This window comes from Aegilops tauschii, chromosome 7 (assembly GCF_002575655.3).
Source record: "Aegilops tauschii subsp. strangulata cultivar AL8/78 chromosome 7, Aet v6.0, whole genome shotgun sequence".
NCBI classification, from domain to species: Eukaryota; Viridiplantae; Streptophyta; class Magnoliopsida; order Poales; family Poaceae; genus Aegilops; species Aegilops tauschii.
The window spans coordinates 262,445,571-262,517,659 of NC_053041.3; the positions used below are offsets into that span (position 1 = coordinate 262,445,571).

At 45.0% G+C, this 72,089-nt stretch overlaps 3 protein-coding genes across 4 annotated transcripts; all 3 read left to right on the plus strand.

Moving 5' to 3' along the window:
- Window positions 1-13,040: 13,040 nt before the first annotated feature.
- On the plus strand, window positions 13,041-18,894 carry LOC109735899 (sorbitol dehydrogenase). Its single transcript, XM_020295100.4, has 4 exons — window positions 13,041-13,428; window positions 17,541-17,608; window positions 17,725-17,961; window positions 18,076-18,894. Exons 1-4 carry the CDS (start codon window positions 13,308-13,310, stop codon window positions 18,745-18,747), a joined length of 1,098 nt encoding a protein of 365 aa, XP_020150689.1. The 5' UTR covers window positions 13,041-13,307; the 3' UTR covers window positions 18,748-18,894.
- A 1,223-nt stretch (window positions 18,895-20,117) lies between these two features.
- On the plus strand, window positions 20,118-24,035 carry LOC141027079 (uncharacterized). The gene is made up of 4 exons (XM_073504001.1): window positions 20,118-20,179; window positions 20,604-20,723; window positions 23,218-23,296; window positions 23,388-24,035. Exons 1-4 carry the CDS (start codon window positions 20,118-20,120, stop codon window positions 24,033-24,035), a joined length of 909 nt encoding a protein of 302 aa, XP_073360102.1.
- A 2,071-nt stretch (window positions 24,036-26,106) lies between these two features.
- Window positions 26,107-28,066, plus strand: LOC109735898 (uncharacterized). 2 transcript variants are annotated; one of them, XM_020295098.4, is made up of 7 exons: window positions 26,107-26,583; window positions 26,676-26,791; window positions 26,866-26,954; window positions 27,052-27,126; window positions 27,212-27,304; window positions 27,433-27,531; window positions 27,650-28,066. In XM_020295098.4, exons 1-7 carry the CDS (start codon window positions 26,240-26,242, stop codon window positions 27,917-27,919), a joined length of 1,086 nt encoding a protein of 361 aa, XP_020150687.1. In that variant the 5' UTR covers window positions 26,107-26,239; the 3' UTR covers window positions 27,920-28,066. The 2 variants fall into 2 exon arrangements, with proteins under 2 accessions (XP_020150687.1, XP_020150686.1); XM_020295097.4 differs by having other exon boundaries at window positions 26,170-26,583; window positions 27,430-27,531.
- The last annotated feature ends 44,023 nt before the right edge of the window (window positions 28,067-72,089 follow it).

Sequence of the window (72,089 nt, forward strand, 5' to 3'; positions counted from 1 at the left end):
TCAATATTCTCCACCACGATCTGATCGTAAGAATTTTATTTTCCTGTCACGTTGATTCTCGACTTCACTCTGAAATTCCTTGAACTTTTCAAAGGTTTCAGACTTGTGTTTCATTAGGTAGACATACCCATATCTACTTAAATCATCAGTGAGAGTGAGAACATAACGATATCCTCCGCGAGCCTCAACGCTCATTGGACCGCACACATCGGTATGTATGATTTCCAATAAGTTGGTCGCTCGCTCCATTGTTCCGGAGAACGGAGTCTTGGTCATCTTACCCATGAGGCATGGTTCGCACGTGTCAAATGATTCGTAATCAAGAGACTCCAAAAGTCCATCTGCATGGAGCTTCTTCATGCGCTTGACACCAATGTGACCAAGGCGGCAGTGCCACAAGTATGTGGGACTATCATTATCAACTTTACATCTTTTGGTATTCACACTATGAACATGTGTAGCATCACGTTCGAGATTCATCAAGAATAAACCATTGACCAGCGGGGCATGACCATAAAACATATCTCTCAAATAAATAGAACAACCATTATTCTCAGATTTAAATGAGTAGCCATCTCGAATTAAACGAGATCCAGATACAATGTTCATGCTCAAAGCTGGCACTAAATAACAATTATTGAGGTTTATAACTAATCCCGTGGGTAGATGCAGAGGTAGCGTGCCGACGGCGATCACATCGACCTTGGAACCATTCCCGACGCGCATCGTCACCTCGTCTTTTGCCAGTCTCCGTTTATTCCGTAGTTCCTGATTTGAGTTACAAATATGAGCAACCGCACCGGTATCAAATACCCAGGAGCTACTACGAGTACTGGTAAGGTACACATCAATTACTTGTATATCACATATACCTTGGGTGTTGCCGGCCTTCTTCTTGTCCGCTAAATATTTGGGGCAGTTCCGCTTCCAGTGACCACTTCCCTTGCAATAAAAGCACTCAGTCTCGGGCTTGGGTCCATTCTTTGACTTCTTCCCGGTAACTGGCTTACCGGGCGCGGCAATTCCCTTGCCGTCCTTCTTGAAGTTCTTCTTACCCTTGCCCTTCTTGAACTTAGTGGTTTTATTCACCATCAACACTTGATGTTCCTTTTTGATCTCCCCTTCCGCTGATTTTAGCATTGAATATACCTCGGGAATGGTCTTTTCCATCCCCTGCATATTGTAGTTCATCACAAAGCTCTTGTAGCTTGGTGGAAGCGACTGGAGGATTCTGTCAATGACCGCGTCATCCGGGAGATTAACTCCCAGCTGAGACAAGCGGTTGTGCAACCCAGACATTCTGAGTATGTGCTCACTAACAGAACTGTTCTCCTCCATTTTACAGCTGAAGAACTTGTCGGAGACATCATATCTCTCGACCCGGGCATGAGCTTGAAAAACCAGTTTCAGCTCCTCGAACATCTCGTATGCTCCATGTTTCTCAAAACGCTTTTGGAGACCCGGTTCTAAGCTGTAAAGCATGCCGCACTGAACGAGGGAGTAATCATCAGCACGCTGCTGCCAAGCGTTCATAACGTCTTGGTTCTCAGGGATTGGTGCTTCACCTAGCGGTGCTTCTAAGACATAATCTTTCTTGGCAACTATGAGGATGAGCCTCAGGTTCCGGACCCAGTCCGTATAGTTGCTGCCATCATCTTTCAGCTTGGTTTTCTCTAGGAACGCGTTGAAATTGAGGACAACGTGGGCCATTTGATCTACAATACATAGTGTAAAGATTTTTAGACTAAGTTCATGATAATTAAGTTCATATAATCAAATGATCTAATGAACTCTCACTCAGATAGACATCCCTCTAGTTATCTAAGTGAAACATGATCCGAACTCAACTAGGCCGTGTCCGATCATCACGTGAGACGGACTAGTCAAGATCGGTGAACATCTCCATGTTGATCGTATCTTCTATACGACTCATGCTCGACCTTTCGGTCCTCCGTGTTCCGAGGCCATGTCTGTACATGCTAGGCTCGTCAAGTCAACCTAAGTGTATTGCGTGTGTTCCGAGGCCATGTCTGTACATGCTAGGCTCGTCAACACCCGTTGTATGCGAACGTAAGAATCTATCACACCCGATCATCACGTGGTGCTTCGAAACGACGAACCTTCGCAACGGTGCACAGTTAGGGTGAACACTTTCTTGAAATTATTATAAGGGATCATCCTACTTGCTACCGTCGTTCTAAGCAAATAAGATGCAAAAACATGATAAACATCACATGCAATCAAATAGTGACATGATATGGCCAATATCATCATGCTCCTTTGATCTCCATCTTCGGGGCACCATGATCATCTTCGTCACCGGCATGACACCATGATCTCCATCATCATGATCTCCATCATTGTGTCTTCATGAAGTTGTCACGCCAACGATTACTTCTACTTCTATGGCTAACCGTTTAGCAACAAAGTAAAGTAAATTACATGGCGTTATTCAATGACACGCAGGTCATGCAAAATAATAAAGACAACTCCTATGGCTCCTGCCGGTTGTCATACTCATCGACATGCAAGTCGTGATTCCTATTACAAGAATATGATCAATCTCATACATCACATATATCATTCATCACATCTTCTGGCCATATCATATCACATATATCACTTGCTGCAAAAACAAGTTAGACGTCCTCTAATTGTTGTTGCAAGTTTTTACGTGGTTTGTAGGTTTCTAGCAAGAACGATTTCTTACCTACGTATGACCACAACGTGATTTGCCAATTTCTATTTACCCTTCATAAGGACCCTTTTCATCGAATCCGTTACGACTAAAGTAGGAGAGACAGACACCCGCTAGCCACCTTATGCAACTAGTGCATGTCAGTCGGTGGAACCTGTCTCACGTAAGCGTACGTGTAAGGTCGGTCCGGGCCGCTTCATCCTACAATGCCGCCGAAACAAGAAACGACTAGTAGCGGCAAGAAGAATTGGCAACATCAACGCCCACAACTTCTTTGTGTTCTACTCGTGCATAGTAACTACGCATAGGCCTGGCTCATGATGCCACTGTTGGGAATCGTAGCATAATTTAAAATTTTCCTACGCTCACCAAGATGCATCTATGGAGTCTACTAGCAACGAGGGGAAAGGAGTGGATCTACATACCCTTGTAGATCGCGAGCGGAAGCGTTCCAATGAACGTGGATGACGGAGTCGTACTCGCCGTGATCCAAATCACCGATGACCGAGTGCCGAACGGACGGCACCTCCGCGTTCAACACACGTACGGTGCAGCGACGTCTCCTCCTTTCTTGATCCAGCAAGGGGGGAGGAGAGGTTGATGGAGATCCAACAGCACGACGGCGTGGTGGTGGATGTAGCGGCTCTCCGGCAAGGCTTCGCCGAGCTTCTGCGCGCGAGAGAGAGGTGTTGCAGGGGAGGAGGGAGGCGCCAAAGGCTGTAGTGTGCTGCCCTCCCTCCCCCCCCCTTTATATAGGCCCCCAAGGGGGGTGCACAGCCCTTGGAGATGGGATCTCCAAGGGGGGGGCGGCGGCCAAGGGGGAAGGGGTTGCCTTGCCCCCCAAGGCAAGGGGAAACTCCCCCCCTAGGGTTCCCAACCCTAGGCGCATGGGGGGAGGCCCAAAGTGGCGCCCCAGCCCATTAGGGGCTGGTTCCCCTCCACTTTCAGCCCACGGGGCCCTCCGGGACAGGTGGCCCCACCCGGTGGACCCCCGGGACCCTTCCGGTGGTCCCGGTACAATACCGATAACCCCCGAAACTTTCCCGGTGGCCAAAACTGGACTTCCTATATATAATTCTTCACCTCCGGACCATTCCGGAACCTCTCGTGACGTCCGGGATCTCATCCGGGACTCCGAACAACTTTCGGGTTTCCGCATACATATATCTCTACAACCCTAGCGTCACCGGACCTTAAGTGTGTAGACCCTACGGGTTCGGGAGACATGCAGACATGACCGAGACGCCTCTCCGGTCAATAACCAACAGCGGGATCTGGATACCCATGTTGGCTCCCACATGTTCCACGATGATATCATCGGGTGAACCACGGTGTCGAGGATTCAATCAATCCGTATGCAATTCCCTTTGTCAATCGGTATGTTACTTGCCCGAGATTCGATCGTCGGTATCCCAATACCTTGTTCAATCTCGTTACCGGCAAGTCTCTTTACTCGTACCGCAATGCATGATCCCGTGACTAACGCCTTAGTCACATTGAGCTCATTATGATGATGCATTACCGAGTGGGCCCAGAGATACCTCTCCGTTTACACGGAGTGACAAATCCCAGTCTCGATCCGTGCCAACCCAACAGACACTTTCGGAGATACCCGTAATGCACCTTTATAGTCACCCAGTTACGTTGTGACGTTTGGCACACCCAAAGCACTCCTACGGTATCCGGGAGTTGCACGATCTCATGGTCTAAGGAAAAGATACTTGACATTGGAAAAGCTCTAGCAAACGAAACTACACGATCTTTTATGCTATGCTTAAGTTGGGTCTTGTCCATCACATCATTCTCCTAATGATGTGATCCCGTTATCAATGACATCCTATGTCCATAGTCAAGAAACCATGACTATCTGTTGATCAACGAGCTAGTCAACTAGAGGCTTACTAGGGACAGGTTGTGGTCTATGTATTCACACATGTATTACGATTTCCGGACAATACAATTATAGCATGAATAAAAGACTATTATCATGAACACAGAAATATAATAATAACCATTTATTATTGCCTCTAGGGCATATTTCCAACAGTCTGCATGTCTCCCGAACCCGTAGGGTCTACACACTTAAGGTTCGGTGACGCTAGAGTTGTAGAGATATTAGTATGCGGTTAACCGAAAGTTTTTCGGAGTCCCGGATGAGATCCCGGACGTCACGAGGAGTTCCGGAATGGTCCGGAGGTAAAGATTTATATATGGGAAGTCCTATTTTGGCCACCGGAAAATGTTCGGGATTTTTCGGTATTGTACCGGGAAGGTTCTAGAATGTTCCGAAGTGGGGCCCAACTGCATGGGGGACCCACATGAACGTGGGTAGTGGAGGAAAGGCCCCACACCCCTGGTCAAGGCGCACCAAGATCCCACCTTAGAAGGAATAAGATCATACCCCGAAGGGATAAGATCAAGATCCCTAAAAGGGGGGATAACAATCGGTGGGGAAGGGAAATGATGGGATTTCTTTCCCCCACCTTTGCCAACGCCCCAATGGACTTGGAGGGCAAGAAACCAGCCCCCTCCACCCCTATATATAGTGGGGAGGCGCATGGGAGCAGCACCCCAAGCCCTCGCGCCCCCCTCCCTCCCGTGACACCTCTTCCTCCCCGGTTGCGCTTGGCGAAGCCCTGCCGGGATCCCGCTACTTCCACCACCACGCCGTCGTGCTGCTGGATCTCCATCAACTTCTCCTCCCCCCTTGCTGGATCAAGAAGGAGGAGACGTCACCGCTCCGTATGTGTGTTGAACGCGGAGGTGTCGTCCGTTCGGCGCTAGGATCATCGGTGATTTGGATCACGACGAGTACGACTCCATCAACCCCGTTCTCTGGAACGCTTCCGCGCGCGATCTACAAGGGTATGTAGATGCACTCCCCTCTCTCTCGTTGCTAGATGACTTCATAGATTGATCTTGGTGATACGTAGAAATTTTTTAATTTCTGCTACGATCCCCAACAGAATACAATGGAAACAGATGCATGGCGATGCATGACATGACAAAGCGTGATGCTAGGTGCGCCCTAACGCGGTAGTAGGTGATACCGGCGAAGGGGGGAACATCCGGGAAAGTATTCCCGATGTTTCGCATTTTCGGACAGATGGACCAGAGGTGAAATGTTGCCGGTTCACGATGCTAGGGACGTGTGGTGAACGAACGGGCTGCGTATCCGGATTCGTCTCGTCGTTCTGAGCAACTTTCATGTAGAAAGTATTTTCATCCGAGTTACATATTATTTTATATGATTTTTCAAAGATTAAACCATTTTCTGGAATTATTTTTATTAACAGAAATCTATTAATGCGTCAGCAATGCATCAGCATGACGTCAGCAGTCAGCTGACCCGTTTGACTAGTCAAACTGACTAATGGGTCCCACCTGTCATAGACAGTGGCCTTAACAGAGTTTAATTTCAATTAATCTAACTAATTAGATAACATGGGCCCACTGTTAGTGAGTAATCAATTTAAATTTAATTTAATTAGTGTTAGGGGCGGGGCCCACCAGTCAGTGGCACTGGGCTGCCCAGTCAGCACATTGACTGGGTCAACCCCGTCAACGGGGCCCCCAGGACCCACTGGTCAGCGACCCAGGGGCGGGGCCCATCGAGCCACGTCGGCGTCGGCGCCGGAGAGAGCTCCGGCGACCAACACCGCGGTGGCGCGTCGCCGGAGTCGCTCGGAAAATCGCCACAGGGGGTCGTTTCGTGCGCGGCTACCCGCTTTCGAACGGGCGCACGCTTGCGCGTCGAGCTGTGGGGGTGGCTTGGCCGGAAACGGCCGAAGATGGCGGTGGCGAGCGGCGGAGCGGACGCCGGAGTTCGGGCGTCGACGGATCTAGAGCTAGGGGGTACGGGGAAGCACGGGCTCGTGCTCGTTGGGCTCCTGGGAGCACCAGGAACTCGACCGTGGGCTTGCGCGAGTGTGACGGCGGCTGTGGCCACGGCGGCAAGGCGATCCGCGACGATGGGCTCACGGCAACGACGACAAGGTAGCTACGGGGCGCGAGAGGTCAATGAAGAGGAGCAAGGGATGAAGAAGCTCACCCGCGGCTCACACGTAGGCCCGTGACGGTTTAGGAGTGCAGAGGTGGCCGGAGACGACGGCGGTCACCGGCGACAGAGAAGATGGGGACGAGGTGGACCCGGCGCTGTGGTGCCTCCCGGCTCCAACGGCGGGCACCGGTCGACGTGGAGGACGACGACGGACGCCTACGGCATGTCGGGGGTGCAGGGCGATGACGGTGGCCGCGGAGACGACGGAGAACGGCGGCGAGCACGCTCGGTTGCGGTGGGGATCGAGGGGGGAAAGAGAGGTGGATCTGAGGGGGGCGCAGAGGTCGAGAGGGAGAGCGGGGGCGAGTGGGAGAGGGGCCCGAGGAGGCGGGGGCGCTGGCGTCCTTATCCTCGACGCCGGCGAGGGGGGTCCGGCGAGGACGCGCCTGTTGCGACCCCGGTCGGGGGAACAGGGGGAAGGCGACCCGGGGAGGGGCTGGGCCGGCGGTTGGCCAGCTGGGCCAGGTGGGCCGGTCTGGCCTGCGAGCTGGGCCGTATGGTCCAGGGGGTCCTTTTCTCTTTCTTTCCTTTTCTCTTTCGTCTACTGCTTTTGTATTTTCTTTTCTTTATTTTTCTTTTCTGTTTTATTTCACTTTAAAATACTTAGGCACTTTCTAAAAAAATGTTTTCTCCACAATAATTACCAGTGCAATATTTGGCACCCACCGAACATTTTTTTTTTGACTTTTGAAAACTTTGGGTGTTTGTCACTAATTCATTTTTTTGAATTTGAAATGTTTTGAACTAACACTTGATTAGCAACAGTAACAGAGATGACCTGGCATCATTAGGAGAGTTTTACTGTAGCCTAATTATCCGGGCGTTACATCTATGAAGATCTTTATCGGTCAAACCGCACAACAGCATACGTTGTTCCCTTTGTCATCGGTATGTTACTTGCCCGAGATTCGACCGTCGGTATCATCATACCTAGTTCAATCTCGTTACTGGCAAGTCTCTTTACTCGTTCCGTAATACTTCACCCTGCAACTAACTCATTAGTCACATTGCTTGCAAGGCTTATAGTGATGAGCATTACCGAGAGGGCCCAGAGATACCTCTCCGAGAGTGACAAATCCTAATCTCGATCTATGCCAACACAACAAATACCTTCGGAGACACCTGTAGAGCATCTTTACAATCACCTATTTACGTTGTGGCGTTTGATAGCACACAAAGTGTTCCTCCGGTATTCGGGAGTTGCATAATCTCATAGTCTGAGGAACATGTATAAGTCATGAAGAAAGCAGTAGCAATGAAACTGTAACGATCATAATGCTAACGAATGGGTCATGTCCATCACATCATTCTCCTAATGATGTGATCCTGTTCATCAAATGACAACACATGTCTATGGTTAGGAAACATAACCATCTTTGACAAACGAGCTAGTCAAGTAGAGGCATACTAGGGACACTTATGTTTTGTCTATGTATTCACACATGTACTAAGTTTCCGGTTAATACAATTCTAGCATGAATAATAAACATTTATCATGAAATAAGGAAATAAATAATAACTTTATTATTGCCTCTAGGGCATATTTCTTCAGTAATTAGATGATGGGTTACTAGAGTGACATAAGCTTAACCCTAGTTTATGCACTATTCTGTAAGGGGCTGATTTGGATCCATATGTTTCATGCTATGGCTAGATTTATCCTGATTCTTATTTTGTATTTGCGGATGCTTACGAGAGGGGTTAATCATAAGTGGAAGTCTTGTTCAAGTAAGAACAACACCCAAGCACCGGTCTACCCACATATCAAATTATCAAAGTAACGAATGTGAACCAAACAAACATGATGAAAGTGACTAGATGAAATTACCATGTGTCCTCAAGAACGTTTTGCTTATTATAGGAGACCATTCTGACCTGTCCTTTGCTACAAAAAGGATTGGGCTCTTGCTGCACTTTTGTTACCGTTACTACTTATTGCCCGTTACAAATTATTTTGCTATCAAACTACTTGTTACCGATAATTTCAGTGCTTGCAGAAAATACCTTGCTGAAAACCTCTTGTCATTTCCTTCTACTCCTCATTGGGTTTGACACTCTTACTTATCCAAAGGACTACGATTGATCCCCTATACTTGTGGGTCATCAAAGATCAAAGCAACCATATGGCTTGTGCGACCACACCCGCCAAGCCAGGTATTACTAATGATTTCAATTTGCTTTGTCATAATGCCGGGTTTCACCATTTTGTTTATCAGGGATATGAGACATATGAACACATGATGTTTGAGTTTCTTCGTACTCTCTCGCACAATGTTAGTTTGGTGTTAAATGCATATAAGGAGGAGAGGGCCAATTTCCATCTCCTGGACCAAGACGTCAACATCACCCTCGATGAGTGGTGTAACTATTTTGGCTTCACCAACAATGATGATTATCTTAGATATGTTTATGATTTCACTGGCCCGCACCCAAGGCAATTCTTTTACCGTATGAGTTGTCATGGCTCAAGGCAAGAGCTAGTTGTATTGAAAGTCTTGTTATACACTATTTCTATTATGTTATCACTAACTCATTGCAGGCATGAGGAGAAGTTTCTAAGGTGAATGATGAGAACATGCTAGTTCTCGGGAAAGCAGCAAACCTTGACGTCGGTTATTCGCCCAACCTAGGGGCAATACTTTTGCTACACCTCGCGCATCAAGAAAATCATGCACAAGGAGATATCGTATGTGGAGGAGTGATCACCATGTTGGCCAACTCCCTTGGTCTTAACTACAATCACCTTTGCCCCATTGTCGGTACCCTTGTTAATATTCGTGTTCTCACTAGGGCTGGAATGGTAGTAGTTTGTAATTCCACCATTACATTAGAATTCCTGGAGTGGCAGTCTTGTTGCCTACTCCTATGCCTAAACATTTCTCCATTGAGCATGGGCAATTGCATTATGTTGCACAGGAAGTAGATACATCTTTTGACCAAGAAGGCCCAGAACCAGAACAAGTAGATGAACAAGATCTCGCCACCAACGAAGAAGAGGAGCAGCCCCAAGAGCAGCCACAACAAGGATACTACACCACCTATGTGGACCTCAACAGCCTCTAGGGCTCTATCCAAGATATGAGCAACATCGTCGAGTCTCTTCGAGGCATGTCCGCGTACATGAACATGAACTTCTCCAACTGGAGCCACAGATGGGCTCCTGAGCGACCGCCGCAATGATTTCGCTGGTTTGGGCTTGCAAAAGCCTAGGCTTGGGGGAGGTTATCACCACTTCTACAACTAGTTGTGGCGGTACTTGAATAAATTGTAATGAGGTTGTACTTAAGCTCGAGGAGCTTCAAAACACTCGTGTTGGTTTGTTGCAACACTTCGCTTTTATTTGCTTTTGATTTTTATTTTGCCTTTGCGATTTTTTCGGTTGCAAATTAGTTTTCAAAACCCCAAAAAACAGAAAATAGAATAAGCTTTGCTTTGATCTTGTTCTTCATTTGCCCCTCGGAGTTCATTTACGTTTTGTTTTCAGAGGAGTTGATATACGTCGGACAACAAGGAATGCAACAGTAAGGAAGAGAAGTGTGTAAAGTCACAACTGTGAAGATATGTCCTACGACCCCCGTCTTTTGCACTTGAAATACTTAGAGTAGATGTAGCAGTAGTATTGTGATATGTGCAGATGGGAGTAAGTCTTGATAATTAAGACAAAGGCTTTGTTCTAGTAGCTGAAATAATTCTGTAGCCTTTGTTATGTTTAGTTTAGACAACCAAGACTTGTCGTGGGACTGTTTTTAAATGAAATGATATTAATCAAGAATAACTATACACAAGAGAAAAAATTTCAAGACTTGGGAGTTGAGAAAATTGTAGTGGAAGTGATGTTTGAAATGCTCAACCCCATGTTGTTAATTTTAATAGAATTAATAGCACTTGTTGAATAAATTTTCTAGAGGAACTTAGTTGAAGGGTGAACGAGATTATGCCAAAAATCTGTGTTTCATCTCTTACATGGTGCTTCAGCCTTCTTGCTTGTGTCATGGCCCCGCTACTCTATGCATGTGTACGTGTGTAAATGTGGCTTCGTCACCTTTCTTGATGTTATGTTGAGGACTCCACTGGCCAATGAATGATCCACCAAGAACGATAGCTCGGATTTTGGCTATGAGTTTGTTACCGTACTTAGTGGCAACACTCCAAACGCATATGATTCGGCTTTCTCTTGAATGCATGTGTATGTGGTAAATAAAGGGGTTTGGCCAAAAGAGCTCAAAAGAGACATACTACAGAGATCCATAGTTCCCCAAACATTAAGCCATAGCAAAAAAAATCTATGCATGATCACTTAGTTTGCATAATCCCTTCACGTGACATTCAAAGTTCCATAAAATAATTATTGAAATAAAGTGCTTGAGAGCCTTGAGGAGGAAAAATTTCCGGGTGTGCTTATGAGCACTAGAGCATCATATTTCACTACATGCTTTTCACTCCCTAACTTGTGCTTTAATGGCTCTATCAAAAGAAAGCTCTTTCGTGCATTCCCGACAAATAAGTATTGTCTAGAATAAATAGAATAGAGTGTTGCAAAGTTGTTTTTATCTAGTAGATCAAGAACCTTGTGTTGATTATCTTTGCTTCACTGACACTTGCACTATAACCATGCCACCGCTACAGCTATGCTAAATTTCCAGGTTAAGAAGCGAAGGACTATCTAGGCGTACCGATCAAAAGTGAATCAAAGCCTTCTCGTTATTTTGGTTTAAACAACTGAGTTCCGTATGATTCGAATTTTCTCTTTATGTTGCTCGAGGACAAGTTTAAGCTTGGGGGGGGGGGGGTTGATGAGTGATATTTTTACAGTCATTTCACCTTTGTTTAAACCGAGATATTCGATCTAATATTGCTATTAATGACTAATAAATGCAAATGATTCCACAAATTATCTCTTTGATGTGTTTCCATAGGCAATAGGCTAAAAAGGAAAGAAATCATGTGTGGAAATGGAATGGAAGGAAGATGGAAGGAGGAATCAAAAGGAAGCGTCTACGTGAAGACAACACAAAAGACGACGCTCCATACGGGCGCTCCCGTTTGGCGTGGATTTCGAGGCGGATCGTCCACCTGAACAATTTTTATTAAAGGGACCACATCATAATGTCAACAGAGCGACGAGCACGGAGGACAGAACCTCTTCATCATCATCCTCATCCACAAGCCCTAGCCGCCACCATTTCCATCTCCATAGCCATCTCTACCACCACCATAGTGCTCTCTCATCTAGTTCATACTTGTAATCTTGCATCGCACAAGGTATCCATTATAAGACATATTGCAATCAATCAATCTCAAGATGTGTTCTTCAATGTTTCTTCCCACGATTTGACCTCCTTGTGTGAGTAGTTCGGTAAGGTATGAGTTGAGGCATGAGCCTTGCAATTCAAGGTATTTGTTGAGGGGATCAATGAAAGAGTTTGACATAACGTCTTGTATGTGTGAAATAAAATTGTTCCGTGAAGATGTCTCTTGTCTTGTTGTCTTGTCTGCGATCTTCATCGATGCAGGTACCAAGGACCATGGAGATCGAGCACTAGTGAGACTAGAAGCAAGGAGGCCGTGAAGTGTTATACCGAATACCGGTGACAATAAGATTCAGTAGGGTAACATGGATCATATCCTTGAGGATAAATGAGGTGTAATCATCAAACGCCGAAAGCTCTTGTATGATTTCATTGTCATTATATGCTCATGAAATTAATTTTCGTACTGTATAACTTCAGTATTGTAGATGTTGATTTATTTTTAATATTAAATTGATTAAACTCTGGATGGTTTGACATTGAACATATCTTATATATGGGGAGTAAAAGAAAACTGAGGAGTACTTTGCAGACAATGACATGGTGTTTAGTGAAAAGCTCGGGCCTGCCTCTCGTCACCCGGCTGCTCCTACCTGGCCGGCTCCTATCAAAAAGTGTGGTTCCTCCCATCTACTCTTTCCGTTCCAAAATAGATGACCCAACTTTGTTAATCATCTATTTTGAAACGGAGGGAGTAGAAGAAACTGGCCCAAACAGAAGCCGTGCCCGGATATGATATCCGGCTCGAGGCCGACATGACACGCACGCTGCTGTCCACTATCCATTGTGACGCGCATCGCTCTAATGATCACACGCCTGTGATTCGGAAAGAAGAAGAATTTGTTAAGAAAAAAGGAAAAATGATGATCACATATACGTACTATAATAATCTTGCCGTCCTCTTTGCCTGATTGCGGGAACACGACAGGCTGATGGAGTCGAACCGCGAAGAGGCAAGGCTCACCCGCACAGTCACAGTCGGCGGACACGACGGAAGGCTCGGCGCAGCCCCGACAAGGCCGGGGGCGAGCAGATCCAAAAGAAAAATAATTGCCTTCGCCGACGTCCACAACTTGCAAGCGATAATAAAGCGATAAGCATCGCACACGCACCACCGCAGCATGGCTGCATCGGAGGAGTCACCCCTCGTTATATAGCCGTCGCATCACTCACCTGCTCTTCAGTATACTTACTGTGAGCCTGTGACTGAGTGGGAGGGAAAGAAGAGGGAGATCAGGAGATGGGGAAGGGAGGGAAAGGCGAGGCGGCGGCGGCCGTGGCCGGCGAGGGGGAGAACATGGCGGCGTGGCTCGTGGCCAAGAACACCCTCAAGATCATGCCCTTCAAGCTTCCGCCGCTCGGTATTTTTTTTCTTCCCGACCTTTCCGTCGCTGATTTTCGCTATACAAATCGACTCGCCGTTCTAGGATTTTGTAACCCGTTGCTGGCTCGTGAACTCCATCGGTTTTCTGCCGATTGATCTAGTCCAGAAATATTTGTTTTTAGACAGTCCGGTCCTGAAATCCAGGTAGCACTGACAAGGTAGATTTTTTCTTTTTTGGCCTTATCTTATCGGCTTTGCGCATGTCAGACATGGAGGTAAGTACCGGCAGGAGAGCTCAGATTTAACATAATTGATTTACGGTAATGCTAACTGACGAATGTTCCTTGGGAAGGAACTCCCAGCGACCGTTTGATCGAGGTCAAAGAAAGGAAGGCAGGTTTTTTTACAGAAAAAAAATGCTATCTCCAGCGTGAAATTGACATGCTAATCTCAAAAAATTGCCACTCCCTACAACTAAAATTGCCATCCTCCACAGCGAACGTTCGCCGGCTAAAAGGGCCATTGATTTAAGTCTCCCCATAATTTTTTGAGGTAAATACACCGGAGGTCTTAGAACTTGCACACAGCGGTCACTTTGGTGCACAAAGTTGTAAAATACGTGTTTGTGGTCACCAAACTTGCGAGACCGTTCAAATACAGTCACTCTCACCGTATGCATGCATATTTGTCGACGCCTGTGTGGCACAGCCCGCTATCAGCCACGGTAAATGTTCTCCAAGAGTACCTAACGTTTCATTAGCACGACTACGTTGTATATCTTATGAGCGCGGGCTGAAAAAAAATTAATGAAGAAATTTATCTAATAACCATACAAAGTGCAACCGGCTGGTTCGAACCTGTGAAATGGCGATTCACTCGCGCATAACCTAACCACCAGGCAACTGCGACATGTGATGTAGTTGAGGGACAAATGTTTTTATCACTCTTGTTCTATGTAAGTATGGGACATTTAAAAAAATGTATGTGCCACTAAAAATATGTTCATGCATTAAAAAAACTACGGAACAGTTTTTTGAACTATGTGAACATATTTGTACATTGTGTAAACTACACATTGTATTTTTTTGAAATGTTTCAACATTTTTAAATGCAATGTACATTTTTTCATTTACACAAATATTTTTTACAGTGTTTAAATATTTTTATAAATGTCATGTAGTTTTGAAACGCATTTATATATTTTGAATTGCACAAATAATCTTTTATAAACTTTAAACATTCTTTCGAAATAAAAATATTTAGTTAATATAAATATTAACTTGTGTATAATTTTTACTCATTACTTATATTCAACAAAATTATAATTTAAATATTAGACATGATTAAATATTCATACCAACAGTTTAGATTTTAAATTATGAATATTGTAAACTATACAAACATTGAACTATACAAAATGTGCGTATAATTATTGAAATGCTTCTATAATTAAAATACTTTGTGAATTTACTTTTAAAAAGTATTAGTATTATAATATACAAACATTTTTATTATTCATAAATATTATTTGAAAACAATACATGAACCATTTTTTATGATGCACGAATTTCTAAAATAAAACGAATAGGTGTAACGATAAAGAACTTTTTTATTATGAATATTTCTAAAAACTGCACATTTTTATAATTATTAATATTCAAAAAACCATTTGTGTTATTATTATGCAAACATTTTTATAATTTATAAGTATTATTTTAGAGTAATACATGAAAAACTTTTGAAAGTTATATTATTATTGGCATTATAGTTTACATACTATCTACAAATTTCTGAAAAAAATAAACAAGTGCAAAATGGGTAGCGCGGACTGCAGCGCACTTCTGCTCCATGAGCGCTTCCGTTTTTGTACATTAAGCTTAGTTATCCCTAATAGTTGTGTACACACGTGTGGTTTAGTGGCAGGTACTTGTGTTCGAGACCCAGTTGTCTCTCATTTTTGGATAAAATTATCGCTCGTCCTGACAGGTAAGTCCCATCGATGGTGGACTTTTTTTGCAAAAAAAAGAAAAGGAAGAAGGGGTTCTGTGCAATAATGCGTCCATGTGTCATTGACAACGGGTCCGTGCCATGCTGGCGTTGACGGATACGCCCGCGTACGGGGAGAGTGACTGTATTTGAACGGTCTCACAAGTTAAATGACCACGAACACGTATTTTGCAACTTTGTGCACCGAAATGACCGTCACGTACAAGTTCTAAGACCTCTAGTGTATTTACCTCTAATTTTTTTATCAAAGTCAGTTTACAGACTGTAACTGTCACTTTTGTACATCGTAAAAGAGGGTGACCTTCCTTTCTGGGTTTCGACGATCTTTCTATCATTTATGTTACTCTTCCATAGCAGGAATGTATGTGAACTTGGGATATCCCAGGATAACAGCCCTTAGTTGTAAAAGAAAACCATAGACCTTTTTTTTATTTTTTGTTTATAAGCACCAGAGCCCTTCAAGCATCTCTGATCAAACCTCAAAAATTCTAACTCCTAAAAGAAAGCAGTTTGAGAGAGAGAAAAATACTTACCTAGGAGCAACTCTAGCAGTCTTTGTATCGACCTGATCGGTATAATAACCGTCAATATGATCATTTGGTCAGAAAAGGCCATTATAGCAGAGCCGCCATCCGACACTCGACCTGCATAATTTATGAAGCGTGCTCCTTATCCAGCCTGCAAGTCTTCATATTTGAAGGCTAGCTCCGCAACCTATCGCACGGATGGGAGCCCGGCCTCTTTCTCCCGCGCATAGCCCTGTCAATGGCGTGGCCGCTTTGTTATGTGATGACAATGTTTATTCATGACCAAGATATTGGATGAAGCAACACACCACAATCTTGGCTGGTTTTAGTTCATAGACATGTTTCCTATATACTCCCTAGGTTCTCTAATATAAGACCATTTACCTTTTTCTTGATTCGTATGTATCTTAGACACATTTTAGTCGTATATTCATTCATTTTAGTCTTTACCTAATAATAAAGCAAATTAGGTTTCTTTCGTCCGTCATGGCATTTTTCAGAAAAGTCCCTCTATTTTAGAGAATTCAACCCGTAGTCCTGTTTTAAGTTAAAACGAATCGTTATTTTCGTACTTTACACAAAAGTCCCTGTCTTTTCTTGAAATCAACCCGCCGTCCAGATTTAAGTCACACCCGAACCGTTATTTTACATTTTTTGAAAAACACCCCCCCCCCCCCCGATGTTTTAGGTAATTCATCCGCAAATCATATTTAAGTCAAACAAATGCTTTTTAAAGTCATCCATATCTTTTAAACCGTAACTCCGATTTGAACATGTTATATATGAAATTTGATTAGAAAAATATGTAGAATATGAGTATGAGATTATTTTTACCTGTTAAGTATTTTTAAATATTATTTTGGAATATATTTGAGTCAAACCAAATGATTTTCTAAATTATCTGTATCTTTTAAACCGTAACTTCGATTTTAACATATTATATATGAAATTTTATTAGAAAAATGTGTGGAATCTAAATATAATGTTAATTTTACCTGTTAAATATTTTTAAAATATTGTTATGGAAGCAAACTTATAATTTATAGCGCAAGATCCGTTTTTTTCATACCGCCGGCGATCCAGATTGCAAATAAACACCCCACTATAACCATATAGGGAAAAGAAAACATCGATAACTACACATGCATACCTCTGAAAAATGTCGCAGGGGAAAACAACAGATTTCTCATTGCGAGAGAGAGAGAGAGGGAGAGGGAGGAGAGAGGGAGAGAGAGACGCCTTAGGATTAACCATATTCAACACACGTTTTTTGTTGTTTTGTGTGAACACCGAGGCCATCGCCGGCGAGGGTGAGAAGGAGGATAAGCGGCAACACAAATATGATGCCTTAAAAATAAAGGAGATGGACCTATTGTGGTCTTGAGTGATGGTTGTTGAGTCAAGAGCATGTGTTATGTTTTCTCTCCCGTTGCAACGCACGGGCTCTTTTGCTAGTATGTATAGCTAAAAGATCTTATATTAGGGAACGGAGGGATTAGGTTGTTTAATCCTTAGCAATTTCGATTGATCCATACATTTTGTAGAAAATCTTGTTAATCATCCTCAAAAGAAAAATCTTATTAATCAAAGAGGCTGAATTGATTCACGTCTCCAGGTCCTTATGATGTGCGAGTCCGGATGAAGGCGGTGGGCATCTGCGGCAGCGACGTGCATTACCTCAAGGTAATTTCTCACATTAAACGTGCAATGATCTGGAAGCTCCTATCAAATACCTTGATCTTTCAGAGTACTCTGTTTCTTTTCTCAAGCTAAAAAACGTGATATCTGTTGGATTGCAGGAGATGCGCATTGCGCATTTCGTGGTGAAAGAGCCGATGGTGATCGGGCACGAGTGCGCTGGCATCATCGAGGAGGTGGGCGACGGCGTGAAGCACCTCGCCGTGGGAGACCGCGTGGCGCTGGAGCCCGGCATCAGCTGCTGGCGCTGCAGGCACTGCAAGGGCGGCCGCTACAACCTCTGCGACGACATGAAGTTCTTCGCCACCCCACCTTACCATGGATCACTCGCCGACCAGGTACGTTACAGTTGTTCTGAGACGCAGTTGCAATCTGCAAGCTGAGCTTGATGATTTTGAACATTTGTTCCTGAGATAAATAATATCCTGATCAATGTGTTGGGTTTTGGGTAGATTGTGCATCCAGGTGACCTGTGCTTCAAGCTTCCAGACAACGTGAGCCTGGAGGAGGGCGCCATGTGCGAGCCCCTGAGCGTGGGGGTGCACGCCTGCCGCCGAGCCGACGTGGGCGCGGAGAAGAGCGTGCTCATCATGGGCGCCGGCCCGATCGGCCTGGTCACCATGCTCTCGGCGCGCGCCTTCGGGGCGCCCAGGATCGTCATCGCCGACGTCGACGACCACCGCCTGTCCGTCGCCAAGTCGCTCGGCGCGGACGCCGTCGTGAAGGTCTCCGGCAACGCGGAGGACCTCGCGGGGGAGATCGAGCGCATCCAGGCGGCGATGGGAGGCGACATCGACGTGAGCCTGGACTGCGCCGGGTTCAGCAAGACGATGTCGACCGCGCTGGAGGCGACGCGGCCGGGCGGCAGGGTGTGCCTGGTGGGGATGGGGCACAACGAGATGACGGTGCCGCTGACGTCGGCGGCGATCCGGGAGGTGGACGTGGTGGGGATCTTCCGTTACAAGGACACGTGGCCGCTGTGCCTCGAGTTCCTGCGGAGCGGCAAGATCGACGTGAAGCCGCTCATCACGCACAGGTTCGGCTTCTCGCAGGGGGAGGTGGAGGAGGCCTTCGAGGTCAGCGCGCGCGGCCGCGACGCCATCAAGGTCATGTTCAACCTTTAGGCCTCGAGACTGCTACTGTTGCTAGCTATTCAAGCCATGCTTGGACCGGAGCTGCTTGCGTGCGTGCGAGCGTGTCCGCGTGCGCGCGGTGTGTTGTGTGTCGTGAAATAAAATAAAATGGCTCTGCAGACTGATTTCTATCGTGAATCTGGGATGTCAGGAATCGTTCGAGCACACTCGCCGATAACAAGCCGTTCTCTCACGCTTTCCATCACTCTGTATAATCAAGCACATCACCGCATTGCACAATCGTATGCACAATAACACAAGAACACCATATTATACTCCTATAAAACTAGATCATAATAGCACGCGTTGCCGCGCCCATTTATTTTGACAATGGAATGTTTGGAGTCGGTGTAAATATATAGAGGACATAATATAATATAAATTTATTTGGCTACAACTTTATTCTTACACTGGTAAATTAATCCTCTATTTATTTTTGGACCGGCCAGAGTACTTGAAAAATATAGCTCTCTTTTCTAGAAAATAAAGTACTCCTACAACTCATACGTATTTCACAAGGAACAGCCATCAACAGGTTTCCAACATTTCGGCCTGTGAAAGTACTTTGTATATAAGCGTAGATAAGCAGCGATACAACAAAAGAAAGTTGTTCACACCTTATTTGAACAGCTTCTTTTGCAAAAGAGATTCCTTCCCATTCGGCAAGCATGCTTGCGCATTTGATTTGTCAATTGCAAAACCTGTCACACACACACAAATAATGGATGCGTAGCACACAGCATACTAAAAACAACATAATGGAAAAAGGCAAAAAGAAAGGTTGTATGAACAACCGAGGTGAATAGGGACACAATAATACCAACCCGGCTTGAATATCTCTTAATCTTGAAGCGGCACACCCCAAAAAACATAAATCAAATATACCATGCAGCAACTTTCTTGAGGTTTCCTCAGACAATCAACAGAAAAGGGAACGATCAGTAGTATGATGTGGAGTAGACCGAGCAAGGGAAAAACAAAATCTCTTTCAACCAAGGAGGTACCTAGGCAAAAGAAGAAATAAACATGACTGCAAGGGTGATACAAAACAATCTATGTTTGGTAGTTTTGTCTCAAATCAGAGGAACACTAAGGACGTATGTTGATACAACTCACTGGATGAGAAGCATTCCCAAACTAATTGCACATTTGCACATGAGCACACAACTCTCAGAAGCTACTGAATTTTGAATACAATAGACCGGTAGCAAAGGAACTAATTGATCAACTGTAGACAATTGAGATTGACCTAATGGCACGAACGAGAATGCGAGGCAACGAAAAAAATGACAGAACTGAAACACTTACCTGATAGGAGATCGGTTTTCTTGTTGTCGGAGAGAGCGCGCGGATGGAGAGCGATGCGGCCCGATCATTCTGTAGGTTCATCTCCTAGAGCTGCATGGTCCAGACTCCAGGGACGGTGAGAAAAAATAGGGCCAGCGGGGGCAGCCTCGACACGAAAAGGAGATGGGCACGCATGAAACATTCGTCCACCATCACCACTACCGGCAAGAAAAGGAAACGAGAAGCTAGCATAATATAACGGCGGCGCTCTGCCATTCCCAGCAGACGAAGAGAGAAGAAAAGGCACGAGGCGGACATCGCATACATGGCCCACTTAACGCATTTGTCGAATAGTCGGCCCAGTAAACGTGAGAAAACCCAGGTCAACCCGCGGAGCAGCAGCCCAAATACGGCTGTCCAGTCGTGCAGCGCGATTTGAGGCAGGAAGTAACGCCCAGACGATCAGATACGTCCGTACATGTGATCCATCGGCCGAGGAGCTCAAATCACTAAGAGGGCTTGTAGGTGACTCTGTTATACTGTTTTTTAATATGTTGAAGTATCCATCTCATGGGGCTTCGTGGACAAGAGGGTGACAGTGCCCTCTGCACCGCCCGTCTTGCGGTGGCATGCCGTGGGGGGCTCATGGGGCTCTCCGCGCCGTCTGATATGGCCGGATGGCATGCACCTGGGCACCCCCCCTCGGAGGTTCATGACGGATGAACCGCGGACGCGCACAGGGCCACAGTTATGTGGTTTGTGCGGCACACTCACGAGCGAGGTCCTGTGCGTGACAGGGAGGTCAGACCCGCATGGCGGTGTCTTTGGCCCATGCGGGTTGGTCCGGTCACGCTAGTAGGGGCGTGCGACGCACACGGCCCCCACCAGGTCGGTTAGATCCTCAGCCGCACCAGCTAGCCCCGCAAGGGGCGCATGGCCGGCTGCGCCTCGCGCCTCGGGTCGATTGCTTCGTGGCGCGCTCCCGGCCATCAGATCTCCGCGGCCGCCACACAACCACCCTTTTTTCCGGGGGTCCATGACGCGCGGGTTGTGTACGCGAACGAGGCCACCTCTCTATGGTTGTTTTCATCACGACCTCATGCGCCCTCTCCAGCAACTCCCCGTGCACAATGGGCGGCCGGCTTCGCCCGTCAGCGTCGCTCACGTGCTGGGGTACTCCCGGTGCTTTAAATTCAGAATAATCGTTCTTAAATGTTTTAAAAAATTCAAAAAAATGAATTTCACAAGGAATGTGACTACGACTCGTAAAAATTTCAGATCCAAACTCAAAATGCACATTGAGAAACAAAAAAGTGATATGACGTGAATAGTGTCAATGTTGCTTTTTTCTTTTTTCCTTACACTATTCATGTTAGATTTCGCATTTTTATTTCTCAATGTGTGTTTCAAGTTTGGACCTAATTTTTTTAGAAATATAGTCGCATTCCTTGCGAACATTCACAATTTTTCCCCGCATCTTTTATTACATTTAAGAATGATTTTTTTTTGAATTTGAAGTATCGGGAGTACCTGATACTTTCCCGCCGACCAGGGCATGAGCCGGCGCAACGTCGTTCAGAGCATGGTTAATAGTATAGCCTGCTGCTAGCTATAAGCCAGTGTCATGTCATATACAGCCTATCTTATAGCCTACATGTATAATAGTAGATCAAAAGAGTGTACTACTTTGTTATTATGTGGCTTACCTTTCATTCTCACAAAGTGCCTAGGAGCACGTGCTAGAGCTGGCTCTTTCACGAAGAGCCTGCTTACCTTCTCTCTCCTATTCTCTTTCCTCCAACTAAGCAAAAATATACTAGTTTATTTTTTACAGCCCGCTGACTCAGCTCTATTATACTTGCTCTTACGAGAGCCGGCTTAGGGGTGTGAGCGATGGACCCGGACCACTGAGGTTGTCTAGTGCTTGGCTTGTGCGAGTCAGTGTGGGACGTGGGCAATTTGAACTTGTTTGTTGTTTTACACTGCAAGACGCACATAGAGTACACTTGTCTTCCTCTCCCTTCGCTTTGCAGGTCTCGATCTAAGGACCCTTTGCCCATTCCCGTCGACGATGTTTACAACATGGTTTTGGACTGTGTAAGGCCAACTCCACCGCGCGACTCCATCTTGTCTGGATGCGTCCGTTTGGGGTAGAACGGACGAATAGCGCGGCCCAACACGCGGCCTCAAACGGACAAATGTCCGGATTCCGTCCGTTATCGACCCATCCCCGGTCCAAACTTGCGCCGAGTTTGGGGTGAAATAGACATCACGCGGACGGGCTCGCCACACGCCCTTGTCCTTCCGTGGCCCGCCTGTCGGGGACACTAGCAGTCCCTTCGCTTCCAACGCCTCCACCCCCTCTCCCCGCCCCGCCCCGCCCCGCCGCCGGCGCCGCCGCTATTCTCCGGCCGCCTCCTCACCGCGCAGCCGCCGACCGTCCATACCAAACCACGTCCCGACATGGCCGCCACCATGCCCGTGCTTTCGCCGTAGTTTTGGCCGTCGATCGGAGGAGGTTTGGCCGTCGCCGTCGTTGCCGGTGGCAGGGGGGATACGACCACGGCGGCCGCGGTAGCTTCCGACGAGAGCTCTAGAGCGGCCAGTAGCCGGCCGGCAACCCCCCATGCTGCGTCGAGGTGATCATCGCAGCCTCTTTGCCACCACGACCGCAAGGTGTTTGACACTTTGCCCACAAAGGTATGGACAGTGGAGATGAGTTTTTCTTCCACCACTTCATTTGTTCATCGGCGATTCATCGTCGGATGATGAAGATCTTGTGGTGGCTGCACTGGTCGTTCACGACCACATTCAACGGCAGCTACCTCGGTACAGGGGGTCAGTCCCTGGCCGTGCTCCCAACCTGAACTGCAACAGGGAGAGATGCCACGCCCTGCTCTATGCCAATTACTTTTTCAACACCCCGCTCTTCAAGCCGGATAAATTCCATCGCCGTTTTCGAATGGCAAGGCATGTGTTCAATCGTATATGAGAGGGTGTGGTTGCTCATGACCCATACTTCGAGTGCAAGACGGATGCCCTTGGCAAGCTTGGATTCTCCTCTTACCAGAAATGCACCGTGGCCATCCGCATGCTTGCATATGGAATTTCAGGCGATCTAGTTGATGAGTATGTGCGTATGAGTGAGACAACATGTCTGATGTCAATGTACAGTTTCTGCCAGGCTGTGATCGAAGTGTTTGGCCCTGAGTACTTGAGGCAGCCAACTGCCGCTGATACAGAGAGATTGCTGGCGACCAACGCAGCTAGAGGCTTTTCCAGGCATGCTTGGCAGCATAGATTGTATGCACTGGGAGTGGAAGAACTGTCCATTTGCTTGGCAGGGCCAGTACAAGGGGCATGTCAAGGCGTGCACTGACATATTAGAAGCGGTGGCTTCGCAGGATCTTTGGATATGGCATTCTTTCTTCGGCATGGCAGGTTCTCACAATGATATCAACGTGTTGCAGCGTTCTCGAGTCTTCGCAAGGCTTGCAGAAGGCCACACCCCACCTGTCAACTTTGAGATCAATGGCCACCAGTACAACAAGGGATACTATCTAGCTGATGGTATTTATCCTCAGTGGTCAACTTTTGTGAAGACAATCTCGAAACCCCAAGGTGAGAAGAGAAAGAGATTTTCCCAAATGCAAGAGAGTGCTAGAAAGGATGTGGAACGTGCTTTTGGTGTGCTTCAATCCCGGTGGGGTATCGTTCGAAACCCTGCACTGTCATGGGATGAAACGAAGCTTTGGGAGATGATGACTACTTGTGTGATCATGTACAACATGATCGTCGAGGACGAGCGTGATGAGAGTATCTTCGACCAAGGATTTGATTATCAAGGTGAAAATGTTGAACCCCTGCACCAAGAACCGGCCACATTTGAACAGTTTGTCCAATTCCACCGTGAGCTGCGTGATTGGCACACTTATTTGGATCTTCAAAATGACTTGGTTGAGCACGTGTGGGATCACACTGGCAATCAATAGATGTATTGGTTCATTTTATGTTCAGTCAAGACAATTTCGATTTGGTTGTAAAACTATTTTATTCGAGACAATTTCAATTGGATTGTAAAACTATTTTTATTTTCAGACAAATATTTGGACGTGCAAACTAGTTTTGATATAAAAATATGGGCATTTTTGGCCCTGGCGGACAGGATGGGGCAAACGGACCGCATCCCAGGACAGGCCCGGACATGACCCCATCTCCCTACCCAAAAGGACAAAATCCGGCCAAATCGGACGTCCGTTTGGGATCGCGCGGTGGAGTTGGCCTAACCCGAGTCAGACGCTGCTGAGATGCAGGGAGGACAAAAACGATGCAGCCTACCAGACCTTGAGACCTCCTCTACGGAAAATCCTAACGAACGCTCGTTGCGTCAAGTTGCCGCTGCTTCGCACAGAGGCAAGCGAGCTAGCGATCAAGATGGGCCAGCCCAATTACAAGATTTCGCACATGCTACAGTGTCCGGTTTTGGGAACATTCTGGAAGGTTCCTTACCGGTTTTGCGAACCTTCTAGAAGCTTCTTGAACCGATTTTTTCACTAGTTTTTTCTCTTTCTTTTTCTTTTTTCCGTTTCTTTTTTCTTTTTCTTTCATCATTTTTCTGTTTGTTTATCTCATTTTTCAATTTCTTTTTCTTCTTTTTTTATTTTCTTTGTGTTCTTCAGAATTTCAAATTCTTTTCTAAAATTCTAAAAATGTTTTAGAAGTTCAAAAAATGTTCTTGTTATTAATATTTGTTCACAAATACAAAAAAAATGTTCATTTTCGAAAAAATGTTCGCATATTATAAAAAAAGTGTTTGCTTTTGAAAAACAAATCCATAAGTTCAAAAAATGTTCAACTTTTCAAATTGTGTTTAGGAGTTTGAAAAAAATTTCCCATTTTCAAAATTTGTTCGCCAATTTCCAAAAAATGTTCATGCTTTTAATTTTTTTTGGGAGTTTCAAAAAATGTTTCCATTTAAAGAATTGTTCGCAAATTCCAAGAATATGTTCGTGTTTCAATTTTTGTTCGGGAGTTTCAAAAAATGTTCGCTTTTTAATAAAAAGTTTGGATTTAAAAAAAATGTTTCTAGGTCTCAAAAAATGTTCCCAATTTCAAAAAATGACGGAATTTCAAAAAATGTTCGGAAATTTTGAAAATTGTTTGCGTTCTCAAAAAAGTATTCGTTTTACAAAAAAAGCTTGAAATTTTTAAACCACTAAAGTCGGTTGCTAGAGGACACTGGACATACAAAGCCCGTCTGCTACTGTAGCCTACTCTCTGCACTGACCTGGCTAGCTACAGTGCATCGCTTGCTATACGGGCTGGCCCAACAGGGGAGCGCGCCTGTGCGATTGCTCGACTGTTTGACGCAGCAAGCGTCGAACAGGAGCTCCCCTCCTCTACAACGCCTTATGCTGCATCAGGGAAGCAGAGAGGCGCTCATGCGCTACTTTTGTGGGCTGGCCCAACAAGCAAACCGAGATCGGTTGGTCGCCAGAACTTGTCTTCCTCTCCCCTCGCTTGGTTCTCACTTCTCAGGGTCGACAACTCGACCATTGATCGGTCGATCGCCAACGGATTGGATTCCTACTACAGTATTTCTTTAGTCCATATAAATTATGACCAGGATCTTGCGAATATATCGATTCCAGTCAAAGATGACACTATGACTTCAATTCGATTGATTCTTAACAAATTAATAGTATTTTCAGTTTGTGAGGGCCATTTTCTTTCTATATCAGAAATCGTTGATTAAAGATATATAGTGAATTCTTGGGCAACTGCGTAGATTTATGGAATATCGGTTGACTTTAAAAAACCATGAATCTAAAAAAGTTCATATTTTTTTCTAAAAATCACGAATATTTAAAAATTCAAAATTTTAGAATAAGTTTACTAATGTGAAAAACTTTGATTTTTTTCAGAACTATGTGAAAAAGTTTGTAATTTTGATAAGAGGGGTTTGGGCTTATTTGTATTTATTACAACTGGCCTAGTGCAGGGCCCAATGTCACAAAAATCCTGGAGAAAATCTATACGATCGGCATCCGAGATCGGCGTAACGCGATTATGCGAGTGGCACCGAGCCCATCTACGCCATCCATCTCCGGACCCAGCGCTCCACAGCCGCCCATAATTTCGCCTAATATCCTCCCGCGCCGCGCGTCTGCGCGGGCACCACAAACCAGAAGAAGAAATGGCAGCGGGCCCCACGCCATCCACCGCCGCGTCCTTCCGGCCGCCCCTGCCGCCTCCGCCGCCGTGCTTCGACTATCGGTCCGCGTCGCTCGCCGACACGCGTGCCAGCGCAGCCGCGGCGGACCCAGCGTTGGCTGGGTTGGTCGAGTCCGGCGCACTGGTACGCGTCCCGCGGCGGCGGTTCGGGCCGGTGCCGGCGTGGCGGCCGCCGGACTTCGCTGAGCCCGAGGACGTGTGGATCCTCGGGACCTCGCACCTCTCCGCGGAGTCCGCCGACGAGGTCGAGCGCGTGCTCCGTGCCGTCCGCCCCGACAACGTCGTCGTCGAACTCTGCCGGAGCAGGCATGACCCAGCATCCCGACCGACCGGTCACATATCACCACCGTTTCTCTCGTCGAAATCTGAGCGGTGCCTTTGCAGTGCCCTTACTGCAGAGCCGGGATCATGTACGCTTCCGACGACGCCTCCGGCGAGCCGCTGTTGAAATCCAACATGTTCTCGCTCGGCGGCGCCAAGTTCTTCGGAGCCGTCAACCGGAGCATCAACCTGGGTATGTGCCACCTGAGATTCCTCGAACAAATGGAACGCTGCTGATTTCATGGCCATCTTGTTGGGACGATGCAGGTGGACAGAGTGCTCTTGCTCTGCGTTTGCTCCTAGCTGTTTTTTCGTCCAAGATTTCTTCTGGCGCGAACCGGCCGTTTGGGGAGGAGGTACTCTGTTTGGTCATGTTAATCTTTCACATATTGTTATGGAACGACTCAGCACCTCAAATTGCTTTGTTATTAATGTAATATAATGTTCCTGCAGTTCCGAGCAGCTAGGAGGGTGTCTGAAGATATTGGCGCTCAGCTCGTTCTTGGGGATCGCCCTATTGAAATAACTGTATGTGGACATCTGCAACCAAGCAAGCTGATCATATGCTAGTTACATGTGTGTTCACTGATGGTGTCACATGTTGTTCTTGTAGCTTGAACGAGCTTTGAAATCCCTCAGCTGGGATGAAAAGACTAAACTCGTAATCTCATTATTCCGTGGAATCACTTCAACGACTGATATGCCGGTAAGTGCTACCTGTGTTGCTCCAGTTTCCAATCTTATTGTTCATCAATTTGCCAAAGTAGTACCAGTTTTTGCAGTTCCTGTCTTGGTCTTACTAACATGCATGCATGTCTGACTGCTCACTAGCAGCAGGATGAGAAAGCTGCGGTTAGCCCGTACGAGCTGTACGAGAAGCTTAGCAGCTCATATCCTTCACTGCTACAGCCTCTCGTACATGAGCGCGACATGGTACGATATGGCTTCTCCGCAACTTTCATCTGAAAATTCATAGATCATCTGAAAACAAATCAGCATTGTCTATGAAGCTTGAACTAGATTTTTTTTTTTTTGCATGTTTGCTTCTCAGTTCATGGCTTGGTCCCTAAAGAGGAGCAAGGCCGTGAACAAGAGCAAGACGGTGGTTGGGGTCATCGGGAAGGGGCATATGAACGGCGTGGTGTACGCGCTGATCTCTGACCAGGGGGACCTGAGGTTCCGCGACCTCGTCGGCAGGGAATCGTCGGAGACCTGGGCTAGCTCCGTCGTCAAGGGCCTGGTCAGGGATACGGTGATAGGGCTCGCTCTCTGGGCTCTGTACGAACTGCTGCAAGCTGCCGCCGTACATATAAAGCTGTAGCTGAAGTCCATTTTTACTGGCAAAGACTGACATTCGTAACCGTGCACGCTCTTTGCAACGTCCATGCAGCTTGAGATTGTAAAGTCAAGTGAAGTACTCCATATGTAAACTTCTATAAGACGTTTAAGGGATTTCCGACAGCCCCAATTTTATGTGTAAAAGGACATTTCAGTCCTCAGTTTCGAATTTGAAATTGCCGATTCCCCAGCGTCTTCCTTGCCGCGCGCCCCAGCTTCTTCCTTGCTGTGGCCACGCCAGCACATCTTCCGCGTCAGCATGTCGCCGCGCCAACTAGAGTATGTGAAGTACCTGGTGTTGTCCTTTTTTTTTGAGAGAGAGAAGTACCTGGTGTTGTCTGTGAGCAAAGCCCACTTACGTTTCATTTTCGGCGTTTGCAGCCCTAAAAAAAAAATAATTCGGCGTTTGCCTCATAACAGGCCACTTACGTCTGTCCACTTGCGTCTTTCTACTGAGCAAACAGAAGCCCATTTCCCGTCGATTTTTTTTTAAAAGCCCATTCACATAGATACGAATTAACCAGGCCATTCCAAATTCGAAAATGCTCAGAGCCTAATGGGAAGAACTGGCGTTTTGATCTGCAGGACAGATTAGCATGTCAGGACTATGTTAAGATGATGGAGACTCTATGGGCAATCTGGAAGGGGCGCAGAGATATGATTCACGAAAATATTTTTCAATCGCCGCTTGCGACTTGTTGATTCATCATGAAATTTATTCAAGAGCTCGAGGCGGACGCCGTAAGGGATGTACCCAAAACATACCCCAAGACGTGGGACTGCATGGATCCCCCCTCCCAGGGGTGATGTGAAAGGAAATGTCGATGGAGCTCCGTTGGTTTGGAAAGGGAAGAGTTCAGCTGCTGCTATTTTTCGCTGAGAAGAAGGGCAGTTTTTGGGTGCATCAGTTCTTGCCTTGGCTAGAGTGATGGAACCATCTACTCCCGACGTAGTGATCTAAACGCTCTTATATTTCTTTGCAGAGGAAGTACTATTGAAGTGATAGCGTGTAGAGAAGCGTTATGCTTGGCTAAAGATGCATGTTTCAATTTTATGACCATTGCTTCGGATTGTTCTGGTGTAGTTCGAAGCATTCAGGAAGTATCCCTTGGTGAAAACATAATGATCATTAGAGAGGTTACAGATATGCAGGACTCCATGACTAGGGTTGTTTTTAAGTTTGAGGGTAGATCATCTGGGCATGCCCATAGTATTGCTAGTAATCGCTTGATTTAGTTCTAAGTCGCCTGTTTTGTTCCTAGAGCCCCCTGGCTATGTAAAATCTTCTATGCATGATTAATAAAGTCCGGTGGTTTTGCTAAAAAAACAGTCTATTTTAAATTCTGGCATTATACCGTGAAACAATAGTGTAGGAACAAGTAACATGGTAAGTGCATAGGAGCTCCTAGGTGCTCCACACACCCACAACAAGACAGTTTACACACATCGAGATTATATGCGTATGTTGTATCTGGGTTGTATTAAATTCTTTCTCTTTGCGGGTAAAATGTTGGGTTGTATTAAATTCGGTATCAGTTATTTCCAATCAACCAATTGCCCTGTATTTGGTTGTATGTTCCTGCACTCATGTGGGTTCACATTCAGGAGAGATCTAGGCGGAGCTAGTTGCAGAAGAAAATCACGGTACCAACAATTAGAGGGATGAACAAATCTTGTCGGCTTAGAATGTTAAGCTTCAAGAGAATTTGAAGCCCTTGTATCTTTCTTACCGTTTTGCATGTTTACTTTCTAATTGAAGATAGTTCCTTTGCATAATACCTTAAATTGTCGAGTTCCTTTTTGAACAAGGCATGAGTCTCTCCAATGACTAGTGGATATTCATGCTTAGAAGTTTTTGTTGCACCATTGAGATAATTATTAAATGCAGGATCTAGTTTTAGCACTACTACTCTCTCCTTTCCGTTTTATAGGGCTTATCTTAAATTTTTAGTTTTTCCATTTTATAAGGCTCAATTTAGTTGTTTCCCATCACATGTTCAGATTTCAAGGTGCATTAAATCATTGCATGCAAGTATTAAGAGAAAATTGACCAATGCATGTAATTTATGCATGCATGCATTGCAATTAATGCATTGGTAAACATACTTTTTTGAGGAAAACAAGAGCATTAATTGGGTGCTTTTGCAAACTACAAAAGTATTCCACCACTCACCATCTACCTTGGTTGGTGAGATTTTTGAATTGAGCCTTATAAACCGGAAAGGAGGGAGTATATCTTTACATTTGGATAACTATAAGTCTTCTAAATCTCAATTGTCGATTGACTAGTGAAAGTTAACAACTATATGGGATACATTATCCTTGCTTCTGTTGTTTCATTAAAAGCTGCTGAGTAAAATAAAATAATGGTCTTGGGACGCATGTCTGGACCAGGCAAAGCTTTCAAAGTGTTCAGAATGACTTTGAAATTTGTGAAGCCCCTTTTTAGTTATCCTGGTAATAAAGCATGATTGGCTTACATGTCACAAGTTAAACTATTAAGGACAGTCAAATGAGCTCGGGTGAACACTAAAATAGAAAAAATTCAAAAAAGAAAACTAAATTTTTTTGACAAATATTTTAAGAGCTTGCAAAATTTTATTATGGAATCACATTCCTGGAAGGTGTGGCAAAAAAATCGATACTCTGAAAATGCTACTTTTGAAAGCATGTTGGAGCACTGATTTTTTTTTTGCCACGACTTCGACAAATGTGATTTCATGATGGAAATTTTCAAGCTCTTAGAACATTTTTCAATGTTTATCACAAAAAAAATTCAGATATTTTTGATTTTTTTTCGACTTTACTGTTTACTAGAGCTCATTTGAGCTCGGACTGAGAAGGTGACTTTCCCATGTAGTGCTCTGACTTCGAAACCTACATGTTTGTTTCACTAAAGCTTGTACCAATTGATGATGTCGTGTTCTACAAATGATCTTTTAGATTTAATTAACTCCCACCATCTGAATGCATCAAGTGTCGGATTGAGCCTGATGTGTATATTCCTTATTACAAATATTACTATACAGATCTACCCAAATAGTTTTACCATCATTCAAATGGATGGAGGTAATGGCATCTACCATATCTTTATTTCATATATATATAATCTTAAATGTCTTCCGCTATATTGTTAAATTGGACGGGCGCGGCAACCGCGCCTTCGACGATTTAGTAAACGGTTCTGACATGGGCAAATAAGACCGCTTCGCGGCATAAGGTGAAAAAGGAAAACACTAAAACTGGAAATAAATCAAGCTTATAGGTGCTTCCCAAAGGTAATGAGGAGCCACTCGCAACTTGCTCAGCTGAAGCACAAATGACTTATTGCATAAAGTTGTTATGCCTTTGCTAATGAATCGATCACTAATTGTGTGGAAGCCTTCATAAATTATCTTCTTGATGACGATATGCTAGTGTTCATCATGATCATGTATATCTTATGTGAATATTGACTCGATGAAATGGACTCATTGATACATTTAACCGCACATCGTGAAATGATGACCTTGTTCTTTCAAGATGCGGTATTTTCTCAGGGATGAGCAAAATTCTGAGCTTTGGGGAGCTGATGAGTCTAAAAGTGCACCACTTTTGACTTTTAGTTTTGTGCCATAGTCATAGTTTTTGGGATTTTATAGTGTTCACACACCCTTTGTTTGGTTTCACCTGGATCTTAACTCAGGAGGATATTTAGAGCATTAAACGATAAAATAAAAGTTTATGGGTGAAAATCACATTGATTGGCACGATGGGAACCTACCATCAACAGAAGCGATCGAACGGTGCAAATTCCAGCCACAACAGTGCTTCTGGGAGAGAAGACGGCGCCCAGTACGAGTGCATCTGCTCGTACCAGGTGGGTCGCCTCCTTCTAGTCAACTACTTTATCTCGATAGCTTCGGACTATGGATCAGAGCACCAGAGAGATCAGAAAATGTGTCATAACTAAAAACCCCAACCTTTGGATGGGATCCCGAGGGGGAATCGGGAGAAAGGGCCGGCTACGCCATCATCTCGATCGAGGAGGCTCCAGTATCAATCATCATCCTCGCCATCCCCTTATTCATCTAACCGTAATACCAAACCCTAGGTTGATTCCTACGTGTATTACTTTGATCGTTCATCCATGATTATCCGTTTGATGTTGTTTGTCTTGATGTCCAAGTGAACCCCCTAGTTCTCGGGGATATGGGGGAACCCTAGTATGTTTAAGTTATGAACACCGATAGGATTCCCATCCTCCTTGTATGGCTATGTTAATAATCTTTCTGGTGTTGGGTGAAGTCGACCACTCAACATTTTCCCTTAGGGACTGTGATACCCTCGATTCAATCGTACACTAATCATACATGCAAGTGTGTACGATCAAGATCAAGGACTCACGGGAAGATATCACAACACAACTCTAGACACAAATTAAAATAATACAAGCTTAATATTATAAGCCAGGGGCCTCGAGGGCTCGAACACATAAGCTCGAAAACACAAGAGTCAGCGGAAGCAACAATATCTGAGTACAGACATAAGTTAGACAAGTTGCCTTAAGAAGGCCAGCACAAAAGCAACATTGATCGAAAAGGCAAGGCCTCCTGCCTTGGAGCCTCCAAACTACTCCTGGTCGTCGGCGGTCTCCACGTAGTAGTAGGCATCGGCGGTGGTGTCTGGCTTCTGGGCTCCGATATCTTGTTGCATCAACCGGAAAGAAGAAGAAAGGGGCAAAGGGGGAGCAAAGCAACCGTGAGTACTCATCCAAAGTACTCGCAAGCAAGGATCTACCCTACATATGCAACATTATCAAAGGAAGGCTGTATATGTGGACTGGGCTGCAGAAATGCCAGAATAGAGAGAAGGCCTAGTCCTATCGAAGACTAGCATCTTCTGAAAACCACCGTCTTGCAGCAACAGGAGGGAGTAGAGTAGCATAAAGTAAAGTAGTAGTAGTGTTATCAACCTCGGCCAGAGATCCTTTCTCGACTCCCTGCGAGAAAGCAATCCCAGAGCCATACTATCCAGTTATCATCACAATCCATTTCTTATCACAAGTATCCAGTTCTAGTTGTATCAATCGGGATACAACTCCAAGTGTCCGTTACCGTAGGACAGGCTATCGATAGATGTTTTCTTCCCTGCAGGGGTGCACCAACTTACCCACCACGCTCAATTAACTCTGGCCGGACACACTTTCCTGGGTCATGCCCGGCCTCGGCCAAACAATACGACGCAACCCGACCTAGGCTTAATAGAGAGGTCAGCATGCAGGACGAAACCTATGCCCCCAGGGGTCATGGGCCATCGCCCCGGGAACTCCTGCATGTTGCGAGGGCGGCCGGTGAGCAGACCTAGCTACCTCCTTCAAAAAGGCAGGTGCTTACGCAGTCCAATCCGGCGCGCGCCGCTCAGTCGCTGACGTCTATTAAGCTTCGGCTGATGTATACGATGCAAAACGCCCATACTATGCCCACGTGATGGTTAGTGCTATCAGGCCAGAGGCCCCTCAGATCAAATATCCAAATCATAGTGGATTAGGAACGCGCGGTAACAAGTAGAGACTCACGAAAGATGTGACCCCGTTGCCCCGTCTCGAGGACTTGCGGCAAGGGCTAGGAATGCCCGGCCACGCCTCGTAATTATCTCGCGGGCACCCTCCAGGTCAACCCGACTCCTCATCACTCGCAAATATGCTCGCGCGGGTACCCCTCAGGGCCGACCCGTCTTTAGTAACATGGTTCAATGTAAAGCCATAGTAACCATAGTAACCATGTGTCTAACACCAAGGGGAAAACCTGAGGAATCACCCTTGACGGATTCCACTCGATGTAATCATCAAGGTGAACGTAAGGGGAACCACCCCCGAGGTTCACGCTTGAGGGGTTGCACGGCAGAGTCGTTTTGGAAGTGGTTAAGGCGGAATCACCCTCGATGACCACGACCGAATAGCAACACTATAGCGTTAACATCAGAAGTGTTGAAGAGGTCTCACCCTCGGCACTCGATAGTAACCCAGTAGTGTCGAGCAACTAAGGGGAAAGTGATGTGCGGTGCCGGGGCCTGGTCTTCGATCCCGTTGATCGGGTCTTCGATGATGAAGCAGGGGCAACCGGGACAAGGTGGGGGTCACTGATGGATCACTAACCAACCTATGATGAAGAGACTTGAATACTATAAATTGTTTCCATATTAAAAGAGTAATGTTCAGAAAAAGGGTAATCATAATTATGACAAGTTTTATAAATATAATCATCACTACTTTTTAGAGCATAAGTTTCATCACAATAATCATCATAGGTAGAAGGCATGCTATCATCATAACAACTTTGCATATCAAAACTTGGGAGGCTAAAAATATCATCTTCATTGAACGTAGCATCCCCAAGCTTGGGACAAACATTAATTTCAGCAAATATATTCTCAAATATGTCATCCTCATCAAACATAGCTTCCCCAAGCTTGGGCCTTTTCATATCATAAGCATAATCACTCTCATCATTAATAGTATGGATAACACCAATAGTATAGCAATTATCATATTCTTCCAAGCAAGTGCCAAAAAGATTTTCAAGATCATAAGAAGTATCATTATCTTTCCAATCATAATCATCACAACAAGCAATAGGCATAACGAGATCATCATCAAGTGCATCATCTTCCACAATTATTTTTGATTCATTTTCATGAGGCACAACAATAATAGGAGCAACATTATTTGGGAGAGATATCTTTTTACCTCTCTTCCTGTTTCTTTTCTTCTTCTTCACCTCATATGTGGGTTCAATCCTCTTTTTGGAGCTCCTTATTAATGAGATTGGTTGAATAGAAGGCTCCTCCTCGTTACCTGATTCATCATAAGAAGTAATAGGAGAATATTGGGAAGTCTCTTCCCTCTCGTTAGTATTCTCTTCATCTTCTATTTGTTTTATTTTCTTTATGTAATTGGCAATATAAGGATTTTCAATGCAATTCACCGCGCAATACATATAAATTTCCTCTAGATCAAAACCAAGAAGTTTATAACGGGCAAACTCTGGAAGATGCTTAGTTATACGTTTCATTTCTTCGTAGCCCATAAGCAAACTAAGTTCATTATAATGTGAAGGGAAATCAAGTCATCACAATTTTTGGACATGATTAGATCATGAAACAATTTGCATCGGATAGCTAAATGACCCCGTTCATTGCAAAGTCCACAAGTAAGGTCAAGAAAATTTAAATTTTCAGCACAATCATCTAGCCTTTCTTGCAACAATTTACTTTCTAAGTGCTTATGCCTCTTGCAATATCTATCTTCCCTATTTGGTGTGTACTTGCAAACCCAATGCACTCCACAAAAATTGACATGTTTATAGGAGACATTTTCATCATAACTAGTGCAATTATCATTAGTACCATGGATATTCAAGGAGTTCATACTAACAACATTGCAATCATTCTCATCATTCAAAGATTTAGTGCCAAACATTTTAATGCATTCTTCTTCTAATACTTTGGCATAATTTTCCTTTCCATCATACTCACGAAAGATATTAAAAAGATGAAGCGTATGAGACAAACTCAATTCCATTTTTTTGTAGTTTTCTTTTATAAACTAAACTAGTGATAAAACAAGAAACAAAAAGATTCGATTGCAAGATCTAAAGATATACCTTCAAGCACTCACCTCCCCGGAAACGGCGCTAGAAAAGAGCTTGATGTCTACTACACAACCTTTTTCTTGTAGACGTTGTTGGGCCTCCAAGTGCAGAGGTTTGTAGGACAGTAGCAAATTTCCCTCAAGTGGATGACCTAAGGTTTATCAATCCATGGGAGGCGTAGGATGAAGATGGTCTCTCTCAAGCAACCCTGCAACCAAATAACAAAGAGTCTCTTGTGTCCCCAACACACCCAATACAATGGTAAATTGTATAGGTGCACTAGTTCGGCGAAGAGATGGTGATACAAGTGCAATATGGATGGTTGATATGGGTTTTTGTAATCTGAAAATATAAAAACAGCAAGGTAACAAGCGATGAAAGTGAGCACAAACGGTATTGCAATGCGTTGAAACAAGGCCTAGGGTTCATACTTTCACTAGTGCAAGTTCTCTCAACAATAATAACATAACTGGATCATATAACTATCCCTCAACATGCAACAAAGAGTCACTCCAAAGTCACTAATAGCGGAGAACAAACGAAGAGATTATGGTAGGGTACGAAACCACCTCAAAGTTATTTTTTCCAATCAATCCGTTGGGCTATTCCTATAAGTGTCACAAACAGCCCTAGAGTTCGTACTAGAATAACACCTTAAGACACAAATCAACCAAAACCCTAATGTCACCTAGATACTCCAATGTCACCTCAAGTATCCGTGGGCATGATTATATGATATGCATCACACAATCTCAGATGCATCTATTCAACCAACACATAGAACCTCAAAGAGTGCCCCAAAGTTTCTACCGGAGAGTCAAGATGAAAACGTGTGCCAACCCCTATGCATAAGTTCACAAGGTCACTGAACCCGCAAGTTGATCACCAAAACATACATCAAGTAGATCACGTGATATCCCATTGTCACCACAGATAAGCACGGCAAGACATACATCAAGTGTTCTCAAATCCTTAAAGACTCAATCCGATAAGATAACTTCAAAGGGAAAACTCAATCCATTACAAGAGAGTAGAGGGGGAGAAACATCATAAGATCCAACTATAATAGCAAAGCTCGCGATACATCAAGATCGTGCCAAATCAAGAACACGACAGAGAGAGAGAGAGAGGTCAAACACATAGCTACTGCTACATACCCTCAGCCCCGAGGGTGAACTACTCCCTCCTCGTCATGGAGAGCGCTGGGATGATGAAGATGGCCACCGGTGAGGGTTTCCCCCTCCGGCAGGGTGCCGGAATAGGGTCTCGAGAGGTTTTTGGTGGCTACAGAGGCTTGCGGCGGCGGAACTCCCGATCTATTCTGTTCCCCGAAGTTTTTAGGGTATATGGGTATATATATAGGAGGAAGAAGTACGTCAGGGGAGCCACGAGGGGCCCACTAGGGTAGAGGGCGCGCCCTAGGGGGGTGGGCGCGCCCCCTACCTCGTGGCTCCCTCGTTTCTTTCCTGACGTGCACTCCAAGTCTATCAGGTTGCTTTCCTTCCAAAAATAACTTCTCCAGAAGGTTTCATTCCGTTTCGACTCCGTTTGATATTCCTTTTCTTCGAAACACTGAAACAAGGGAAAAAACATGAACTGGCACTGGGCTCTGGGTCGATAGGTTAGTCCCAAAAATAATATAAAAGTGTTTAATAAAGCCCATAAACATCCAAAACAGATAATATAATAGCATTGAACAATAAAAAATATAGATACGTTGGAGACGTATCAGTCATAGACAGAGGCCTTAACATAATTTATCTAAACTAAGATGAGGTTAATTAGCAGTTGGGCCCCACCTGTCAGTGGATAATTAGGTTAACTAATTAAGTTTAATTAACTTCATTAATTAGGGCTGTGGGCCCCATATGTCAGTTGCATGGGCCGGTCTAGTCAGCATGGTGGACCGGGTCAACAGGCCGGCCGGGCCCCTGGGGCCCACGGGTCAGTGACCCAGGGACGGGGCCCACTGAGCCACGTCGGCGTCGGCTGGAGACGCGCCGGAGATGGCTCCGGCGAGCCAAAACGCGGCGGCCGAACGCTGGAGCAGCTCGGGTTTTCGCCCTGGTGCACCAAAACGCGTGGTTCTACTTGCGTTCGAAAGCTGAGGCTGCAGCGCATCGAGTGGTGCCTCTGGACCGACCGGAGATGGCCGGAGCAGGGAGCTGCAACGTCGCCGGCGGCGGTGACCTACGGTGGCTCGGCGGAATCGAAGACCTAGCGCGCGTGCGAGCGATCTAAAGCATCGGCCGCACCATTGGGGTGCCCCGAGCACAACGGTGTGCTTGGACGGCCATGACCACGAAGAAAGCTATGGCGGCGAGCTCATCTGCGGCCACCGAAGCACGGCAACAGCAGGAGCTCGGCCAGGCGGCACGTGCGAGCAAATGGAGAAGGAGGGGAAGCAGGGGAGCTCACCGTGCAGCGCAAGACAGGCCGTTGACGGGTTAGTAGCTGCAGGGGTAGCCGGAATCGAGGGATCTTGCCGGCGACAGAGGCGGAAGGGGGCGAGGTCGTGCGATGTCAGTGGTGCTTCCCAGTTCCACCTAAGGGCACCAGACGAAGAGGAGGACAACGCTGGAGCTCCAGGACAGATCAGCGAGGTCGGAGTGGCTCGGTGGCCGCGTGGTCGACGGAGAACGGCGGCGACCGCGTCGGTCTCCTCTCCAGAACGAAGGAGATGGAGAGGGGAGAGGTGGATCTGGGGGAGGGCAGGCGATTGGGGAAGTGGGAGTGGGGCCCGAGGCGCCGGGGGCATGGAGGCCTTATCCTCTCCGGGCGTCGGCGCCGACGAGGTGGTCGGGCGGGGACGTGCCCCTGTAGCGGCACGCACCGGGGGAACAGGAGGGAGGGGAGAGCGACCGGGGAGGGGAGCTGGGCCTGTCTCTGTGGCCTTAGGCCCAGGGGCAGGGGGTTTCCTTTTCCCCTTTTTTGCATTTCTATTTTTTTTCTTTTTACAGAAAATGCTTTGCAACATTTGAGATGTCCAAAAGGATTCTGAAAAAGAGGGGCTTGGCCACATAATTAAATTGCACTAGTTGGCACTGCCAAAAAGGATTGAGAGGCTTTTGAAATAGTTTGCCACTTTTATAATTTAAAAAGGCATTAAATCTATTTGTTTTAGCCACTGTTTAACCAGTTTAGGGCACTTAGACATTTTGCAAAAATGTTGGTTCACCACCAATATTTGTGATGAATTATTTGGCACAAGATGAACATTTTAGATTACATGTCTGACAAATAAGAATTTTTTACTTTAGATTGGATTTGAATTAGAATTGTGATTTGGATCAAGTGAAGATTAGCAACAGTAACATGATGACATGGCACCATTAACAGGGGATTACTGTAGCATGACACTGGGGGTGTTACAGGGGCGTGAAGGTTATTACTATTGATGTGATGGTGGGTTTGGGGATGTACAACGGTGACAGAAGCTATCTCCCTCCTTTCATGTTCATTCGTTAAGGGATTACTGAAGACCGCCTTTAGCTATGTTCATGGGAAACTCATAATCACTATTACCGTAATTTGTTGTGGCGAGGAATGGTGGTGGCGGATACGTGGTTGCGGCATGTATGCATATATATATATATATATATATATATATATATATATGGCTTTGCCTCCTTATAGAAACATACATAGTATCTTAGTTATCCGAACCTAGAACTATGCATTTGCATATGTTACGTTAGAAACATACTAGTGAGGATCCCAGCTCCGCTAAGAACGCCCTAGACCTATTGATTTCATCCTCTCTAGCTAAATCCATAAAACCTTCATAATTGTGTCGTCATTAGCAAAAAACCAACACTATAGGTGTTGGTCACAAAATGCACCCAGTGCAGCTCAAAAGAATTGAAGAAAACAATAAATGGTTGGTTAACCCCGATTATGACAACTGGACCTGCCCGCCGAGGATGATGTGGCAAAGGGCTACGGTGCTAACTAAAGTCCATTTGATTGGATGTGGGGCCCGGCCGTCAGTAGTATCTCCTCTCTCTCTCTCTCTAACCCCCTCTATGTGTGTGTGTGTGCCCCATCCCCCTCTCTCTCGCACGCATAGGAGAAGGACTAGGCCCCCGGAGTTGATGCTCGTACACACGGGTGATTCAGGAACGGTGAACATGCCGGCGAGCTAGGGGCCAGGCCCCTGGCCGGATCTAGGGACACAAACGAGCATTTTGCCACCACCTTCCTTCATGCCACACCGGTAGGTTTTGCCACGTCAAATTCGATGTCAAGCGGCGTTCGGGGCATTTTGTAAGAAAAATTAGCGTTGCGTTTGGTGCATTTTGTGACCAACACCAAAATTGGCGGCTTTTTGCTAGTGATGACACAATTATGGTGATTTTGTGGATTTAGTTTCAACTTCTCCATTTACTCTCTTTTGCCTTTTATTTCAATCTTGCACTTTACTTTCTGCTGCCAATCATTTGCAACACTTTGAATTGTCATTTACGCTTTGCTTTGGACTATAATTAACTTGCAGACACATCTTCGTAAACCTTTACAAGAGGCAAATACCACTTTCTATGCTCCTTGTGAAATCGATACTCTTACTTAATAAAGCTATAAGTAAACTCTATGGACTTGCAGATCATCAATGCGGCAGCAGTGTCGATCTCCGGGAGCGCGAATATAGATCACATGAGGAGGAATGGAATGAAAAAACCAAGGATGCAAATGTTTTTTTTATAGGCCAGGGTGTTAAAGTTCCACGTAACAAACGTTCGGACTGCCCCATACCTTTCCTTGATGGAGCCGATACGTGGGACTTTTCGATTGTCCGGAGTCCGGACCGTTCGAGACGGATTAGCTTAGCAGCGTTGGATGGCTATGAGAATATTCGAACATTTCCGAGCGGTTTGTTGATCCGCTTGGAGTTGGACTGCCTTGACACTACGCTTCGATCCTCTGCAAAGTTACAGCAATGATCAGTTGACCCCACCATCCCCCAATAAGACATCTACTGTAGGAAGTAGGGTAGGATTGTACGAATGTCCATTTTCCTCGAAAAAAAGTAGGAATTGCCATTTGGCGGTCGCAGTGTATAATTGGTGACCGTCCCACTGACTGACTGATTGGGGGAGCGAAGACTGACGCAAGCTAAAACCCGTGCGCGCGCGTGGCGATCTAGCCGACGCGGGACTTTTGCTTCACGCTACCATGGCGGATCAGAGCTGGACACGTGTGCATCGGTTAGACGACGGGTCACTCTCCGCTGGTGTCGTTCGCCCCCTGCACCACCGGCTCGCGGTCGCGGGCGACGGCGAGCCCTCGATGGTGTCGCGCGCGTGCGACGCGACCACCATTTGCTTTGCTTGCCTGGCGTTCGTGCACTCATTGATCCGTCGGTCGCGCGGCCCATGGCATGCCGCACGACTATTGGGCGGGCACGCGGGCGTGATCGTTCACCGGTGGTTGCATCTTGCATGCATGGTCCTGCCGCGCGCGCTTTCGGCACCGATCAGACGGCCTGCCGCTCCCCGGCATGCACGTCCTCCGGGCTCCGGCATCAGGCCGGACGAGTAGTCCATCAGGCCGATGCCTGAAAACATCGCGGTGCGTCCTGTCGACAACGTCGGGCTATCGATCTTAATAATCATGTAATCCAGCGATCGAACCAATGCATGGACTGTTCAAGAGCAAAGATTGGCTGCGAGTCATATCTGCATCTGCATGCTGTTGGAAATATGAGCAATTTATCAAATGATTTTATTAACAGAAATACTAGATAAAGCATGACTAATATGATAGAGATAAAATAAGTCATGCGTTCTAACAAAGAGAAGGTAAAAAGCATCTGCATATATGAACTTGAACTAAACACATCTAGAACAGACACTAGATGAAGTTGCATATATGAAATAGAACTTAACATATGTAGGGCAAAAATTAGAGCAAAGAACTGTGACATGACATCTAACAGAAAGAGTAAGAACACGGACAGCAGCAGTAGAAGCACTGGACTGGACTTGGGGTCGACATCCTCTCCAGCCATGTCGTTGCTGAGGTAGTCGACGTCAGGGAAGAAGTCGTCGTCGGGAAGTAGTCGTCGGAGTCCGTGATGAAGAAGCCAGTAGTCGCGCGGAGCGCTCCACAAAAACCTTATCACCCTTCTCCCATACAGGACTCAAAAGGTGCAGTTCCGGAGGCCTACTGTCCCGACCTGCGGTGCACGCCGCAAGCCGGGATGAGGAAGATCGTAGCAGTAGCTCAGTGGTCATGAACTTGGTGGCGAGAGGGTTGCGTTGTTCTGGTGTGTCTCTCTGGGAGGAGCGACCTCCATTTCATAGGCATATGAGAGGGACGCGAACAGGCTGCGACGGGAGGTGAAGCATCGGAGGGAGACGAAGCGAACAGGCAGCGGCCAAAGAGGCGCGCCGTTCGAATTCAGTGTCCACTACAAAAAACGTTTCAGCTCCCGCGTGACCTTTCGTATACCCGTCGTGCGTGGCAAAAACTTAGACATCGGCTCGTTCCCGCAACCCGCGGCGCGTCGTGGCGAGGCGGGCGGCGGAGGAGGAGCGCGCGTGGATGTCCCTCTTGTTCTCATCCTCATACATGGGGAGAAAGAGCCTCCCTTATAAAGAGGTCCAATTCCCTCTAAACTAGCAATGTGGGACTAAACTTTTGTTCCACCTCTTGCCTTGCACGAATGGGCTGCGTGAGCCTCTAGGATTTATTAGGAATTTCTGAAACTGCTATTGGGCTAAGCCCAAAATGGACAAAATTCCAGCAATCCCCCACCAGATCCCAGAGGCACACAAAATTTGCCTTTGGTTCCAAAACACTGTTTTATATACCGGTACTGCAGTGGAGACTGTTAAGTTGAACTTCCACCTAGAACTCTATGCTACACTAGTAAGCAACTTGAACAGTGGATTGGGCCTTGAACTGCAAGTTTTCTGCGAATCTAGCTTCACATAAAGCCTTGACCGATACGTGGCTACCGTGGGTCTTCCCCGCGGGTGGAGCTTATGCGTCATACTCCGAGACCTTTCATGAGTTTACTAGAGAGAACCATACTCTCATAGATTGCGACGTTTAACAATCAGACTCATATAAGTGTGTTCTTCAAAAGATGTTCTGCAGGACAACATCTTTGCTTAAAAGAGCCACTTAGAACACATTAAGATATACATCAACCTGCCATGCAAATTAGAAGAGTATTGCATCTTCATCGAGTGGTATTGTTAATAGTAAGGATACTCTCCTCTCAGTTGACCAACAGCTTGTCTTCCACATCTAATTCACGGGATCTCCGATCACAAAGAATAGGTTACCACTGTGAACAACTCATATTGTGGGTCTCATACCCATCTCTCTCGATGCATTATCTATCACATTACGTGATAGACCCTTAATAAAAGGATCTGCCAGATTTTTAGACGTTTGGATATAATCCAATGCAATAACTCCGGAGTTTTTCATTTTCCTGGCAGACTTTAACCTTCTCTGAACGTGTCTTGATGACTTCATGTTATCCTTTGAGCTGCTTACTTTCGTGATCACAGTTTGATTGTCGCAGTTCATAAGGATACCCGGTACAGGTTTCTCAACAACCGGCAAGTCATTCAAGAGCCGACGAAGCCAATCTGCTTCGACCGTAGCTGTATCTAGTGCTGTGAGTTCTGCTTCCTGTTGATCTCGTTAAGATGGTCTGCTTGCAAGACTTTCAAGAAACATCGCCACCTCCATGAGTGAATACATAACCGCTCGTGGCCTTTATCTCATCAGCATCTGAGATCCAGTTTGAGTCACTATACCCTTCAAGCACCTTTGGGTGCCCAGTGTAGTGAATTCCATAATTCGCAGTACCTTTCAAATAACGCAAAAATCTCTTTAGAGCTTTCCAATGCACATCTCTTGGTTTTGAAACAAACCAACTCAGTTTGCTAACAGCAAAAGAGATGTCGGGTCTTGTAGCACTGGCTAAGAACATAAGCGAGCCAATAATCTGAGAATACTTCAATTGGTCTCTAGCAATTCTTCGATTCTTTCGAAGCAACACACTAGCATCATATGGTGTTGGAGAGGGCTTGCAGTCACTGTAGTCAAAGTGACTCAAGATCTTTTCCACATAGTGAGATTGAAGCAATGTAATCCCACCATCATCGTCTCTCAACAACTTGATGTTCAGAATGACATAAGCCACTCCTAAATCCTTCATCTTAAAACAACGAGATAGGAAATCCTTGACCTCCTTAATAACATTCAGATTTGTTCCGAAAATCAGTATGTCATCAACATACAAGCAAAGGATAACTCCCTCGCCCCCACCATGGCGATAGTACACACATTTGTCAGCTTCGTTTACAACAAAGCCTGCAGATGTTAAAGTTCTTTCAAACTTCTCATGCCACTGTTTGGGTGCTTGCTTAAGTCCGTACAAAGACTTCAATAACTTGCACACTTTCCCTTCCTGACCATCTATTACAAACCCATCTGGTTGTTCCATATAAATTTCCTCGTCCAATTCTCCATTTAGGAAAGCAGTCTTAAAATCCATTTGATGAACGAGAAGACCATGTGAGGCAGCTAGTGAAAGTAGAACTCGAATAGTGGTCAGTCATGCCACAGGTGAGTAAGTATCAAAGAAGTCTTCACCTTCCTTTTGGGTATAACCCTTAGCCACGAGCCGAGCCTTGTACTTTTCAATAGTACCATCAGGCCTAAGCTTCTTCTTGAATACCCATTTGCATCCTATAGGTTTGCACCCATAAGGACGATCAGTTATCTCCCAAGTTTCATTCGCCAAGATGGAATCCATCTCGCTACGAACCGCTTCCTTCCAGTAGTCAGCATCTTCAGATGCATAGGCCTCTGAAATAGAACTGGGAGTGTCATCTATGAGATACACAAGAAAATCATCACCAAAGGACTTTGCAGTCCTCTGTCTCTTGCTCCTAGTAGTAACTTCATTGTTTTCCTCCACAGGACTTTCAAAGTGTTCCATCGAAATGGCAGGTTTGGTAATTGTAACTGGTTCCTGATTCGATGAACTAGGCATCTCCTGATTAGATGAGGTAGCCATATCCTTCATGGGAAAGATATCTTCGAAGAAAGTCGCATCATTCGACTCCATGATCGTACCGACATGCATGTCAGGTACCTCAGATTTTACAACCAAGAATTTATAGCCAATGCTATGAAAAGCATATCCCAGAAAAACACAATCCACGGTCTTTGGTCCAAGCTTCCGCTTCTTTGGAATTGGAACATTGACTTTCGCCAAACAACCCCATGTTCGCAGATAAGAGAGTTTTAACCTTTTCTTCTCCCATTCCTCAAATGGAGTTATCTCTTTGTTCTTTGTGGGGACTCGGTTTAGGACATGACATGCTGTCAATATCGCCTCCCCCCACCATGCCTTGGAGAGACCCGATGTGTCTAACATGGCATTAACCAAATCAGTTAGAGTATGGTTCTTTCTTTCGGCCACCCCATTTGACTGAGGTGAGTAGGGAGGCGTCCTCTCATGGATTATACCATGTTCCGCACAAAAAGCATCAAATTCATTGGAAAAATACTCTCCACCACGGTCGGACCTAAGCCTCTTAATTTTTCGATCAAGTTGGTTTTCCACTTCAGCTTTATAGATCTTGAAAAAGTTCAAAGCCTCATCCTTAGATTTCAGAAGATACACACAACAATATCTAGTGGAGTCGTCAATTAACGTCATGAAATATTTCTTTCCACCTTTTGTCAAAACACCATTCATTTCACATAGATCTGAATGTATGAGCTCTAGTAGTGCAGATTTCTCGTTTCCGCAGTCGTGTGAGACTTATGAGGTTGCTTAGCTTGCACACAAACTTGACACTTAGATCCCTTGGCAGTGGTGAAACTAGGGATTAAGTTCAACTTTGCTAGTCTCGACATGCAACCAAAGTTAACATGACAAAGACGTGAATGCCACACATTTGATTCACTATTGTTGCAAACATGATTAACAACTTTATTGCAAACATCTGATAAGGATAAACGAAACAGGCCTCCTGACTCATAGCCTTTACCAACAAAGGTTCCATACTTGGATATTACAAATTTATTCGACTCAAAGACAAGCTTATAGCCATCTCTACACAGAAGAGATCCGCTAACAAGATTTTTATTGACGGAGGGGACATAATGCACGTTCTTCAGCCGCACGATCTTCCCCGAAGTAAACTTCAGATCGACCGTGCCAACACCACGAACAGAAGCACTTGAACCGTTGCCCATCAGCACGGTTGAAGTCCCTGCGGTCTGATAAAACATGGAAATATCACCGCATACATGCACATTAGCACCCGTGTCAATCAACCAATCAGGAGAATGACATACTGAAAGAATAGTGGGAAATATACCATACCCATCATCCTTCATGTCAGTGTCTCCAATGACAACATTAGCGGTCTTGCCGCCTTTCCCAGGATGACGCTTGTCATAGCGATTAGGGCAACTAGGAGCCCAATGATCAGGATCCCCGCACACATGACAAACACCTTTCTTCTTGTCATTCTTCTTCTTGAAGTTCGTGTGTTGCACAACCTTGTTCTTCCCATCAAACTTTGCTTTACCATCAAACTTGCCCTTGTTCTTGAACTTGTGGGGCTGGAAGTTCTTCTTCTGTACCAGATTGGCACTAGACCCTCCCTCAATACCTCGAGCACGCGTGTCCTTTGCTCTTGCCTTTTCTTCCACATTAAGAGTGCCAATGAGATCCGGGATGGAAAACTCCTGTCTCTTATGTTTCAGTAAGGTAGCAAAGTTCCTCCACGAAGGAGGAAGCTTAGTGATGATACCTCCGGCAACAAACTTGTCCGGTAGCATATAACTGAAGTGCTCAAGTTCTCTAGCAAATGACTGTATCTCATGAGCTTGCTCAACCATGGAGCGCTCTTCAGTCATCCTGTAATCATAGAATTGCTCCATGATGTACAGCTCAGTGCCAGCATCCGAGACCCCAAACTTGGCCTCGAGTGCATCCCACATATCTTTTCCATTATCAATTGACGCATAAGAATCAACTATGTTCTCACCAAGAACACTCAAGAGAGCAGCCTTAAACAGAGTATCCATTTTCTGAAAGGCTTGTGCCTGTTGAGCATCAAGCTCCCCTTCAGGTTTGCCAAGAGTGGCGTCATAGCAACTCATGGTTTGAAACCATCAGACTGCTCTCACGCGCCACCTCTTATAGTGGATACCCTCAAACATAGGAGGTCTCATGGAAGCAACAAAACCACTTGGGGTAAATTGCCTATAATAAGGTTTTTGGATTGTTGGAAATATGAGAAATTTACCAAATGATTTTATTAACAGAAATACTAGATAAAGCATGACTAATATAGTAGAGATAAAACAAGTCATGCGTTCTGACAGAGAGAAGGTAAAAAGCATCTGCATATATGAACTTGAACTAAACACATCTAGAACAGACACTAGATGAAGTTGCATATATGAAGTAGAACCTAACATATGTAGGGCAGAAACTAGAGCAAAGAACTGTGACATGACATCTAACAGAAAGAGCAAGAACACGTACGGGACAGCAGCAGCAGAAGCACTGGACTTGGGATCGACATCCTCTCCAGCCATGTCATTGCTGAGGTAGTCGACGTCGGGGAAGAAGTCGTCGGAGTCCGTGATGAAGAAGCCAGTAGTCGCGTGGAGCGCTCCCCAAAAACCTTATCACCCTTCTCCCGTACAGGACTCAAAAGGTGTGGTTCCGGAGGCCTACTGTCCCGACCTGCGGTGCACGCCGCAAGCCGGGATGAGGAAGATCGTAGTAGTAGCTCAGTGGTCAGGAACTTGGAGGCGAGAGGGTTGCGTTGTTCTGGTGTGTCTCTCTGGGAGGAGCGACCTCCATTTTATAGGCACATGAGAGGGACGCGAACAGGCTGCGACGGGAGGTGAAGCAACGGAGGGAGACGAAGCAAATAGGCAGCGGCCGAAGAGGCGCGCCGTTTGAATTCAGTGTCCATTACAGAAAACGTTTTAGCTCCCGCGTGACCTTTCGTATACCCGTCGTGCGTGGCAAAAACTTAGACATCGGCTCGGCTCATTCCCTCAACCCGCAGCGCGTTGTGACGAGGCGTGGTGTGGCGAGGCGGGCGGCGGAGGAGGAGCGCACGTGGATGTCCCTCTTGTTCTCTTCCTCATACATGTGGAGAAAGAGCCTCCCTTATAAAGAGGTCCAACTCCCTCTAAACTAGCAATATGGGACTAAACTTTTGTTCCACCTCTTTCCTTGCACGGATGAGCTGCGTGGGCCTCTAGGATTTATTAGGAATTTCTGAAACTGCTATTGGGCTAGGCCCAAAATGGACAAAATTCCAGCACGTGCATGCCCAAGCTGCATGCAAGTCACCAATGCATGGACTGTTCAAGAGCAAAGATTGATGGACGCTACAAGTGGCTGAATACTGTCAGCACCCCTACGATGGCCAGCGTCGTTGACGGGCCAGGCCCACAGGGGAGCAGCTCGCGTGGCACAGCTGCTGCCCAACCTCCAACACGGGCTCGAAGGCCCAACTCCCGCGTCACTGGACCTAAGTGGACCAGGTGAAGCCCAGGTGCGGCGACCATTACATAAGGTGGGTTTCACGACTGGATGGGCATCCAGTGGATCAAGGCAGACGGCGGCGGCTTACCCTAGTTCCTCTCTTTAGCAATTCCCCATTCTGTAACCACAATTCCTCTGTAATCGAGATACTGAACTCAAATTCATGTGTGAGATCGAGCTAGTTCGAGTGATTCCCATCCCGTGCCTTACATCTGGTATCAGAGACCAAACCCTCCCCCTTCCACTGTCCACTCTGGCCAAGATCATCGAGACAAGGCGTCTGCGACAAGCACGATCACAACTCGTCGCCATGGATCCAGCGGTTGAGGAAGACCTCAACCGCCTCGACAACACGCTCAATGCCCAGAACAAGGCCATCGCAGAGATCCAGGCGTCCACAGCCAAGATCGACGACCTCATCCACTGGCGGCCCGATCTAGAGAAACGCGTCTCCGATCTGGGCGACGCAGTGGCGGCGCTCCAACTCACGCAACTCAAGGAGACCGAGGGGAGCCGAGCGCCAGCACCGAGCCACATCCCGCCAGCGACGACCGGCGCCCACATCGGGCCCGGGATCGGCGCGGTCGACATTCCTCAAGGGCCAACAGGCCACGGCGTCTTCAACCTACCACGGGGGCCTCCTGCGGTGTCGTTCCAGAAGCCGCCCCCTGCCTCGGCATCGAGGTCAGTTCAAACCCTTGGTGGCCTCTCCCTCCTCTCTGTCACCCTTTGCACATGCAAGCCAACTCCTCTCGGGACTGGGACAGACTCACCCGTCCATTTCGTTTCCCCAGTTTACGGGAGATAATCCGAATCTGCGGAAAACTTTGTGCGAGCAATATTTCCAGATGTTTGGAATTTTACCGTCATTTTGGGTCCCTATGGCTGCTCTAAATTTTTCGGGCGCAGCCTCTGTTTGGTTACAATCCATTCAGAAGCGACTCGGGGATTATGATTGGGATGCTTTTACCACACGTCTCTGTACTCGCTTCGGGCGCGATCGGCATCAAACACTGATCAGGAAGTTTTATACTGTCCGCCAAACTGCTTCAGTCGCTCAATACGTAGAGCATTTTGAATTGATCATCAATCATTTATCCTCCTATTCTGATACAATTCACCCCTTCTACTTTCTGACGCATTTTGTCGAGGGCCTACGGAAGGACATACGAGCGGTGGTGCTCGTCCAGCGGCCGCCGGACTTGGATACAGCGTGTGCGCTGGCCCTGCTTCAGGAGGAAGTGGTCGACGGCGTCTTCGGCAACCTGTCGCGACCACCGGAGACTGCGTCGCATGCGGGCACGCCCCTGCCCCTGCCTCCTCCCCCGGTGTGTCTGGTGCCCGTTGTGCCTGCAACGGACCGCCATGGCACCGATGCTGCATGAGCAGACACATCGAAGATCAAGGCTCTCAGGGACTACCGACGTGCTCGGGGATTTTCAAGTGCGGCGAGCACTGGGGACAGGATCATGTCTGCCCGACCACCGTTCAACTGCACGTGGTCAAAGAAATGCTCGAGCTCTTCGGTGTTGAAACCATCAACGACGCGAGGGTGAAGTCCAACAAGTCCACGCTATCTCGCGCCCAGCTCTCGATGGTGGAGTTTCACCCAAAGCATTCCAACTGCTGGCTACCATGCAAGATCAAGAGGTGCTCATATTGGTTGATAGTGGGAGCTCCACGTCTTTCATCAACCAGCGCCTGGCCAAGCGCCTGTCAAGCGCCCAAGCTCTGCGCCAACCTTGTCGGGTCAAATTGGCTGATGGGGGTGAACTACTCTGTTCGGCCTCTATCCCCGCTTGCCACTGGTCGTCCCAAGGGCTAGAGTTTGTCACGGATATGAAGATTTTGCCCCTCGGGGTGTACGATGCCATCCTCGGGATGGATTGGCTGGAGCAACACAACCCGATGACTGTTGCTTGGAGGAACAAGCACATGCGTATTCCCACAGCTCTCGGTCCAGCTAGCTTGTTTGGGCACGAAGCTCAATCCACTCAATGCCATGTCATCAACAATGCTCAGTTACAACAGCTGCATCGGCAGGGTGCCCTTCTGCATATCTGTCTGCTCTACCCAATCAACGAGAAGCAAGGTGCTCCAGTGCCTGAAGCCCCTGGTCTGCAACCGCTATTGGCAGAATTTGAAGATGTGTTTGGCAAGCCTAAGGGGCTGCCCCTAAGACAGCATGTGATCATACGATCCCTCTCATGCCAGGGGCACAACCAGTCAACATCAAGCCTTATAGGCACAAACCCAAGCACAAGTCTGAGATCAAACGCCAAGTCCAAGAGCTCCTGCAGTCCGGAGTAATCCAGCACAGCCACAACACGTTTTCTTCTCCTGTCGTATTGGTTAAGAAAAAAGACGGAACCTGGCGAATGTGTGTGGACTATAGGCACCTCAACGCGATGACCCATGTCAGAAAATTTCCAGTGCCGATCATTGAGGAGCTGCTGGATGAGTTGCACGGTGCGGTGTGGTTCTCTAAGCTGGATTTGCGCACCGGTTATCACCAGATTCGCTTGGCCGAAGGGGAGGAATTCAAAACAGCCTTTCAGACTCACTCGGGTCAGTACGAATTCAAAGTTCTTTCGTTCGGGCTGGCAGGAGGACCCGGAACTTTTAATGGTGCAATGACTGACACAATGCACCCTCTCTTGAGGCACTGTGTTCTGCTCTTCTTCGATGACATTCTCGTCTTCAACAAGACATGGGAGGATCACCTGATTCACCTTCAGCAGGTTCTCGAACTCTTGCGCAGAGATCATTGGAAAGTGAAGAAATCCAAGTGTGAATTTGGACAACGGCAACTATCCTACTTGGGGCACGTCATCAGCAGCCAAGGAGTGTCCACGGAACCAGGAAAGATCAGAGCAGTGGAAACATGGCCAACACCTACTGACACGAAGGAGGTGCGTCGTTTCTTGGGACTGGCAGGTTATTACCGCAGATTTGTCCGCGGGTATTATCGCCCGTCCCCTGTTCAATCTCTTGAAGAAGGGCGTCCCCTTTGTCTGGACAGACAACACCGACCAAGCCTTTAACCTGCTCAAGCAGCAATTGGTGTCAGCCCTGGTGTTGGCAATGCCAGATTTCAGTAAAACCTTCACTATCGAGACGGATGCATGCGACAAGGGTATCGGGGTAGTGTTGCAATAGGAGGGACATCCCATTGCATTCACGAGTAAGAGCTTGAGCCCGCGCTACTAGGGCCTATCGACCTATGAAAAAGAGTATCTGGCTATTGTGGTCGCCATCGATCAGTGGCGGCCCTACCTGCAGCACAGTGAGTTTTTCATCTTCACAGACCAAAAAAGTCTTATTCATCTGGAAGAACAGCGTTTGACAACACCTTGGCAACAAAGAGCTTTCACGAAGTTGCTGGGTCTGCGGTATATCATTCGATACAAGAAAGGGCCAGACAATACAGCGGCTGACGCACTCTCGCGCTCGCAGTCCCCGGAACTGTTGTTTGATATCACCACTTGCCAACCCAGCTGGTTGGATGATGTGTTGGCTAGCTATAATTGCAATCCCCAAGCTCAAAAACTCCTTCAACAACTAGCTCTGTGAGAAGACCCCAAGTAACGATTCACCCTGCAGAACAACATCTTCCACTTTCGCGACCGGATATGGCTCGGGGGTTCGACGACTTTGCAACAACGCATCATCTTAGCCTTTCATGACAGCCCCATGGGGGAGCACAGTGGATTCCCAGCCACTTTCTGTCGCATCCGTCGCTTGTTTGCTTGGCCTAATATGAAGGTGCACTTCTTGCAATACGTGCGGTGTTGCCCAGTTTGCCAACAAGCCAAGCCAGACAGGTCAGCATCCCCGGGACTGTTGGAACCATTGCCTATTCCACAGCAGTCGTGGGAGATGATCACGATGGACTTCATCGACGGCCTGCCGCAATCCGGAATGTTAAATTGCCTCTGGGTGGTCGTCGACAAGAGGACCAAATTCGCTCACTTCCTACCACTGGCGCATCCTTATACAGCTTCGAAGGTGGCACTCCTGTACATGTCCAGCATATACCGCATCCATGGCTTCCCCGGCTCAATTGTGTCTGACCGGGGTCCAGTCTTCACGAGCAATTTCTAGCGACAACTCTTCAAGTACGCCGGCACTAACTTGAGGATGAGCTCAGTGAATAACCCACAGACGGACGACCAGACAGAGAGGGTGAACCAGTGCGTCGAAACTTACTTGCGTTGCTTCGTCCACGCTTGCCCGAGCAGCTGGAGTCACTGGATTCCGTCGGCAGAGTTCTGGTACAATTCTCCTTACCACTCCAACATCAGCATGTCTCCATTTAAGGCGATGTTCGGGTATGAACCCAGGCAATGGGGTTTAGCACCCACTTCTGACTGCACTGTCCCATCCCTCCACGCGTGGCTGGAAGAAAGAGCAGTGGTCCAGGACCTGCTACAACAACATTTGCATCGGGCGCAACAACACATGAAGACCCAGGCTGACAAACGCCGATCACCATGTGTCTTCGAGGTGCGCGATGCTGTGTATCTCAAGTCGCAGCCATATATTCAAAATTCGGTGCCGAGACAAGCAAATCACAAACTCTCCTTCAAGTACTATGGGACATTCCCCATCATTGCCAAGATCAACGATGCCGCTTACAGTTGGAGCTGCCAGCGCACTCTCAAGTGCACCCTGTGTTCCACGTCTCCCAGCTCCGCCATTGCCTCAGCCCGGGTATGCCGACCTCTGCTATTCTTCCCCAGCCTACTAATATTACAGTGGTGCCAGTCGCAGTTCTACAACACCGCTGCAGTCGGAAGAACGGTGCTCTCGTGGAGCAAGTCCTGGTTCGCTGGTTGGATCAAGCAGCGCTTGCGGACACTTGGGAGGACAAAGTGGTGCTGCAAGCAGGCTTCCCTGGTGCAGAGGCTTGGGGGCAAGCCTCATCCCAAGGAGGAGGAGATGTCAGCGCCCCTACGACGGCCAACGTCACTGACGGACCAGGCCCACATGGCAGCAGCTCGCGTGGCACAGCTGTTGCCCAACCTCCACCACGGGCTCGTAGGCCCAACTCCCGCGTCACTGGACCCGAGTGGACCAGGTGAAGCCCAGGCGCTGCGACCACTACATAAGGCGGGTTCCACGACTGGATGGGCATCCAGTGGATCAAGGCAGACGGCGGCGGCTTACCCTAGTTCCTCTCTTCAGCAATTCCCCATTCTGTAACCACAATTCCTATGTAATCGAGATACTGAACTTGAATTCGTGTGTGACATCGAGCTAGTTCGAGTGATTCCCGTCCCGTGCCTTACAAATACTCACATGCGGAATACACAGATCCAGGCGGCCAACCGGCGAGAACAAAGGGCCACAATCAACATGCATCCGAAACTCTGCCCGGCTGTCTACGTGCGCCTTGATCGCACGCATGATCGTGCCATCGAAATTAGGATAACGTAGACGGACTGTAAGACTTTAAATATTAATATATTTTTTATAGGTTGGAGGAGAGGGGAGAGAAAAGAAAAGAGAAACGAGCTACTGTCTTCGACCTGGTTTATTGGTCTCTTTGTAATTTGTGGCAAAATTTGACCAAAGATTTAACTAACAAAATATCAATGCATATCAACAAAAGTTATATCGTTGGATTCATATTTGAACATATTTTTCAGTGATATATTTTTTGGTGACATGCAGAAATATTTTGTTAGTTAAATCCATGGTCAAAATTTGGCACAAAATACAATGGAGACCAATAAACCAGCACGGAGGTGGTACTGATTAACAGCCGACTGTAGCACATGCTACTAGACACTTTGTAAGAGAGAAGATGAACCATGTATCAACAAAGTAGTACATATTTATATGTAACTATTATACTTGGCAGCTATAAGTTTGGCTATAAATGATGTGACAAGATCATATAGCCAGCAGCAGGATATACTATTAATCATGCTCTTACATGCATCCAGGAAAAAGACCCACTCGATCTTGGTAATTAATAAGTTCATCGCCCGACTGTAGTAGGAGATCAGGAGTTAATAACTACACCAACAACAAGAACTGGCACGTTCAAAGTTCCAGATCCTATCATGTCTATGAAACCGAATTTGAGCCGAATATCCATTTCTGAGCCTAGACTTATTTGCTCGAGATTCAACTTTATGACCATCTAATCGGCCTTTAGATGGTCGATCGGTTGGTTCGAACAATTGACACAAATATAAATAGAATTAATAAAAATCCGACGTCAATTTTTTGGATTTTGAAACAAATGCCTTACTCATCGTTAGACGAAATGCACCAACCTTAAAGCTGGTCTTGGAGCCAAATCATCCCAGCGGAAGCGTTCGCTCCACGTAGTGGACCGCCCGAACGAGCGACAAACTCTTCCTCAATGGCTTAGCCAGCTTATCCATTTCCCCTCTCCCTAACTTTACTCTCTCACTCACTCTTTCCCCGCCCTACCAACCGATCGATTGATGCCGGCGCCGCACATAGCAAATTCGGCACCATTTGGCGTTTGCAATGTTGGGGAACGCAGTAATTTCAAAAAAATTCCTACGCACACGCAAGATCTATCATGGTGATGCATAGCAACGAGAGGGGAGAGTGTAGTCCACGTACCCTTGTAGACCGTAAGCGGAAGCGTTATGACAACGTGGTTGATGTAGTCGTACGTCTTCACGATCCGACCGATCCTAGTATCGAAAGTACGGCACCTCCGCGATCTGCACACGTTCGGCTCGGTGACGTCCCACGAACTCTCGATCCAGCTGAGTGTCGAGGGAGAGCTTCGTCAGCACGATGGCGTGATGATGATGATGATGAAGCTACCGGCGCAGGGCTTCACCTAAGCACTACGACGATATGACCGAGGTGGATTATGGTGGAGGGGGCACCGCACACGGCTAAGACAATGATCAACTTGTGTGTCTATGAGGTGCCCCCTCCCCCGTATATAAAGGAGTGGAGGAGGGGGGAGGGCCGTCCCTCTATGGCGCGCCCTGGAGGAGTCCTACTCCCACCAGGAGTAGGATTCCCCCCTTCCCTAATTGGACTATGAGAGGAAGGAAGGGGGAGGAAGGAGGAAGGAAAGGGGGGGCGGCCCCCACCCAATTCGGATTGGGCTTGGGGGGGGGGCGCACCCCCTCCTAGGCTCCCTTCTCCTCTCTCCAACTATGGCCCAATAAGGCCCATATACTTCCCGGGGGGTTTCGGTAACCCCCCCGGTACTTCGGTAAATGCCCGAACTCACCCGAAACCATTCCGATGTCCAAACATAGTCATCCAATATATCGATCTTTATGTCTCGACCATTTCGAGACTCCTCGTCATGTTCGTGATCATATCCTGGACTATGAACTACCTTCGGTACATCAAAACACATAAACTCATAATACCGGTCGTCACCGAACGTTAAGCGTGCGGACCCTACGGGTTCGAGAACTATGTAGACATGACCGAGACTCATCTCCGATCAATAACCAATAGCGGAACCTGGATGCTCATATTGGTTCCTACATATTCTACGGAGATCTTTATCGGTCAAACCACACAACAACATACGTTAGTTCCCTTTGTCATTGGTATGCTACTTGCCCAAGATTCGATCGTCGGTATCTCAATACCTAGTCCAATCTCGTTACCTGTAAGTCTCTTTACTCGTTCCGTAATGCATCATCCCGCAACTAACTCATTAGTCACAATGCTTCCAAGGCTTATAGTGATGTGCATTACCGAGAGGGCCCAGAGATACCTCTCCGATACTCGGAGTGACAAATCCTAATGTTGATCTATGCCAACTCAACAAACACCATCGGAGACACCTGTAGAGCATCTTTATAATCACCCAGTTACGTTGTGACGTTTGATAGCACACTAAGTGTTCCTCCGGTATTCGGAAGTTGCATAATCTCATAGTCACAGGAACATGTATAAGTTATGAAGAAAGCAATAGCAACATACTAAACGGTCATCGTGCTAAGCTAACGGATGGGTCATGTCAATCACATCATTCTCTAATGATGTGATCCCGTTTATCAAATGACAACTCTTTGTCCATGGCTAGGAAACTTAACCATCTTTGATTAACGAGCTAGTCAAGTAGAGGCATACTAGTGACACTCTGTTTGTCTATGTATTCACACATGTACTAAGTTTCCGGTCAATATAATTCTAGCATGAATAATAAACATTTATCATGATATAAGGAAATATAGATAACAACTTTATTATTGCCTCTAGGGCATATTTCCTTCAGTCTCCCACTTGCACTAGAGTCAATAATCTAGTTCACATCACCATGTGATTTAACACAAATAGTTCACATCACCATGTGATTAACACCCATAGTTCACATTGCCATGTGACCAACCACTCAAAGGGTTTACTAGAGTCAGTAATCTAGTTCACATCGCCATGTGATTAACACCCAAAGAGTACTAAGGTGTGATCATGTTTTGCTTGTGAGAGAAGTTTAGTCAACGGGTCTGCCAAATTCAGATCCGTATGTATTCTGCAAATTTCTATGTCTACAATGCTCTGCAGGGAGCTACTTTAGCTAATTGCTCCCACTTTCAATATGTATCCGGATTGTGACTTAGAGTCATCCAGATCGGTGTCAAATCTTGCATCGACATAACTCTTTACGACGAACTCTTTATCCCCTCTATAACCGAGAAGTATTTCCTTAGCCCTCTAAGGATAATTTTGGCCGCTGTCCAGTGATCTACTCCTAGATCAAAATTGTACTCCCTTGCCAAACTTAGGGCAGGGTATACAATAGGCCTGGTACACAACATGGCATACTTTATAGACTTTCATTCTCTCTCTATTTTCTACCGTGGTCGGGTTTTGAGTCTTTACTCAACTTCACACCTTGCAACACAGGCAAGAACTCTTTCTTTGACTGTTCCATTTTGAATTCCTTCAAAAACTTGTCAAGGTATGTACTCATTGAAAAAAATATCAAGCGTCTTGATCTATCTCTATAGATCTTGATGCTCAATATGTAAGCAACTTCACTGAGGTCTTTCTTTGAAAAACTCCTTTCAAACACTCCTTTATGCTTTCCAGAAAATTCTACATCATTTCCGATCAACAATATTTCATTCACATATACTTATCAGAAATGCTGTAGTGCTCCAAATCACTTTCTTGTAAATACATGCTTCACCGCAAGTCTGTATAAAACTATATGCTTTGATCAACTTATCAAAGCGTATATTCCAACTCCGAGATGCTTGCACCAGTCCATAGATGGATCGCTTGAGCTTGCATATTTTGTTAGCGCCTTAAGGATTGACAAAACCATCTGGTTGTATCATATACAAATCTTCTTTAATAAATCCATTAAGGAATGCAGTTTTGACATCCATTTGCCAGATTTCATAAAATGTGGCAATTGCTAACATGATCCGGACAGACTTAAGCATCGCTACGAGTGAGAAAATCTTATCATAGTCAACACCTTGAACTTGTCGAAAACTTTTTGCGACAATTCGAGCTTTCTAGATAGTAACACTACTATCAGCGTCCGTCTTCCTCTTGAAGATCCATTTATTCTCAATGGCTTGCTGATCATCGGGCAAGTCAATCAAAGTCCATACTTTGTTCTCATACATGGACCCCATCTCAGATTTCATGGCCTCAAGCCATTTCATGGAATATGGGCTCATCATCGCTTCCTCATAGTTCGTAGGTTCGTCATGGTCTAGTAACATGACTTCCAGAAAGGATTACCGTACCACTCTGGTGCGGACCATACTCTGGTTGACCTACGAGGTTCGGTAGTAACTTGATCTGAAGTTTCGTGATCATCATCATTAGCTTCCTCACTTAATTGGTGTAGGAATCACTGGAACTATTTTCTGTGATGAACTACTTTCCAATTCGGGAGAAGGTACAATTACCTCATCAAGTTCTACATTCCTCCCACTCACTTCTTTTGAGAGAAACTTCTTCTCTTGAAAGGATCCATTCTTAGAAACGAACTTGCCTTCGGATCTGTGATAGAAGGTGTACCCAACAATTTCCTTTGGGTATCCTATGAAGACGCATTTCTCCGATTTGGGTTCGAGCTTATCAGGTTGACACTTTTTCACATAAGCATCACGGCCCCAAATTTTAAGAAATGACAGCTTAGGTTTCTTGCTAAACCACAATATATATGTTGTCGTCTCAACGGATTTAGATGATGCCCTATTTAACGTGAATGCAGCTGTCTCTAATGCATAACCCCAAAACGATAGTGGTAAATCGGTAAAAGACATCATAAATCGCACCATATCCAATAAAGTACGGTTACGATGTTCGGACACACCATTACGCTGTGGTGTTCCAGGTGGCGTGAATTGCGAAACTATTCCACATTGTTTCAAATGAAGACCAAACTCGTAACTCAAATATTCTCCTCCGCGATCAGATCGTAGAAACTTTTCAAATGTTTCAGACTTATGTTTCATCAAGTAGATATACCCATATCTGCTCAAATCATCTGTGAAGGTAAGAAAATAACGATACCCGCCGTGAGCATCAACACTCATCGGACCGCATACATCAGTATGTATTATTTCCAACAAGTCTGTTGCTCGCTCCATTATTCCGGAGAACGGAGTCTTAGTCATCTTGCCCATGTGGCATGGTTCGCAAGCATCAAGTGATTCACAATCAAGTGATTCCAAAAGCCCATCAGCATGGAGTTTCTTCATGCGCTTTACACCAATATGACCTAAACGGCAGTGCCACAAATAAGTTGCACTATCATTATTAACTTTTCATCTTTTGGCTTCAATATAATGAATATGTGTATCACTACGATCGAGATTTAATAAACCATTTACATTGAGTGTATGACCATAGAAGGCTTTATTCATGTAAATAGAACAACAATTATTCTTTGACTTAAATGAATAACCGTATTGCAATAAACATGATCCAATCATATTCATGCTCAACGCAAACACCAAATAACATTTATTTTAGGTTCAACACTAATCCCTAAGGTAAAAAAGGAGTGTGCGATGGTGATCTTATCAACCTTAGAATCATTTCCAATACACATCGTCACCTCGTCCTTAACTAGTCTCTGTTTATTTTGCAACTCCGGTTTTGAGTTACTACTCTTAGCAACTGAACCAGTATCAAATACCGAGGGGTTGCTATAAACACTAGTAAGGTACACATCAATAACATGTATATCAAATATACCTTTGTTCACTTTGCCATCCTTCTTATCCGCCAAGTATCTAGGGCAGTTCCACTTCCAGTTACCATTTCCTTTGCAGTAGAAGCACTCAGTTTCAAGCTTGAGTCTAGCTTTGGGTTTCTTCACGGGAGTGACAACTTGCTTGTCACTCTTCTTGAAGTTCCCTTTCTATCCCATTGTCCTTTACTTGAAACTAGTGGTCTTGTTAACCATCAACACTTGATGCTATTTCTTGATTTCTATCTTCGCCGATTTCAGCATCGCGAAGAGCTCGGGAATTACTTTTGTCATCCCTTGCATATTATAGTTTATCACGAAGTTCTAGTAACTTGGTGATAGTGACTAGAGAACTTTGTCAATTACTATCTTATCTGGAAGATTAACTCCCACTTGATTCAAGCAATTGTAGTACCCAGATAATCTGAGCACATACTCACTGGTTGAGCTATTCTCCTCCATCTTGTAGGCAAAGTACTGTCAGAGGTCTCATACCTCTTGACACGGGCATGAGTATGAAATACCAATTTCAACTCTTGGGACATCTTATATGCTCCGTGGTGTTCAAAACTTTTTTGAAGTCCCGGTTCTAAGCCGTAAAGCATGGTGCACTAAACTATCAAGTAGTCATCATACCGAGCTTGTCAAACATTCATAACGTCTCCATCTGCTCCTGAAATAGGTCTGTCACCTAGCGGTGCATCAAGGTCATAATTGTTCTATGTAGCAATGAGGATAATACTCAGATCACGGACCTAGTCCGCATCATTGCTACTATCATCTTTCACATAGTTTTTCTCTAGGGACATATCAAAAAATAAACGGGGAGCTACATCGCGAGCTATTGATCTACAACATAGTTATGCAAATACTATCAGGACTAAGTTCATGATAAATTACAGGTCAACTAATCATATTACTTAAGAACTCCCACTTAGATAGACATCCCTCTAATCATCTAAGCCATCACGTGATCCAAATCAACTAAACCATGTCCGATCATCACGTGAGATGGAGTAGTTTTCAATGGTGAACATCACTATGTTGATCATATCTACTATATGATTCACGCTCGACCTTTCGGCCTCAGTGTTCCGAGGCCATATCTGCATATGCTAGGCTCGTCAAGTTTAACCCGAGTATTCTGCGTGTGCAAAACTGGCTTACACCCGTTGTATGTGAACGTAGAGCTTATCACACCCGATCATTGATACGTCTCCAACGTATCTATAATTTTTGATTGCTCCATGCTATATTATCTACTATTTTGGACAATATTGGGCTTTATTATCCACTTTTATATTATTTTTGGGACTAACCTATTATCCGCAGGCCCAGCCCAGAATTGTTGTTTTTTGCCTATTTCAGAGTTTCGCAGAAAAAGAATATCAAACGGAGTCCAAACGGAATGAAACCTTCGGGAGCGTGATTTTTGGAACGAACATGATCCAGGAGACTTGGAACCTACGTGAGAGAAGCTTCGAGGAGGCCAGGAGGTAGGGCGCGCGCCCACCCCCCAGGGTGCGCTCTCCGCCCTCGTGGGCCCCCTGTTGCTCCACCGACATACTTCTTCCTCCTATATATACCTACGTACCACCAAACGATCAGATACGGAGCCAAAAACCTAATTCCACCGTCGCAACCTTCTGTACCCACGAGATCCCATCTTGGGGCCTGTTTCGGAGCTCCGCCGGAGGGGGCATCCATCACGGAGGGCTTCTACATCATCACCATAGCCTCTCCGATGAAGTGTGAGTAGTTTACCTCAGACCTTCGGGTCCATAGTTATTAGCTAGATGGCTTCTTCTCTCTTTTTGGATCTCAATACAATGTTCTCCCCCTCTCTCTCGTGGAGATCTATTCGATGTAATCTTCTTTTTGCGGTGTGTTTGTTGAGACCGATCAATTGTGGGTTTATGATCAAGTTTATCTATGAACAATATTTGAATCTTCTCTGAATTCTCTTATGCATGATTGGTTATCTTTGCAAGTCTCTTCGAATTATCAGTTTGGTTTGGCCTACTAGATTGATCTTTCTTGCAATGGGAGAAGTGCTTAGCTTTGGGTTCAATCTTGCGGTGTCCTTTCCCAGTGACATTAGGGGCAGCAAGGCACGTATTGTATTGTTGCCATCGAGGATAACAAGATGGGGTTTTTATCATATTGCATGAATTTATCCCTCTACATCATGTCATCTTGCTTAAGGCGTTACTTTGTTTTCATGAACTTAATACCCTAGATGCATGCTGGATAGCGGTCGATGAGTGGAGTAATAGTAGTAGATGCAGGCAGGAGTCGATCTACTTGTCTCGAACGTGATGCCTATATACATGATCATACCTAGATATTCTCATAACTATGCTCAATTCTGTCAATTGCTCAACAGTAATTCGTTCACCCACCGTAAAATACTTATGCTCTTGAGAGAAGCCACTAGTGAAACCTATGGCCCCCAGGTCTATCTTCATCATATTAATCTTCTAACACTTAGTTATTTCCTTTGCTTTTTATTTTACTTTGCATCTTTATCACAAAAATACCAAAAATATTATCCTATCATATCTATCAGATCTCACTCTCGTAAGTGACCGTGAAGGGATTGACAACCCCTTATCGCGTTGGTTGCGAGGAGTTATCTGTTTTGTGTAGGTACGAGGGACTCACGCATAGCCTCCTACTGGATTGATACCTTGGTTCTCAAAAACTAAGGGAAATACTTACGCTACTTTGCTGCATCACCCTTTCCTCTTCAAGGGAAAACCAACGCAGTTCTCAAGAGGTAGCAAGAAGGATTTCTGGCGCCATTGCCGGGGAGGTTACGCAAGGTCAAGTCAAGATTTGGACTCCTGACAACGAGCCATTTCTGGCGCCGTTGCCGGGGAGGTCTACGCAAAAGTCAACATACCAAGTACCCATCACAATCCCTTATCTCCCGCATTACATTATTTGCCATTTGCCACTCGTTTTCCTCTCCCCCACTTCACCGTTGCCATTTTATTCGCCCTCTCTTTTTCGTTCGCCTTCTTCTTTTTGCCCCTCATTCTCTCTGTCGTTATGTCTGAAATTGGGGAAATTATTGCCGATATGGACAATAATAATATCATAGAAAATTCTGATGCTCCTGCTGAAGAACCCCTACCTTGCATACAAAAAGATTTCGAATTGGTAGTGGTAATATTATTGGAAAAGGAGTTATTCAAGATTTCTTTACTTGTGCCGGTGCTTTGCCTTCTATGGGCGGTTCTATTCTCCATAGAACTAGTAGTCTTGCGGACGCTATTGCCATGCTTATAGTTGAACTTGAAAGGCAATTTATGCACATGCATCCTTGCATACAAAGAATTTTCCTAGAATTCTCTAATATTGAGCATTCTTCTGTTAAGCGTGCCGCCACTATCTTTTTGGCTCATGAGTTTAGATTCATAATAAAAGAGGCCAAAGAAATCTTTGCGCATTATAGGGTAGATGCTAGTCATCCTCCCATTGAAGCTATCCTTTTTAATCAAGAAGACATGATGCGTTTACAATCTCTGGATCATATTGCTTATAATGAAAATCTTAGGATAAAGGTTCCCGCCGATGTTCTAGTTGATAGAATTTCCGAGCTTAATGATGATTTTGCTATTCAGAATAATGGAGGTTTTCCTCTTGAACAAAGGCTTGTGACTTTTTGCTAAAAGAATGCTTGTAATGATGAATTGGTTGTGCAATATAAAGGGCCTAGGGAGGAACCCATACCTCCCGGGATTGATCTTGGGGACTTTTGTCCCATTAAATTTAGCCCTTTTGATTATTTTTGCTTGCCTCAAAGAAAACTTGCTGCTGAACGTAGAGAATATGAAAAAAGATTTCATGACTTGCCATACCACTATTATGGCAATACCTAGATCTATCCTTGCTTTTATGCCTAGCTAGGGGCGTTAAACGATAGCGCTTGTTGGGAGGCAACCCAATTTTATTTTTAGTTTTTTGCTTTTTACTTCTGTTTAGGAATAAATCTTTGGTCTAGCCTCTGGTTAGATGTGTTTTTATGTTTTAGTTAGTGTTTGTGCCAAGTTAAACCTATAGGATCTTCTTGGATGATAGTTATTTGATCTTGCAGAAATTTTCAGAAACTTTCTGTTCACGAAAACAATTGTTAAAAATCACCAGAACGTGATAAAATACTGATTCCAATTGCTGCTGATCAATAAACAAATTTCCTAGGTCGTCCTATTTTGGATTATTTTTTGGAGTTCCATAAGTTTGCGTTAGTTACAGATTACTACAGACTGTTCTGTTTTTGACAGATTCTGTTTTTCGTGTGTTGTTTGCTTATTTTGATGAATCTATGGCTAGTAAAATAGTTTATAAACCATAGAGAAGTTGGAATACAGTAGGTTTAACACCAATATAAATAAAGAATGAGTTCATTACAGTACCTTGAAGTGGTGTTTTGTTTTCTTTCGCTAACGGAGCTCACGAGATTTCTGTTGAGTTTTGTGTTGTGAAGTTTTCAAGTTCTGGGTGAAAGATTTTGATGGATTATGGAACAAGGAGTGGCAAGAGCCCAAGCTTGGGGATTCCCATGGAACCCCCAAGATAATCTAAGGACACCAAAAAGCCAAAGCTTGGGGATGCCCTGGAAGGCATTCCCTCTTTCGTCTACTTCCATCGGTAACTTTACTTGGAGCTATATTTTTATTCACCACATGGTATGTGTTTTGCTTGGAGCGTCTTGTATGATTTGAGTCTTTGCTTTTTAGTTTACCACAATCATCCTTGCTGTACACACCTTTTGAGAGAGCCATGCATGATTTGGAAATTATTAGAATACTCTATGTGCTTCACTTATATCTTTTGAGTTATATAGTTTTGCTCTAGTACTTCACTTATATCTTTTAGAGCACGGCGGTGGATTTGTTTTATAGAAACTATTGATCTCTCATGCTTCACTTAGATTATTTGGAGAGTCTTAAATAACATGGTAATTTGCTTAAATAATCCTACGATGCTAGGTATTCAAGATTAGTAAAAACTTTCTTATGAGTGTGTTGAATACTAAGAGAAGTTTGATGCTTGATGATTGTTTTGAGATATGAAGGTAATAATATCAAAGTCGTGCTAGTTGAGTAGTTGTGAATTTGAGAAATGCTTGTGTTGAAGTTTGCAAGTCCCGTAGCATGCACGTATGGTAAACGTTATGTAACAAATTTGAAACATGAGGTGTTCTTTGATTGTCCTCCTTATGAGTGGCGGTCGGGGACGAGCGATGGTCTTTTCCTACCAATCTATCCCCCTAGGAGCATGCGCGTAGTGCTTGGTTTTTGATGACTTGTAGATTTTTGCAATAAGTATGTGAGTTCTTTATGACTAATATTGAGTCCATGGATTATACACACTCTCACCCTTCCATCATTGCTAGCCTCTTCGGTACCGGCATTGCCCTTTCTCACATTGAGAGTTGGTGCAAACTTCGCCGGTGCATCCAAACCCCGTGATATGATATGCTCTTTCACACATAAACCTCCTTATATCTTCCTCAAAACAGCCACCATACCTACCTATTATGGCATTTCCATAGCCATTCCGAGATATATTGCCATGCAACTTTCCACCATTCCGTTTATCATGACACATTCATCATTGTCATATTGCTTAGCATGATCATGTAGTTGACATAGTATTTGTGGCAAAGCCACCGTTCATAATTCTTTCATACATGTCACTCTTGATTCATTGCATATCCCGGTACACCGCCAGAGGCATTCATATAGAGTCATACTTTGTTCTAGTATCGAGTTGTAATCATTGAGTTGTAAATAAATATAAGTGTGATGATCATCATTTTCTAGAGCATTGTCCCAAGTGAGGAATAAAAAAAGAGAGAAAGGCCATAAAAAAGAGAAGGCCCAAAAAAAGAGAGAAAAAGAGAGAAGGGACAATGCTACTATCCTTTGCCACACTTGTGCTTCAAAGTAGCACCATAATCTTCGTGATAGAGAGTCTCTTGTTTTGTCACTTTCATATACTAGTGGGAATATTTCATTATAGAACTTGGCTTGTATATTCCAACAATGGGCCTCCTCAAGTGCCCTAGGTCTTCGTGAGCAAGCAAGTTGGATGCACACCCACTTAGTTTCTTTTGTTGAGCTTTCATACATTTATAGCTCTAGTGCATCCGTTGCATGGCAATCCCTACTCCTTGCATTAACATCAATCGATGGGCATCTCCATAGCTCATTGATTAGCCTCGTTGATGTGAGACTTTCTCCTTTTTTGTCTTCTCCACATAACCCCCATCATCATATTCTATTCCACCCATAGTGCTATGTCCATGGCTCGCGCTCATATATTGCGTGAAAGTTTATAGGTTTGAGATTACTAAAGTATGAAACAATTGCTTGGCTTGTCATCGGGGTTGTGCATGATGAGAGCATTCTTGTGTGATGAAAATGGAGCATGACTAAACTAGATGATTTTGTAGGGACGAACTTTCTTTGGCCATGTTATTTTGAGAGGACCTAATTGCTTAGTTAGTATGCTTGAAGTATTATTGTTTTTATGTCAATATGAACTTTTATCTTGAATCTTTCGGATCTGAATATTCATACCACAATTAAGAAGAATTACATTGAAATTATGCCAAGTAGCATTCCACATCAAAAATTATCTTTTTTATCATTACCTACTCGAGGACGAGCAGGAATTAAGCTTGGGGATGCTTGATGTGTCTCCAATGTATCTATAATTTTTGATTGCTCCATGCTATATTATCTACTGTTTTGGACAATATTGGGCTTTATTATCCACTTTTATATTATTTTTGGGACTAACCTATTAACCGGAGGCCCAGCCCGGAATTGTTGTTTTTTGCCTATTTCAGAGTTTCGCAGAAAAAGAATATCAAACGGAGTCCAAACGGAATGAAATCTTCGGGAGCGTGATTTTTGGAACGAACATGATCCAGGAGACTTGGACCCTACGTAAGAGAAGCTTCTAGGAGGCCACGAGATAGGGGGGTGCGCCCACCCCCCAGGGCGCGCCCTCCACCCTCGTGGGCCCGCTATTGCTCCACCGACGTACTTCTTCCTCCTATATATACCTACATACCCCCAAATGATCAGATAAGGAGCCAAAAACCTAATTCCACCGCCGCAACCTTCTGTACCCACGAGATCCCATCTTGGGGCCTGTTTCGGAGCTCCGCCGGAGGGGGCATCCATCACGGAGGGCTTCTACATCAACACCATAGCCTCTCCGATGAAATGTGAGTAGTTTACCTCAGACCTTCGAGTCCATAGTTATTAGCTAGATGGCTTCTTCTCTCTTTTTGGATCTCAATACAATGTTCTCCCCCTCTCTCATGGAGATCTATTCGATGTAATCTTCTTTTTGCGGTGTGTTTGTTGAGACCGATGAATTGTGGGTTTATGATCAAGTTTATCTATGAACAATATTTGAATCTTCTCTGAATTCTTTTATGTATGATTGGTTATCTTTGCAAGTCTCTTCGAATTATCAGTTTGGTTTGGCCTACTAGATTGATCTTTCTTGCAATGGGAGAAGTGCTTAGCTTTGGGTTCAATCTTACGGTGTCCTTTCCTAGTGAGAGTAGGGGCAGCAAGGCACGTATTGTATTGTTGCCATCGAGGATAATAAGATGGGGTTTTTATCGTATTGCATGAATTTATCCCTCTACATCATGTCATCTTGCTTAAGGCGTTACTCTGTTTTCATGAACTTAATACTCTAGATGCATGCTGGATAGCGGTCAATGAGTGGAGTAATAGTAGTAGATGCAGGCAGGAGTCGGTCTACTTGTCTCGGACGTGATGCCTATATACATGATCATACCTAGATATTCTCATAACTATGCTCAATTCTGTCAATTGCTCAACAGTAATTCGTTCACCCACCATAAAATACTTATGCTCTTGAGAGAAGCCACTACTGAAACCTATGGCCCCCGGGTCTATCTTCATCATATTAATCTTCCAACACTTAGTTATTTCCTTTGCTTTTTACTTTGCTTTTTATTTTACTTTGCATCTTTATCACAAAAATACCAAAAATATTATCCTATCATATCTATCAGATCTCACTCTCGTAAGTGACCGTGAAGGGATTGACAACCCCTTATCACGTTGGTTGCGAGGAGTTATCTGTTTTGTGTAGGTACGAGGGACTCGCGCATAGCCTCCTACTGGATTGATACCTTGGTTCTCAAAAACTGAGGGAAATACTTACGCTACTTTGCTACATCACCCTTTCCTTTTCAAGGGAAAACCAACGCAGTGCTCAATTAGCAATCATCACGTGGTGTCTCGGCACGACGAACTTTCGCAACGGTGCATACTCAGGGAGAACACTTGCACCTTGAAATTTAGTGAGAGATCATCTTATAATGCTACCGCCGAACTAAGCAAAATAAGATGCATAAAGGATAAACATCACATGCAATCAATATAAGTGATATGATATGGCCATCATCATCTTGTGCCTTTGATCTCCATCTCCAAAGCACCGTCATGATCACCATCGTCACCGGCTTGACACCTTGATCTCCATTGAAGGATCGTTGTCGTCTCGCCAACTATTGCTACTACGACTATCGCTACCGCTTAGTGATAAAGTAAAGCAATTACATGGCGATTGCATTTCATACAATAAAGCGACAACCATATGGCTCCTGCCAGTTGCTGATAACTCTGTTACAAAACATGATCATCTCATACAATAAAATTTAGCATCATGTCTTGACCATATCACATCACAACATGCCCTGCAAAAACAAGTTAGACGTCCTCTACTTTGTTGTTGCAAGTTTTGCATGCCTGCTACGGGCTGAGCAAGAACCGTTCTTACCTATGCATAAAAAACCACAACGATTTTTTGTCAAGTGTGCTATTTTAACCTTCAACAAGGACCGGGCGTAGTCACACTCGATTCAACTGAAGTTGGAGAAACTGACACCCACTAGCCACCTGTGTGCGAAGCACGTCTGTAGAACCAGTCTCGCGTAAGCGTACGCGTAATGTCGGTTTGAGCCACTTCATCCAACAATACCGCCAAATCAAAGTATGACATGCTGGTAAGCAGTATGACTATTATCGCCCACAAATCTTTGTGTTCTACTCGTGCATATAACATCTACGCATAGACCTGGCTCGGATGGCACTATTGGGGAACGCAGTAATTTCAAAAAAAATAATCTACGCACACGCAAGATCTATCATGGGGATGCATCGTGATACGTCTCCAACGTATCTATAATTTTTGATTGTTCCATGCTATTATATATTCTGTTTTGGATGTTTAATGGGCTTTATTATACACTTTTATATTATTTTTTGGACTAACCTATTAACCCAAGGCCCAGTGCAAATTGTTGTTTTTTTGCCTATTTCGGTGATTCGCAGAAAAGGAATATCAAACGAAATCTAAACGGAATGAAACATTCGGGAACGTGATTTTTGGAACAAACGTGATCCAGAGGACTTGGAGTGGACGTCAAGAAATCACCGAGGAGGCCACGATGCAGGGAGGCGCTCCTGCCCCCCTCGGCGCGCCCCCCACCCTCGTGGGCCCCTCGTGGCTCCACCGACCTACTTCTTCCTCCTATATATACCTACGTACCCCGAAACTATCCAGGAGCACCACGAAAACCTATTTCCACCGCCGCAACCTTCTGTACCCGTGAGATCCCATCTTGGGGCCTTTTCCGGCGCTCCGCCCGAGGGGGCATCGATCACGGAGGGCTTCTACATCAACACCATAGCCTCTCCGATGATGTGTGAGTAGTTTACCACAGACCTTCGGGTCCATAGTTATTAGCTAGATGGATTCTTCTCTCTCTTTGGATCTCAATACAAAGTTCTCCTCGATCTTCTTGGAGTTCTATTCGATGTAACTCTTTTTGCAGTGTGTTTGTCGAGATCCGATGAATTGTGGGTTTATGATCAAGATTATCTATGAACAATATTTGAATCTTCTCTGAATTCTTTTATGTATGATTGGTTATCTTTGCAAGTCTCTTCGAATTATCAGTTTGGTTTGGCCTACTAGACTGATCTTTCTTGCAATGGGAGAAGTGCTTAGCTTTGGGTTCAATCTTGCGGTGTCCTTTCCCAGTGACAGTAGGGGCAGCAAGGCACGTATTGTATTGTTGCCATCGAGGATAAAAAGATGGGGTTTATATCATATTGCTTGAGTTTATCCCTCTACATCATGTCATCTTACCTAATGCGTTACTATGTTCTTATGAACTTAATACTCTAGATGAATGCTCGATAGCGGTCGATGTGTGGAGTAATAGTAGTAGATGCAGGCATGAGTCGGTCTACTTGTCACGGACGTGATGCCTATATACATGATCATACCTAGATATTCCCAAATCTATGCTCAATTCTATCAATTGCTCGACAATAATTTGTTCACCCACCGTAATACTTATGCTATCTTGAGAGAAGCCACAAGTGAAACCTATGGCCCCCGGGTCTATTTTCCATCATATTTATCTCCCGTCAACTAGCTATTTCTGGCGTCGTTTATTTTGCAATCTTTACTTTTAATCTTTATCATAAAAATACCTAAAATATTATCTTATCATCTCTATCAGATCTCACTTTTGCAAGTGGCCATGAAGGGATTGACAACCCCTTTATCGCGTTGGTTGCAAGGTTCTTATTTGTTTGTGTAGGTACCAGGGACTTGCGTGTGGCCTCCTACTGGATTGATACCTTGGTTCTAAAAAACTAGGGAAATACTTACGCTACTTTGCTGCATCACCCTTTCCTCTTCAATGGAAAACCAATGCATGCTCAAGAGGTAGCAAGAAGGATGTCTGGCGCCGTTACCGGGGAGGCTTACACCAAGTCAAGTCAAGATTTGATCTCCCACCAACGTGCGATTTCTGGCGCCGTTGCCGGGGAGTCCACGCACAAGTCAAGACATACCAAGTACCCATCACAAACTCTTATCCCTCACATTACATTATTTGCCATTTGCCTCTCGTTTTCCTCTACCCCACTTCACCCTTGCCATTTTATTCGCCCTCTCTTTCCGTTCGCCTCTTTTTTTCGCTTGTTTCTTGTTTGCTCGTGTGTTGGATTGCTTGCTTGTCACGATGGCTCAAGATAATACTAAATTGTGTGACATTGCCAATACCAACAACAATGATTTTCTTAGCACTCCGACTCCTCTTACTGATGCTGAATCTTGTGAAATTAATGCTGCTTTACTGAATCTTGTCATGAAAGATCAATTCGCCGGCCTTCCTAGTGAAGATGCTGCTACCCATCTAAATAGCTTTGTTGATTTGTGTGATATGCAAAAGAAGAAAGATGTGGACAATGATATTGTTAAACTAAAGCTATTTCCGTTTTCGCTTAGAGATCGTGCTAAAACTTGGTTTTCGTCTTTGCCTAAAAATAATATTGATTCTTGGAATAAGTGCAAGGATGCTTTTATCTCTAAGTATTTTCCTCCTGCTAATATCATCTCTCTTAGAAACAATATTTTGAATTTTAAGCAACTTGATCATGAACATGTTGCACAAGCTTGGGAGAGGATGAAATTAATGATACGTAATTGCCCTACACATGGTTTGAATTTATGGATGATTATACAAAAATTTTTATGCCGGATTGAATTTTGCTTCTAGAAATCTTTTAGATTCAGCCGCGGGAGGCACTTTTATGGAAATCACTTTAGGAGAAGCTACTAAACTCCTAGATAATATTATGGTTAATTATTCTCAATGGCACACTGAAAGATCTACTAGTAAAAAGGTGCATGCAACTGAAGAGATTAATATTTTGAGTGGAAAGATGAATGAACTTATGAAATTGTTTGCTAATAAGAGTGTTTCTTCTGATCCCAATGATATGCCTTTGTCTACTTTGATTGAGAATAATAATGAATCTATGGATGTGAATTTTGTTGGTAGGAACAATTTTGGTAATTAACAACGCTTATAGAGGAAATTTTAATCCTAGGTGTATCCTAGTAATTCCTCTAATAATTATGGTAATTCCTACAACAACTCTTATGGAAATTTTAATAAGATGCCCTCTCATTTTGAGACTAGTGTTAAATAATTTATGATTTCTCAAAAGAATTTCAATGCTTTGCTTGAAGAAAAATTACCCAAGATTGATGAGTTGGCTAGGAACGTGGATAGAATTTCTCTTGATGTTGATTCTTTGAAACTTAGATCTATTCCACCTAAGCATGATATCAATGAGTCTCTCAAAGCTATGAGAATTTCCATTGATGAGTGCAAATAAAGAACCGCTAGGATGCGTGCTAAAAAAGATTGCTTTGTGAAAGCGTGATCTTCTAGTTTTCATGATAATAAAGATGAAGATCTAAAAGTGATTGATGTGTCCCCTATTAAATATTTGTTTTGCAATATGAATCTTGATAATGATGGGACTGGATATGAGTCAACTTTAGTTAAAAGGCGTCCCAATGATTCGGAGTTTTTAGATCTTGATGCAAAATTTGGTAAAAGTGGGATGGAAGAGGTCAAAACTTTAGATAGCAATGAACCCACTATCTTGTATTTCAAGGAAATTAATTATGATAAATGTTCTTTAATAGATTGTATTTCCTTGTTGCAATCCGTGCTAAATTCTCCGCATGCTTATAGTCAAAATAAGGCTTTTACTAAACATATCGTTGATGCTTTAATGCAATCTTATGAAGAAAAGCTTGAATTGGAAGTTTATATCCCTAGAAAACTTTATGATGAGTGGGAACCTACTATTAAAATTAAAATTAAAGATCATGAATGCTA

Excerpts from the sequence above, each read along its gene's own strand:
- LOC109735899 (XM_020295100.4), top strand. The coding sequence starts at position 13,308 with ATGGGGAAGGGAGGGAAAGGCGAGGCGGCGGCGGCCGTGGCCGGCGAG. Across the intron at positions 13,429-17,540 it reads CTTCAAGCTTCCGCCGCTCG|GTCCTTATGATGTGCGAGTC; the intron begins GTATTTTTTTTC and ends TCACGTCTCCAG. Across the intron at positions 17,962-18,075 it reads ATGGATCACTCGCCGACCAG|ATTGTGCATCCAGGTGACCT; the intron begins GTACGTTACAGT and ends GGTTTTGGGTAG.
- LOC141027079 (XM_073504001.1), top strand. The coding sequence starts at position 20,118 with ATGCGGCCCGATCATTCTGTAGGTTCATCTCCTAGAGCTGCATGGTCC. Across the intron at positions 20,180-20,603 it reads TGGTCCAGACTCCAGGGACG|TATCCATCTCATGGGGCTTC; the intron begins GTGAGAAAAAAT and ends AATATGTTGAAG. Across the intron at positions 20,724-23,217 it reads CCGTCTGATATGGCCGGATG|TTTCTGCCAGGCTGTGATCG; the intron begins GCATGCACCTGG and ends GTCAATGTACAG.
- LOC109735898 (XM_020295097.4), top strand. The coding sequence starts at position 26,240 with ATGGCAGCGGGCCCCACGCCATCCACCGCCGCGTCCTTCCGGCCGCCC. Across the intron at positions 26,584-26,675 it reads GTCGAACTCTGCCGGAGCAG|AGCCGGGATCATGTACGCTT; the intron begins GCATGACCCAGC and ends CCCTTACTGCAG. Across the intron at positions 27,127-27,211 it reads ATCGCCCTATTGAAATAACT|CTTGAACGAGCTTTGAAATC; the intron begins GTATGTGGACAT and ends TTGTTCTTGTAG.